This window comes from Colletotrichum jinshuiense, chromosome 5 (genome assembly GCF_051148585.1).
Source record: "Colletotrichum jinshuiense chromosome 5, complete sequence".
Lineage (NCBI taxonomy): Eukaryota > Fungi > Ascomycota > Sordariomycetes > Glomerellales > Glomerellaceae > Colletotrichum > Colletotrichum jinshuiense.
The window spans coordinates 3533888-3584911 of record NC_139312.1 but is presented as its reverse complement, the minus strand read 5'-3'; the positions used below and the strand labels follow the sequence as shown (position 1 = coordinate 3584911).

General features: G+C 49.4%; 10 protein-coding genes across 10 annotated transcripts; 8 read left to right on the top strand and 2 right to left on the bottom strand.

Moving 5' to 3' along the window:
* Positions 1–900: 900 nt before the first annotated feature.
* Positions 901–1476, top strand: EsH8_V_000867 (uncharacterized protein; the record flags this gene model as incomplete). The annotated part of the gene is made up of 2 exons (XM_083273383.1): positions 901–1219; positions 1301–1476. 2 exons carry the CDS (start codon positions 901–903, stop codon positions 1474–1476), a joined length of 495 nt encoding a protein of 164 aa, XP_083126098.1.
* Positions 1477–11994: 10518 nt separating this feature from the next.
* EsH8_V_000866 (uncharacterized protein) lies at positions 11995–13947 on the top strand (the record flags this gene model as incomplete). Its single annotated transcript, XM_083273382.1, has 2 exons — positions 11995–12796; positions 13073–13947. The coding sequence occupies 2 exons, from the start codon at positions 11995–11997 to the stop codon at positions 13945–13947; spliced, it is 1677 nt and encodes a 558-aa protein (XP_083126097.1).
* Positions 13948–15179: 1232 nt separating this feature from the next.
* On the top strand, positions 15180–15497 carry EsH8_V_000865 (uncharacterized protein; the record flags this gene model as incomplete). Its single annotated transcript, XM_083273381.1, has 1 exon — positions 15180–15497. One exon carries the CDS (start codon positions 15180–15182, stop codon positions 15495–15497), a length of 318 nt encoding a protein of 105 aa, XP_083126096.1.
* Positions 15498–16883: 1386 nt separating this feature from the next.
* Positions 16884–18308, bottom strand: EsH8_V_000864 (uncharacterized protein; the record flags this gene model as incomplete). Its single annotated transcript, XM_083273380.1, has 1 exon — positions 16884–18308. The coding sequence occupies one exon, from the start codon at positions 18306–18308 to the stop codon at positions 16884–16886; it is 1425 nt and encodes a 474-aa protein (XP_083126095.1).
* Positions 18309–18909: 601 nt separating this feature from the next.
* EsH8_V_000863 (nucleotide triphosphate diphosphatase NUDT15) lies at positions 18910–19483 on the top strand (the record flags this gene model as incomplete). Its single annotated transcript, XM_083273379.1, has 2 exons — positions 18910–19227; positions 19310–19483. 2 exons carry the CDS (start codon positions 18910–18912, stop codon positions 19481–19483), a joined length of 492 nt encoding a protein of 163 aa, XP_083126094.1.
* A 1055-nt stretch (positions 19484–20538) lies between these two features.
* Positions 20539–22065, top strand: EsH8_V_000862 (uncharacterized protein; the record flags this gene model as incomplete). The annotated part of the gene is made up of 2 exons (XM_083273378.1): positions 20539–21718; positions 21806–22065. The coding sequence occupies 2 exons, from the start codon at positions 20539–20541 to the stop codon at positions 22063–22065; spliced, it is 1440 nt and encodes a 479-aa protein (XP_083126093.1).
* Positions 22066–28512: 6447 nt separating this feature from the next.
* EsH8_V_000861 (uncharacterized protein) lies at positions 28513–29485 on the top strand (the record flags this gene model as incomplete). Its single annotated transcript, XM_083273377.1, has 2 exons — positions 28513–29330; positions 29407–29485. The coding sequence occupies 2 exons, from the start codon at positions 28513–28515 to the stop codon at positions 29483–29485; spliced, it is 897 nt and encodes a 298-aa protein (XP_083126092.1).
* A 4059-nt stretch (positions 29486–33544) lies between these two features.
* On the top strand, positions 33545–34859 carry EsH8_V_000860 (uncharacterized protein; the record flags this gene model as incomplete). Its single annotated transcript, XM_083273376.1, has 4 exons — positions 33545–33641; positions 33694–33778; positions 33848–33985; positions 34079–34859. 4 exons carry the CDS (start codon positions 33545–33547, stop codon positions 34857–34859), a joined length of 1101 nt encoding a protein of 366 aa, XP_083126091.1.
* Positions 34860–42458: 7599 nt separating this feature from the next.
* EsH8_V_000859 (uncharacterized protein) lies at positions 42459–46098 on the top strand (the record flags this gene model as incomplete). Its single annotated transcript, XM_083273375.1, has 4 exons — positions 42459–43497; positions 43729–43844; positions 44166–45610; positions 45693–46098. 4 exons carry the CDS (start codon positions 42459–42461, stop codon positions 46096–46098), a joined length of 3006 nt encoding a protein of 1001 aa, XP_083126090.1.
* Positions 46099–46659: 561 nt separating this feature from the next.
* On the bottom strand, positions 46660–46989 carry EsH8_V_000858 (uncharacterized protein; the record flags this gene model as incomplete). Its single annotated transcript, XM_083273374.1, has 1 exon — positions 46660–46989. The coding sequence occupies one exon, from the start codon at positions 46987–46989 to the stop codon at positions 46660–46662; it is 330 nt and encodes a 109-aa protein (XP_083126089.1).
* Between the last annotated feature and the right edge of the window lie 4035 nt (positions 46990–51024).

Below are 51024 nucleotides of genomic sequence, written 5' to 3'. Positions count from 1 at the left end.
GTGCAGCTGCAACGTCGAGCCAGCATTATAACAGAGTGGTATTATGACAAAGAGGCGTTCAACCATCACAAGTCCCTTCTTGGGCCCACTCGTCTTACCTCCAATATATTTACAGCGCTTGGCGGCGATAATGTGCGTTTGCGGCGTTTGACCAGCACTTGTTCCTTCGACCCACCAGTCATCATCTCTTCACGGATATACGGCGCTTGGCGGCCACAATAGGCAGCTGCAACGTCCGACAAGCATTACAACAGAGTAACGCCGGTAAACTGATATTATAAAATAGAAAAAAGGGCGTTCAACCATCACAAGTCCCTCCTTCGACCCACTCATCTTACCTCTCCTATATTCACAGCGCTTGGCGGTGATACTACGCCGTTGCGGCGTTAGACCGACGTTGTCATAGAGTGATACAGGAGGAATATTATCGTGACAAAGAGGCGTTTAACTCAACACAAGTCCCTTTTCCGGCCCACTCGTCTTACATCTACTATATTCACAGTGCTTGGCGGCGATACTGCGTCGTTGCGGCGTTAGACCGACGTTGTCATAATGTGATACCAGAGGAATATTATCGTGACAAAGAGGCGTTAAAATCAACATAAGTCCCTTTTGCGACCCACTGGTCTTACAGTAAACATATTCACGGCTCTTGGCGGCTAAGGCAGCAACGGACTAACGTTAGAACGGGCAGGTGGGAAGATAGGTTGACTTCTGACTTGTATTCTAGTAGGTTACAGTCCTCGAATGTTGATATATATATATAAGTAACAAAAGCCCGAGATTGAAAGAATAAACCATCACTAACAACATCACACTATCAACAGCATTAAACCATCAACAGCATTATTTGCACTCAAAACCCCTCTTTTCACTCGTCAAAATATCCAACCTGACAAAATGCCTCTCGCTGCTCTTGGAACGATTCTCTACTCCATCTTTACCATCACCCTCCCGGCGGTGGGCCCCATCGTCGACTGCTATGTTCGACATGCATGCAGAATAGCCCCCTCCAACGAGCCCATCGCAACGGTGGACTTGACGAGCTCTGTCATCCCGGGCCTGAACGAGACCGTTATGCTGCGGGCTGCAAGCGAAGGCCTGCTGACCACGGCTGCCGCCGACACGGGCTACTGCGGCGTCCCTCAGTACAACTTCGACATGTGCAATGCCGATCTGGCCAAAGTTACTATTTACACCTCCATCCCTGGTGCTGGCGGTTAGTACAACTTTTCTCCTTTAACGCTACCCCGAAAGCTTTTAAAGAGTGCATATACTTACTCACTTTTTCTGCTCCCAGTCGCCCGCTTCGATAACGTCCCGCCCACTTGCATGGTCCTTTCCACCGTCCTTACCGGAGGCTGTGGCGTGGCGCCCCCTTACCCATTGGTTTGCGGCTCGGCCTGCCTGCAGTACTCCGGTCTCACCGAGGACCAGTTCCGGCAGCTGGGCGACGCGCTGAGGCCCGTCGTATAGTTTCCATCATATTGTGGGAACTGTTCTAGTCAGCCTTCTGGCATCAAGGGTTCTCTATCAATAGGAATAAAGGCTTCATCTCTACTGGTTCGTTGGCTGTTTAATCGGAGGGCTCAAGCCTATACGGCAATCAGTCGTACAAGTCAACGCGGTTATTGCAAACGAGTTGGCTGGAGGTATCCGAAGGGGAGTCGCAAGTTTCTTCCCTTAGGGCTTTTGTTTGGTTGATTTGGATTTACTTGAGTGTCACGACACTTTCATTCTTACACTCATTCGGCAGAGTTATCTCCCAACGGAGGCTCTGAGCTCCATGTTATCCCCGTGCGCTCATGTGTCCAACTCACAGGAGTATTACTTATACGGGCTTTTTGTCCCTATCTTAGTTCAAATAGAACACAAGACACTTTACCCCATAAATCTCTCATGCCTACTGTTTGCTCTCTCTTGTGACATTGGGGGGTTTCCCCATTAGTTCTTAATGCACTTAAAGATGCTCCTTGGGCTATTTTCACGTATGATGAAATGGCGTTGGCGTTATGCACCTCATCCTCCCCGCTATCTTTGTTGCGAAAACAAATAACCCTGCTTTTGAAAACGCCGACATTGCCAATCGAGTGCCACATCATAGGCTCCAACCGGGTCGAGACAGACAACATAGTTGACCCTTAGCTTAGGGCGCTAGGTTAGATGGCAGTTAATGAGATTTCTCGCAGTTCTTGCACAGTATTAGAGTAATCGGTAGCAGTATAGCCGCTTTACGGGCTATGTTCTTTAGTTATGAGACCCCGATGAAAGTTCCTGGGCCGAAGCATCCGTCCGATGCCAAAACGACGTGGAATAAACCCATGGATGTCAGCAGGTGCCCGCTCATCCCCAGTAAAGATGGCGACACTGGTTCGTTATCATGCAAGCCCCCATCGGCACCCATCCGACATCAGGCATCCACCCACCACCACTGTCATCTTCATCGTCAAGACGGTCATGGAATTACGTGCGGCCCCGTTTGGCACGTATTTGATTCAATTGGCCTAAATTTGCGTCGACATTTTTCCCCTTTTACATTTCCAATACGGTGATCCCATGTCGACTCTCTCGGCCAATCCCGCTTGGATGCCGACCGCCGTCCAGTGTCGCTTTCGTCAGTTCCCATCTCATTATCAAGAGATCACATGCTCAATGCCACCACAGTAAACAGTTGAGAGTAACAACTAGCAAAATATTTTAATGGAGTAAATCGCCCATCTCGTTGGCAGCTTCCTGCAGCGGTGGCGGAAGCCAAACCCCATAACCACGGACATGGTGTGGGAAACAACTGTGCGGATACAACTCACTTTGTGTTTCTCTCACTGCTTATGAGTCAACGACTCAGCCAAGGATCCTCCAGCAGATTTCTAAAGTGTATTCCTCCATTCATTTGATTGCACTGTCTATCCCATCCACTCTGCACACAGCCTGTCCCCTCCCTGCCACCTCAACCCACTGACGATTCCGGATGCTTGTCCCCTTTTCTTTTGTTCAGTACCGCAACTCCAACTCTCCCTTCATGTAATCCCCCGCCCCCCGCAGTCATGTCTTTTCTCTGGTTTCTTCCACCCAACCTGACCACCCCACCACTCAATTGTCGTTCAACTGAAGAAGGCCATGACAAGGGACGACCTAGCCGAGGAATCACTGTGGACTCAAATTGACAACACTGCGGTCATAGACACTGTAAGGATGAGAATCTCGCGGTGTCTGTTTCCGTCCATCGTGGTCGCTGTCGCGGTTTTGGTTTTGCAGTGGTCTGATCGAGGTTATTGTCACTGTCGCCACTGCTCCCGGCGCCAGAGGCTCGTGAGTGGGGGAAAAAGCCTGTCATTGGTTTTTTGTAGAGAGAGCGACTCGCTTGATGAGACAGGAAGGCTATAGCAGCCACATGTTGCTGTATCGGAAGGCGGTGAACAAGACATCTTTTGTAGTTTGGTGTTGGTGGTCGGTTGGTGTGATTGTGGTAGTAAGCGGGATGGGATTTCAATCGTTTGTTGAGTTGCAGACAATGGGGACTGTACCACCACCTGTCTAGCATAATGCATCCGCGGGCGAAGGATGCGGAGAAGACTCTTTTCTGGGGGCCCTTGTCGCAAAAGGAAAAAAGGATGCAGTTGATGACTCGACTGGAAACAGCCCGACTGGCTTGGCTGTAGGCTTGCAAAAGCCCAATTATTGGCTATGTGGCTCGCTAGATGCCCCATCATCAAGTGCTCGAGCGCAAAAAAGAACCTCCTCTTCCCATGACTTCTGTTGCTAGGTGTCAAGAAACCCCAGGAGCGCTTCGGGGCTACTCCTTTGTTGATGTAGTAGTTGTTGTCTTTGTCTCGTGGACTTTGTTGAGCAGACTCGCCTCAAGCGCAACTGCGGGGTAGAAGTTGAGACCCCGAGTTTGCGGCTAGCTCAAGGCAATGGCCTAGATTGCATTGCCGCGGAAGGAATAGGCGCTGAAGCTGGCGGGGATGGAGAAAGCCCAGTAGGTGTGCTTGTTAGGAAAGCATTTCGTCGCGACAGCACGGAGGCAGAATCCGACAGCAAAATAGGTCAAATGTGAACTTTCCTGCCTACAAAGGCACAATTGAATACTGTGAACTCTGCTGCAGTTAGTATCAGTAAGCCACACATGCAAGACGCGAGACTAACCCGGTCTCCGGAAGACATCCCGACTTGATTCGAAGACATCGCTCGCGCGTGTGTTGAAAGACGTATCTCGTTACCAGCAGCTACCTCGCGCGACGCCTAATCATGACGGCAAACTGTTGGAGTGCAAGTCGAAAAGGTATCGGTGAACAGACTACGGGTGGAATAGCCGGGGCAGAGGGGACGTCTTTGGGCTTTTTGTCAGCACAAAGGATGGATGCTCGCCAAAAGACAGAAACTTGAACGTACATACAAGAAGCTCCCTGGGGCAAGTAGCGTCGCCAAGGGTGGTTGTGGCAGAGGTCCGCAGACAGCTGTGCGTGTGTGCGTGCGTGTGTGTGTGCATATGAAAGTGGGAGGGAGAGGAAATGGGAGGAGATGGAGATATGCAGAGTTGGAGAAATTGAGAGACTGGGGTGGAAAAGAAAAGAGAGGGAAAGCCCTTTAAAGATGAAGGACCGAAGACCTGAAGTGTGGGCCCTTTTCACAAATAATGTGTCGGCAGGCGCAGGTGGGCACTTTGAATTCATCAAGATGGGCAGGTAGGTGCTAAGCGAGCGAGAACGGGAAATTCACTCGAGACCTCGCAGCCCAGGTCCAGGAAGGAACACGCAAGGTAGCTACCTACCTTGGGAGAGAGGCAAGTATAGATACCTGACGCGATTTCCCTACTAGTAAAATTGTGCGGTTGCCCGATTGGGGCACAGGGATCAATGTGACGCGCCTGCTGGGGTAGGGTGGAGTGGGGTAGGATGGTGACTTTGAAGTTTTTTTTTGATTGGGCAATTCATCCCCTGCGCTCTTGCATCGGTTCTAAACGTCTGTGTACGTAACTATCTATACCCTACCTGGGTGAGCACCATGGGAAATGAGTTCAAAGGGCCAGGTCCGAAATGTCGGCACGACCAAGTGCACGCCGTCGTCAAGATTGGAAGGGGCTATATTTTTATTTTCGAGGGAGGGGAAGGGGAATGGTGGCATTGCGGTCGATAGGGCTGCGGTTGAAATAAGGTAGGTAGCTTCGGACCTAGATCCCTGTGCACGGCTAGTCCCGCATGTCACACATACTAGTACAAGTACTTGGCTGCTGGTCTGGCCAAAGTCTGGCCAAACCGCAACATATCGGTGAGCCATTCCATTCCTGCAAGTAGCTAGCTCACTCTTTCCCATCTTTTCAAGTAAAGCGGGAAACCAAGGCATCGGCACAGAAGCGAGTCTATAACGGGGGCTCTGTCACAGCTGAGTCTACTTTGAGGACCCGCGAGGGCCGACAATATCGAGGTCACTCACTGCTGCCAACCATCTTGTTCAGCAGTTGGGTCATCGTCCTCGCCACCAATTTCAAGATAAGAATCAAAAAATCATGCTCGATTCCCCGGCATCATCTATCGAATATTGTTGCAAGGTGCCAGTCGTGTCGTTCCGCAGCTGGCACCGATCCATCGGCCCTGGATAGCCAGTAAGTAGTGGATGGGTGAGCAGGAGCGTCGGCCGGGGGACTCTTTCCTTCCTTGTGCGCGCTAGCCCACCCAGGTTTCCACACGTCCTTCCACAAAGCAGCCACACTGTCTGTCTTGCTTTCCTTCTACCTGCCACACCGTCTACACTATCTCAGCAGAGCGCCAGTCTCTCTGGCACCCGTCTCTTCTTCTCTCAAATCCTTCTCTCTCAAATCCTTCTCTCTCACACCCTTCTCTCTCACACCCTTCTCTCTCACACCCTTCTCTCTCACACCCTTCTCTCTCACAGCCCACCCACCTCCCACTCAACTTTTTCCTCGCTTGAATCTTCCATCAACCACTCACTTCCTGTTTGTATCACGATGAAAGTCGCCAACTCATTATTATGAGTCATCCCCGCAGTGTCACCAAAAAAATAAACTCTTGTACGTCACCTAATCCTTTCCTTCTCATTGAAAATACTTGCCGAATGAACTGCTAACCCGCTGCTTTTGACCCGTTCCAGGGCGTCAGGGCCACTTCAACCCGTGCCTTTCAACCTGCACCGACTGAAAAACCAACCTACCAGTCGTTCCGCACCTACACTAGGCGCGAAGGCGAGCTGCCCCGACGCGCTTGTGGGGTTCTTTGGCACCTAGCAACAGAAGCCATAGGAAAAGGAGGAACAGAAATGTGGACATGGGAAATGATAAGGTGGAAGTGCAGCCGCGCGTCCCTTTGGGCTTCTCCAAAGCGTATCAAAAAAGAAAAAGAAGAAGAATGGCGCCCCCATCGCTGCTACCAGGTATGCCACAGACATTTCACCATCCCCCCAACACAATCTGAGAGCACAGTCTCTGCTCCTTGCTGCTCACTGATGGCTAACCTTCACCGTCAGCTACGAGAAGGAGTACAAGACGAAGCCACACACATGCTACAAGCTTGTCCCAACCCACGAAACCCTTAGTACAATAAGCCACAAATGACTTCACACCGGTTGATCAAGACAAGGATTCTGACCTCCTACGATCGACACCTTGCCTTCCTCTCTACATCCACCACAATCTGAAGATCTTGTCTGGCCGGGACCTGGGTATCATATGCATGTTTGGTACGGACGAATACCTATTGCCCCAGTTCCTTGCAAGCATCCGAGAGAGCACTCAGCCCTCAACCCAAGACGGTCAATTCGGATGCAACCCCACCTCAACCTCTTACCTGCTCGAGAATTGCTTCTGCTTCCAAACGTTTGGCAGCCTCTCACGCTCAATATCCATGTCTGGGCCATCGAGTGTTGGCCTTTTATCTGTTAGGCCGTGATAGCCGTCCAGTCAATAACACCGCTGTCGCCCATCCCAGCACTGTTAACTTTTCTTGAGGAACGAGCCATTACCACTTCCACTGAGAGTTTCGACGATTTTCTTCATGCGTCGCCCCTATTCAATAAGAAATTCTCCTTCCCCGACCACCTGCCCCTTCTCGCCAGCTAATCAGGCTGTATTTCGAACCATGGCATGGAGGCCAACGTCTCACAGTCATAATTCACCTGACCGACATGGCCGCTCAAGCGACCGCCACCACGTCCACCTACAGCCATGGCACCGACATCTCGATCCTCCGTCCACAGCGCGGCATGATGCGTACTGGTACCGGCTGGTGTGTTGCCCAGTAACAGGATGACGACTGTGGATATCGCCACTGTTTGGAACCGTGGGATTTGGGTATAGGCATTTCGTGATGTTTTCATTCTGTTGGGGGAAAAGGCACTAAATGTGAAAATAATTAATCAAGGAGCAATGTACTTGGGTTGGGAATATGAGTCTCCATTCTGAACAAGACGTCAATTCCAGCCCGGGATCTAACCCTAGCAGCTCTTGCATCTCCAGTTCTGTCACCTCGACTCATCCACACAGTAGTTAAAGAGGTAATGCCCGTAGTCGGTTACTCTTTTTTAACTCGTTGTCTCAAATTTTCAGTGGTCATTGCTCCAGCTTTAGATTTATTCGTAAGTGGTACAATTTGTTTGTTTAGAATACTCGCTTCACAGTACCGAGGGTCAACGTCGCAACGCCAGCACTCTCCGACCAACATGCGGAGGATGCGTGACTCGTCTGTCCAAGGGTGACTGTTGTTAATATAAAACCACTGGAGCGTGGTTGTCCCTCACGGCGCATCATTCCGTTCGCTCAATACCGACCATGAGGTTGAAATCACGTAACAACAAGGTTTGTCATCGCCGATCCCTTCTTCTTGGTAAATTGAGATTCATTGATGCTAACCGAATCACAGGCTACCCCACTGTCAGTCATTCCACGCAGCACTGTAGATACTGGACTTTGGGTCAGTCGAAGTACTCCGCCGAGTTCTTAAACCTCCACTGGTCGAGCCCAGCAGCCTCCAGGTTACGGCGGACTAACCCGCCAAGCCTGACACACGCCTGCCCATAGGAGATGAGATTAGGTAAGGTAGTCAACGCGCGATATTAGACATGAACCCGCACCTTGACTATCTAGTTCTGGTTGCACCCCAACCCATAGCGTGATTACTCATCCTTGGTCTTCTTGCTCCTTGTACGATTTAGACAGACCCTTAGACGTCAAACCCCGTAGTGACAGCACATCAAGGAGCCCTTATCAAAGTAATTAGGCGTCTAAAAGCTACACATCGTCGCGTCTAAAAGAAAAAAGTTTGACTCTGCCACATTAGTAGTTGAGTCTACAGTACCCCTCTCCAATGTTGCTAGACCCTCTCCAGAGGACCACAGCAAACAGGATGCAAGTTGACAAAAGTGTTTGTAAAAGTAAGCATTTCAAATAATCTATTACGGGTTGCGTGCATCATTTGGAGCAAGAAGTAGCGCAAAGTTGCCTTCCACCCCGAACCATGCGGCGCCGCGATTCATGGCGTGCATGCCAAACCGTTCCCAATTATCAAGCTTGTCTGTCATGCTGGATCATGCTTTGGAATATAATGAACTTACAAGCAGCAGATGATCACATACGACCATACCCACTGGAGAACTCGGGATCCCGTCCGCTCTCCCATAGATAAGCCAGTGAGGGCCGGATTAGTAGTTGGGTCGGTGACGACCAGCGAATACCTGGTGTTGTATGTTTTTGCTCTTTTTACCTCTTTAGCTGGCTTCACCTGTCTTTCGTTAAGGAATTAATTTCAGTTAATTAAGTGAATCATGTGGTCCTAATATGGCTGTGGGACACTTCCGCCAAGCCTCTGACTTAGCGACATATTCCTCTGTGCGCTGCACAATAGTCTAACATCACAACCAACCACGTTTGCCTAAAAGAACCTCGTTCCTACGCTTCCGGCTCGTCACATCATCCTACTAAGCCTTTCGAGTATTTAAAAAAAAAACGCACCCTATTGGTATGGCAGCTGTATTTTCTGGGCCATGGTTAGACACTGCGTTTCAATTTTGAGGCTTCAGCGAAGACAGAACTAGATTGGAGTGACGTCATGAGGGTCTATTCGGCGGCCGGTGACGCCGTAAAACCTCCATTCAGTCATTGGCACCGCTATATAGTCCGAGTTTGCTGGTCCCTGCTGGCTCCACTATTTTCGGAGTGTGGCCGGCAGCGGGGGCTGGATAACCACCGACGCCGGTTGTCATGGGGCAATTGACGCCTGCACTGACGAATCTTTTGGTTTATTCTCACAGCTGATCACTGCCAGCTACCGTTACATTGTTTGTTGGTAGCGACACCGGGGCTCCCTGTCCGACCGAAGGGGTGGGGATGAAGGCCCATGGCAGATTGGTGTCGGGGTTTGTTGGCTTCGGTCCTACTGAAATCTGCTCACACTCTCACACACGCACACGCACTTGCTCTCATCTCCATCTTTTGATCTCTTGTTAGCTATTTTCTGACTGTGAGGTTAATGAGAAGAAGTCTATAAGCCCGCCCCCATACGGCTGACAACGCGATTCTTCGTGTTTCCTATCATCATCTACATTCCAGTCAATATGCTGGCCCACTCACAGCCAATTGAAACCCCGCCGAGATAACTAGATCGTCGCAAAGTCCCTCTTGGCTGATGTGGCATTAGTTCTGCTGTGGAAAAACGGCAGTAAACTCGTTGGAACGCAGCATCGATTATGAGCAGCGGTGATGGCACTTATGGCCATGGCCTATACCAACACCACCGCACTGGATCAGAGACTAGATAGCGGGCCGCTGCCCATGGTGGAAGCACTCCACACACCACATATACCGGTAGGTATCTTGCACCAGACGATGACGAAGAGTGGAACGCCACATTGGAGGTCTCAAGGCCCTCCTTGGTTCACTTCAGTGACTGGCCACTGTCAAAGCCATGGCTGCCGCACTCTGACGCCCAGTGGCAAGCCGCCTTATCTTATTACACAAAGCAAAAGGGCATAGACCATTCTCTGAGGTGTGCTAACCGAACGATATGGCCGGGCATTTACACGGTTTTCAAGGACGATAGTGAGCGTTACTGCAATACTTGGATGTAACGCAAAAGAACAACAAAGGATCGATCAAGCAGTAGTATTGACGTTAAATACTTTGTCAATCCCATTTATATAATTTACACTCCAGGATCATAGTAATCCTGACCAAATAATACGAACTTCCACGACCCCGAAGGCGCTCCGAAGGCGCTTGCCAAGTTAGGCCAAGCCACACCCTGATCAGTTATGTTTCATGATGTGTGGCACTAAACCAATTGAAAAATAGAAAATATTAACTAGCTTTTACGCTGACCCCATAACCCATTTTTTCTTTTTCTGAATGCCGGTGGGCGGGCCGGTGGGCGCCAGCCTTTCCTCACACCACTGGCCCTACAGAGAGTACGGACACCTCTAACAAAGCACGCAATTGTCCACAACGAGATGACGATATCAAAAATTAATATTGGTCTAACTTGGCGAAATTCTCAGTTTAGATCATCGTGCTTTTACCCAGGGCTGATGAAATACGAAGACAGCGAGTAACCCTGTATTTCATAGGGCCATCTGTAATAGGGAAAAAAGCAAGCCAGGTCTATTTCCGCCTTTGTCGTTCTCTATGACTGGCTTCCCTTGAGTATATTATTCATCTTTTTGGAAAGCTTGAAGTTGAGCTGCTATTTTTGGATGCGGGATGGATTTGGGATTAAACAAACATCTTTGGTGAAGTCACTAGTAAGCGGAACATCATTAGAACAAGTACCTGGTTAGCCTAGATGATATCACGAAGTAGATATCGTTTGAGAGCCGGTCTCCTGAACGGAGGGTAGTGTCCTCCAAGGCAATAACATCACAACACTGCTCAAATCGTTTCCTGAGTCCCCCGAAGAGTTAAGTGGATGGCTAGGAGGTGAAAACTAGCGTGATGCTAGTGGGAAGCTCAGAGCTTTGGTTTAGTGAGCCACTTCACCGATGTCGGTAGACAATACCGTCCCAGCTTTGCGTCTGACATTTTAGGTTATTCTCCTTAGTGGACTTGTGCATCAGCTTACCACATTGACCACATTATCCCACCGGAAGATCGGTACGCTAGCAAATCACCAATTAGGTAATACGTGCGGCGCAAGCCTGGGGTATAGGAGACTAGCTGCCTCTTCAGGCCAAGTCCTAGCTCCACAGCGCTCTTCAAGAAACCGACCACTCCAGTTTCATGCCATTGCCCCTCGTGAAATCCCTGCCAACTCGTAATTCTCTCCTTGGTATGATTTTCTCGAAATAATGTAACGCCGGGAACCTACTTCCGGGTCACCCTTTTACACCTATTATCCCCAAAACAGGCCACATTCATCTGCTTACTAAGACAGTATCAAAATCTAGTAAAATTAACATAGATATATAACTTCAGAATAAGACTATTGTTGAGTTTGTTTTACTTTATATATACTAGTTACTCTATATATAGAGGGTTAAAAACTAGAAAAATTCAACTGAAAGGGTGGCCCGGAAGTGGGTTCCCGACGTTACTGTTTATTTTGCGAGAAAACATCTATATACAGTCGCATTTAATACGAAAAAACTTTTCTTCTTTGCTGTTAGTCGTATTATTATTCCCTGTCCTAACCTAACCTAGGCTCAGGAACCCTGGTCGAGCAACCCCTTAAAGCTGTTCAATATAGTTTTCTGTGCTCTTTCAATGATAAACCCTGGCGTCTACTAATCTATTGGTCATTGAGAAGAATGATGGCATCAGGGGCTACAGGTCATCCACAAGAGCTCGTTCCTAGGACTTCAGCACATTGCAGTCTTCTCTGTTGATGGACCCGGCTTGAACTTTCTCACAACTGTCATCCTTTCATCTTTGAGCTCTTTTATTAAAAATATCACGGCTTCAACTATTCAACTGATTGCCATTCTGATTTAACGTTGTTCAGTTCCTGATCTCCGCATTGGTTCGAGACATACTTTTCTTCTACAAACACGTCATCAATGTTCACAGCACTGCGGAATTCGAGTCGTCATCCAACCACTTCTTTGAAACATTTCTATTCGGACTGCGGCCCTGCGACTATGCCCAAGCTATATTCTTTGTCCTCTCGTCGGCTGTCAAGACTTTTACAACACTTCATCGCTGCTGGTCTTGTCGTCGCGGTGTTCCTTTACATCGGTCTCTATACTCCCTTATTCCCCCGCTTGGGCTTTGATAGACCAAGGATTCACATCCACCCTATCGACGACCTTATCAAGGACGCTCGCAAGACATTCGACGAGTTACTCCAGAAGGAGACATATACATTGGAGAAGGCGGCCAAGGCATACCGAGCACGACGCGGACGTCATCCGCCTCCGGGTTTCGACCAGTGGTACCACTTCGCAAAGGAAAGAAATGCCGTTATGATAGAGGACTTCTGGGACCAAATTTACGAGGACCTCAATCCATTCTGGGCGGTTGAGCCTGTGCTACTTCGCACGGAAGCCGCCAACTTCGAAATGGTCATCAGCGTCCGCAACGGCCAGGCTACCACCCATAGTGATTGGTTCTGGACCAAGATCTGGCTAGACTTGATCAAGACGATCGAACATATTCTGCCCGATATGGATCTTGCTCTCAATCCCATGGACGAGCCGAGGCTAGTTGTGCCTTGGGAAGACATGGAGATTTTAATGAGGAATGTGGCACCGAAGCGAATGGATAAGCCTAAAGATGTCGTCAACCAGTTCCAGTTCCTACCCGGTCGCAAAGACATAGGTGGGAATGTCAAAGTCCAGGACAAGGGCTGGGAGGACACAAGTCAGTCAACATCTACGAGACAATCTATGCCAATCTGACCATATTTAGAGCCGTATTGGCCAATAGCTTCGCGAGCTTGTCCCCCGAATAGCCTGGCCCGCAGGTCTCCGACACAAACCTCCTTCCATGAACCACCGAAAATCTCAATGGAGAACGCGCATCCCCATATGTATAAGGGTTACATCTCGAATTACACGCTGTCCACACATATCTGTCACCAACCGGATTTACAGGGTCTGAACGGCATATTTATCGAACCTCTCACCGTTTCGGCAGCGAAGACGCTTTTTCCATTGTTCGGCGGCTCAAAGCTCACAATCAACAATGAAATCCTTCTCCCCGCTCCAATGTATTGGAACGAAGAAGAGCGTTTCACTGGCGGAAACTGGCATGGTGGGCCGTGGTCAGAAAAGAACCGTGAAAAGGCCGTGATTTGGCGAGGAACTGCAACAGGCGGCAAGAACAGGCCAAGCAATTGGAAAGGGTTCCACCGCCATCGATTTGTGGCAATGAACAACGGTACCAAGATCAACGCTTTTGAGAATCATGCCTCGGACCCTGTCAACTTCGCTCTTCCAAAGCCGGAGCAAGAATACAGTATCACGGCGCTTGAAGAGGGTTACCTTGGCGAGTGGGTCGAGTCTTGGTCGGACGTGGGCTTCACGGATTTGATGTGCCTAGATGACGAAAAGGACGAGCATGGTGGGTGTAGCTATACGAGTCCGCACTTCAAGGTGGTTGAAGGCCTCAAGCTCAGCGAGATGTACAACTGGCGATACCTTCCTGATATCGATGGGAACAGCTTTTCGGGACGTTATCTCGCGTTCCTTCGCAGTTCAAGCCTGCCTATTAAAGCCACTGTTTGGCGGGAGTGGCACGATAGGCGTCTGGTGGCGTGGAAGCATTTTGTCCCTATGGATAATCGCTTTGGAGATTACTATGGTATTATGGACTATTTTCTTGGTTGCGTCGGTGGTGTCCCAGGCCATGACCAAGAGGCGCAGGAGATTGCTGCAGATGGCAAAAGATGGGCTGAGCGTGTTCTCCGAAAGGATGATATGCAGATTTACACCCTGAGGCTATTGCTGGAATATGGCAGAGTCACGAACGATAAACGTGATCACATGGGATGGGCTGGCGACTTGCTTTGAAAAGCAAATCTCATTGTTAAGATAAAATACGTGGTAAATCTCCTTTCCACGTCCATTGGAATGAGGTAGGGCTCAACCCACACGGCCGAACTTTACCCCTGATTGCATCACCCATCCCGTTATTTTCTTAGTCATCAGCATTAGGGCGGATTCAGCCAGATTAGACAAGGATAGACATCATCACATCACATGGGTAAATCTTTCTTTACGTAATATAGCGCTCTAAGTCGCCTGCATTTGCATCTTATAGTGGCGATAGTCTAAATGTGTTTGGCGTCTGGACACTGTTCGGCTGCAGTGTTCTAGGCTTCGCACCAGGGCCAGAATCGGGTAGCTCAGTTTATCAATTTCCTGAAACGGATGAAGAACTCGTCCAGCAAGCATTCGGTTATAATGATGAAGTACTGAGTGCTCAGAGAAGAATGTTCGATGCTGGATTCACAGGAAAAGGGGGTGTCGGAGTGAATTCGAGACCCCATACTTCAACGCGAGTCTCATTAGACTTTCTCTCCCAATTCTAGGGTATGCAGACATAATAATAATACACTAGGAGTATAGGAGAAGTGTTAGACAGGAGTAATATATCGAAACGTGTTATCAATGAAGTCAACTAGTACCTCGAACATGCCTAGGATATAGAGAGCATAGATGTATCTTCTATCTTTTGTTAATTCGATAAGCTTAATAGATTAGAAGCCCTGATTGGTCATCTCGCACTCGGGTAGATACTAGCCTCTTCTGGCAAGCGTCAGTGCAATGACAAAACATTTGCACTGTTAAAGAAAACAGGTGCCTAATTCTAGGTGGGTTTACAGGACCCACTCTACGATGTCCGCCAATGTTAACCCCTCGGAGCAATAGAAAAGGAGACTCAAAGTCATAAACTCCACCTCGCCTATGCATAGAAACAATCCAGTCTTAAGTGCAGGGACACCACAATCCTAAGCCCTGCATGCAATTGGCAGGTTTCAATACGAGGTATAGCATCTCCTGCCGGGTTAGGCAAGGCCGACTAACTAGGAGTTGTGATCCTCGAATGCAATACATTCCTTCCGCTCAGGGATGAGTCTGAACCTCGGCGACATTATATCGACGGGGAATACTATATATATGGCGACTCTCAAGTGTTGTAGATGCTTTTACTACTCCTCGCTATCGCAGTCATCTCCCAGATCAGGACCGTTATCTATTCACGAAGTCTTTAATCTTTCAGATTTACACCTCCGTCCATCATGAAGATCTCCCTCACAGCCTTGGCTATGGCCATTCCCTCCACTCTGGCCTGCCTTACCTTCTCAGGCAATGCCATCAACGGCGAACTGAAAGCAGCCTTTATCCTCGACGATGGCAAGTTGGTGTGCGACGGGGTCTGGGGCGTCGGCAACGCCGGCAACAGTTGGCTCATCACCTGCCAGTCTGGCTACAACTTGGAGTTCCGCAAGGATGGCCGTTGGGTCGGCTACGACACCCCTCATGGTCGCTTCACCTGGAACCAGGACGTGATTGGCGGTGGCAACGGGTTTAGCTGGAACGTTCGCCAGTTCTGTTAGGTAAAGGTATATCTAAGCCATTTTTCTGTCGTTGGGATAGTGCATAAGCTAAACTATTGTTTCTCAGGTGTAAATGGATTATAAAGGATTATTACTACATCAATCGACTGTTGATATAATAGAGTTTACTAGCCAAAATCAGAACATTAGTGAGAGCTCGATGCGGATACACCCCATTGAATTACTTCATATTCACGTTACCAAAATCTGTGAATGTACACCACACGTGCTAAAGACTCTGTGCCCTGAAACTTTTGCTAGGACTCAGCTGCCTCGTCCACCTAGTAGCGGTTATGCCTTTCAGTACCCCTAAGATTCTTCCTTACTTCTACTTCTACTCCGCTTAGATTTGATCGTGATGATGTGCTTCCTAGAGGGGGGTTTTTTTTTTAAAAAAAAAGAAGAAAAGGCCCCATTATTTGTATCGCATGGATAACAGTATACCGATTTTCGCAACTGAACGAGGTTGCGGGCAGAAGTCATGATATTATGGGTGACTGTCTATTCTGCTTCTCCAACTATTGAAGAGGGTTGCTGGTGGTGATGTGCATTTTATCAAAGATGTTCCGCTGCATCATATGCACACGAAATTGAGGATCCCCACACTTGCATGTGTGGTACTTTAGCTTATATCTAAGTCTGACACATTTGTCCGTGACAGCGTGGGTGAGTCCCCGCGATCTGATTGGCCAGGATTATCCAGTGTTAGGACGGGGTTTCCCCGGTAATCCTGCTGACAGCATTTGTGGCACATGTCCAACTAGATGTCAAGAATATCAAGGTTTCACGCAAAGCAATAACATGGGTATTATGTGGCTAAAATCACAGGCTTACACGAGCATATTATATAGCAATTTTGAGTTGCTAGTTCACGGGGATCCTCGAGAGAAGGGAATGATTATCACCAAAGCCTTAAAAGTCGAACAGGCCAAACGGATAGAGCAACTTAAAAGGGTAAAAGTTCGTAAAGTCCAGATAGAGAAACAAGGGAATGAAGCAGGCATGCTCCAGGGCCGCAACAAATAGGTCTAGTTATTTTAGATTCAATGGTACACGCAATTTCGTCTAGTTATTAACTATCATATGATTCACTATTTGAAGTGATAGTTTCTTGACATTCGATGTTAGCTCACTTGTTCCATTTAACCTATTGATTTGTTATGTACAAGCTATAGGCAACAAGTCAACCTAAATGGCAACTGTTCGACCTGTAATGCGTAGGCCACGGACGTAGCGTCGACACATCGCCTGACCCGTCGCCTGTATAACCTGTTGCAAGGCACATGAGGGATAGGGAAGTTGACCTTTCATAACGAGAAACACTACAAGATATCTTGAACTTTTTTGCTTCTCCTCTCCTTTCCTTCACGAAACTCATCCTTACCCTCACTGTGTACTAGCTACTATACAACAAGGCCTGTTACACTCAATCGCCGGCTGTCTCTTAAGGGACTCCGTGCTTGGCACCGCCATCTCAACCGATTTGTGGTCTGTGAGCGCTAAAAGTTGTGCTTGCAAGCCCTGCACAAGCTCGTGGATCACCGATGACGCGGCATAGTGGCCGCTAATCATGGCGGCGACGATGCCGCGAAAGAGGCCGCAGGCGTCGCCCGCAACCCAGGCGGGGGCATCAAGCAGGCGAAGGTTGCCGTCGACTTTGGGGTACCACCCAATGCCCTCGAGAGTCGGCCCGATCAATATGGCGTCTTCGTCACCGCCAAGATCAGTGTACGTTTCGGACAGACGCCGGAGGCCATTGGTCATCTTTTCAACTAGCTCCGTGCCGTAGACCCCTTCCATGGCCGCGATGACCTCGGCGTCGCCGCGTAGTAGGCCCTGAGCGGAGAGCTGGAAGTGCGCCTCGGGCCGCGCCATGGCGGCGAGCACGTGGTCGAGCGACTTCCGGGCCAACTCCTTGTCCAGGATACGCGTGTTAAAACCTGAGTTAGAGCGGCCGGTGGGAGGGCAGTCAGAGCGTCCAGAGACGGTCCAAAGCCCGTTGGTCTCAGTCAAGCAGGTCTCGCCTTGACGGCAGACGCAAAAGGTGCGCCACTCGACGCTACCGTCGCTCTCGCGTACGCGTAGCTTGGGGTCGAGCTGCGGCATGTCACGGAAGAAGGCTTGGTCGCTGTGTTGCTGGATGCGGAAGCCGACCTCGAGGCGGTGGAACTGGTGGTGCCGTGTCATGTGCCGCAGGCTAGCCTCGAGGGGACCGAAGCGGCCGGTGGTGATGAGGAGGCGGTTCGAGCTAAGGTGCGTGATCTTGCCCGTGGCGCGGTCCTCTACCTCGACGTTGAACGAGTCCGTGGCGGCATCGTACGTGGCGTCCCGGACGTTGCACTCATTCATCACGGCGCCGCCGATGTCGCTGACCATGTCGTGGACGAGCTTGAGACGCGCGTCGAGCGAAAGGTAGTCCGAAGGGTAGTCCTTGAGTTTCCACTGCTCGCTCTCTACCATGCCAGCCACCGAATAGGCATCGGGGTTACTGGGAAAAGGGGGCGTTTCCAGGCCAGCATGGTTCAGGACGTCGCACGTCCAGCTGTACGCTTCGCGCAAGTCGCCGTCGCGCGGTAGGGACCACAGCTCTGAGGCGGAGGGGAAGAAGGAGAACTTGCCGTCAGAGAAGAGGCCGGCACCGCCGTGTCCGCGGGTGGCGTCCTCTGGGAGGTATCGATCGCGATCCTGCACGGCCTTGCCGCTGTCGAGGATGGTAAACTGAATACCAGTGCCCTTGAGACGCGCGGCGGCGGCGAGACCAGCCGGCCCCATGCCGATGATGATGATGTGAGGGCGCCCAGTGATAGCCATAATGATACGCCTTGTTCAAAAATGAAGACGTGTCACGAAGATGGGAAAGAGAACAAGGCTCTAATCGAGAGAGAGTAGGAGAAGGGTAAAACTTGCAAGTTCGACTATGTGACCTGGCAAATTTCACTGGGATGGACAATGGCTTTATACCCCTCGGCCCACCAATCCGCACTTCTTAATTCGTTTCCCCAAGAAAGCCCATTGCCGCCTACTAGTTGAAGCTGTACGGAGCGGAGGAGGCTGAGGAAGGACGGGAGGGGGGAACAGCGGCTATGGCGGCCGCCAACAATAATGATTGTCTGGAGCTGTTGCCGCTGTTTTCTGTGTGTAAGACGACGTCCGGATGAATATGCAGCTTGGCGGATCCATTATCTAATTGAACTGAGTAAGAACGGGTGAATTACTTCAGATTATTAGGTACACGTAGTATGGATCTGGGTTATCTAGATATCTCAATGGCTGCTGCATAGGTGAGACGTGTTTTTTCCTCCATCTCCTTTTTCCTTCCCTTTACCAGCGCTATTCTATGCACGGCGTCGTCTAACTCACCATTCTCATCACCAATCTCACTACTCGCACTACTAGGCAACACCAAGCGGCAATGACTTGCACCCAGCCGGCCAGAAACCCACGCGTCGGTGTCGGCGCCATTATTCGCAACGCCGCGACCGGCAAGTTTCTGATAGGCCAGCGGCTTAGCAGCCACGGCCACGGGACGTGGCAGTTCCCAGGCGGCCACCTCGAGTACGACGAAGCCATCTTCGCGTGCGCCGAGCGCGAGACGCTCGAGGAGACAGGCCTGGTTGTTAAGGCCACAAAGCTTGCCGCCGTCACCAACTCCGTTTTCGCAGAGGCCGGCAAGCACTACATCACGCTGTTCGTGCTGTGCGTGGCCATTGACCCGGAGGCTAAGCCGCAAGTATGTGTTCCTTTCCCCACGCACAGGGGAAAATTTTGCTAGTGCAGCATTTCGCTAACCAGGGAAACCCGCAAACGATTAGGCTATGGAGCCCGAGAAGGCTGGCAGTTGGCAATGGCTAGAATGGTCTACCATCTGTGAGTGGGTTAGCCACCACGACGACGATGGCGATAACTGGCCGACGAAGCGAATTTTTCTGCCCATACGCGAACTAGTCAATGGCATGGAGCATGAAACGTGCTTTACAGGGCTCTAATTTGGGATACTGCTATGTTTAGCTCCCAGTACTAAGACGCATCATGTCCTATTATTCGGCGAGCGTCAGCTGCGATACTATGTGTAGCTTGTAACTAGAAAACACGACAGTTTTCACCATCTGCAAACCTCACTTACACAAGCACCTGTGATGTAGAGAGCCCTTTACCTGGTTGTCTTGTTGATTGGGCAAAGACATGCAAAAGTGATTTCCAATAATATTAATTATTACCTAGTTTTGTTCGCAAGACACAAGGGGTTATATGGGGTAGGCTTGACCGGAGCGAGATCCGACAGCTTCCGACCACTCACTAATATAAAGTGCGGCACTAGGAAGGGAGTATCCGGCGTTAAAATCGCGCAGCGACTGGGATCATGCCTAGCGCGTGTCTCTTATTTGTTAATCTACGTGCCTAGCCCTGTCATCTTTTGATGGAGCCTGCCGTCTATTCCAAATTCGTACCAATAGCCCTACGCATTCCCTTCTCCAGACAAGCACTAAGTGGAACTGATGTATGAAGTTGTTGGCTGTAAGGACGGTAGGCAGAGATTTTTTTCATCCTGTTTCGAGCCGGGGTTGTCGCAAAGTGGCCTGGTTCGGGGGGTGACAACACACAGTATCGTAGACTCGTGGTCGACAGACCTGCAAAGCCCAGCAATAATTTCGGGGCCCCGGACGAAAGAACATTTATGGGCTCAAGAAGACTCACATCTCTCCGAATCCGGTAAGAGAGCGCGTGACGCGCGGAATATAACATGCACCGCAGCACCGCCGCCCCTTTTCATCCTCCCTTCCACCGGAAGCTCATCTGTTTGAATTATTTTTTGCTAGCCGAGATGGGGGAACGCTCTCTCACAACCAGGGCCTGCTCCGAGGAGACCACTCCTGGAGGACCTCATGCCATACCCAGAGACATAGAGTCAAGCCAGCAGGCCATGGCAGAGAAGTCGGGCGCCAATGTCCAAGATGCCAAGCTCCTAGCACCAGCAACACCGGTCCCAGTCGCCAATGGCGTAACCAGCAGCAGTGATGCGTCACTCAGCGAACCCGACCTCATGGCCTTATACAGCAGGTTCGCGCCGACCCAGCGCATTGTCATCATCGCCGTCGCCAGCACAATCGGTCTGCTGAGCCCCCTAAGCTCCAATTTGTACACCCCAGCAATCCCGGCCGTCGCAAGGGACCTCAACGTCTCCACCGACGCTATCAACCTGACCATCACCTCGTACCTCGTGCTGCAGGGTATCAGCCCCACCCTCTGGAGCGCAATCGGCGACAGCACCGGCCGCCGCCTGCTGTACCTCATCGCCCTCACCGTGTATCTAGCCTCGTGCATAGGTCTGGCCCTGTCACGCACTTACCCGGCCGTGGTCGCTCTGAGGGCCGTGCAGGCCATCGGCTCGGCGTCGACTACGGCCATCGGCGCCAGCCTGATCGGCGACCTGATCCATGTCAGCCGCCGCGGCAAGTACATGGGCAACTACAGCGCCCTGGGTGGCGCTGGCACCGCCTTCGGTCCCGTTATTGGCGGCTTGTTCGCCCAGTACACCGGGTGGCGGGGCATGTTCATCTTCCTGACAGCCCTGGCCGCATTCCTCCTGCTCTTCACCGCCCTGCTCCTCCCCGAGACGAAGCGTGGCATTGTCGACGACGGGTCGGTTCGCCCGCCGCGGTATCTTCGCGCGCCCCTGAGATGGCTCGACGCGCCCAAATCCAGCGACGTGGCGGCCGATGCCAAGACGGGCGCCAAGTTCCGCATCGATATCGGGGCCCCGGTTCGTCTGCTCGTTGAGCCTGAGTGTCTTTGCATCGTCCTCTTTGCGGGCATCTGTTACACTGTGTGGCAGGTCACCATGGTGGCGACCGCCACCCTTTATGCGGAACGCTACGGCCTGAACGAGATGAGCATTGGCCTGACCTACATCTCCAACGGTGTCGGCTCCCTCTGTGGCAGCGTGCTCACAGGGAAGCTGCTGGACCGCGAGTACAAGCACCAGCTCAAGAGGGAGCAGGCGGCCCAGCAGGCAGCAGGCGTCGCCGATGGGTCGCCACCCATTGATGAGGTGCAGCACATTGAGCTCGCGCGTATCAAGCCCGTCATCATCCCTACCGTTGCCTATCTAGTGTCTGTCGTCGCCCTGGGTTGGATCATCGAGGCCCATGTCCACATCGCCGCCTCCATCACCATGGCCTTCTTCGTCGGAGGTCTGGACACTATCATCCTGGCCGCCTTCTGTAAGCACATTGCCCTTTCCCATACTGTTTCCGGCAAATGACCCTTTGAGAAACCTCGTTGGACTGACGCATTATGCTCACCCGTAGCAACCCTAATCGTTGATCTGTTCCGAAGCCAGAGCTTCAGCGCCACCGCCTCGATGAACTTGTCCCGTTGTCTCTTAGCTTCCGGTGGGACAGCCGCCATCGGTCCCTTGATCCGCGCCGTCGGCGTCGGCTGGGCCTTTACCATTTGTGCCATTGCCGCGCTGGCTTCGTGCTCCTTCGCGATGTTGGAGCTGTGGCGGGGCCGGCACTGGCGCGCCAAGCGGATACAGGCGGCTGCGCAGCGGGAGAAGGCGGGATGACGAATGGCTGTCGACGAATGGAAATCCGATCAAACATGTGGCTTAAGCTATTTTACTTGCCGCATTAGATCGTTTTCGAAAATATATAAAGGACATCCCAATAGCGGTGTTACAGCACATGTTGAATGATATAGATCAATCGCCTCTAGTGTCACGGTCAGATATCCAACAGTAGAGATATTAAGCAGGACTCACTCGGGATGGAGGAACTGTAGTATAGGTCACGTAATAATAAGGCGTGATCACTAATAAGGTGATTATTTTCAACATGCGATATTGCTCTATCATTCAGATCCGTCACGACTTCAGACTCGCCATACTCGGAGCAGAAACAAAAACCGCTAGCAGCCCCAACGTTCCCTTCCGCTACTTGAACTTGAATCCATAGCCCGTCGCCCACCGTCTTAGATAGTGCTGTCTCAGTTTTCCGTCTTCCGCCACGTGCGTTTCATAGAGTGATACCCACCACTTCAGGTTGTCAAAGCCATTATGACGAAAGCAAGCTGCGCTCCATCTAGAGAATACTAGTTAGGCCCGGATTAGTGGTTAGTTCGGTAACGACCAGCGGTTATCTGGTGTCGTATGTTGTTTGCTTGGAAGTCGTGTTAAATCTCAATTGCGTTAGACTTTTCATTTTGAGAGGAACTAATTTAGTACTGTACAATATATGGAAGAACTTTAGCTGGCACAACATGCAAAAACGCTGAATTTGTGTCATTACAGGACATGCCGCCAGCCGCAGGTTCATCCGGAGCTCACGGGCCGGTCGTCGTTGTGGGGCCGTCGTGGATGCGCCGTATTTCTGCCGGCCGTGAGTGGTGCGCCCTCACCAAGCACGGCTAATGTTCGGCTCGCGTTCTGTCCAAGCTCGGCATCCTGGCAGCGGCACTTAGCTCCAGTTTTCACGCCCGCCTTTCGGACGAGGACTTTTCGAACCATGTTTAGCCAGCTGTAGAAATGCGCCGACGAATGAACTCTAGTTGTTGGAATCACAGGATATCTGTTGTATACAACAGGACTGCCCGTATGGGCTGGAGCTCGCCGAATATCAATATGGTATATTCGGAAGCTGTAAATCGGTATGTATAAGGGAAAGTAGAAGGTTGGCAGCGGCAGCAGCGGAAGTGTAGATATAGCTGTTGGCAGCCCGGAGACGTAATCTCCGGGCTCCGCTGCTGCGGCCGCTGCCGCGGCCGACGGCCGGCAGCTTGGCTGCTGACCGCCTGCCTGTATTCTGGTCACGTAATCCAACACTAGTAATGCGACAATTCATCAATCATGGGACCTAAATTTGTCGTTCACGTAGGTCAGAGGCAGGGGCATCGATCGTCCTTTTTAAAAATCAGTTCAAACACACGTTACAGGCGCCTGTCTTGTTACTCCCGGGCCCCAGACGTTTAATGACTCCAGACTCGGTCGATTGCTAGTACTTACAAAAAAGCGACAATACATCAGAACAGCTCTTCCATGCGACAAATAAACAACGGCACGAGCCGTCATGGCGTAAATTCCAGAGAATGCTGTGGGTATAGGCGTAGTCGCAGCCAGAGAATTATGGCCTGTAGTTTGTAGTTGACAACTATTGTTACTGTGGTGAGTGTGGTATTGTGCACGGATATGAGCAACCCGGGGGAAGGTGAAGGATGGTTAGGAAATGTCCCTGCATATAACAGGCCCAATCAAAGTTCGTCAGAGGTCTCGCAATATGGAATAATATGCTTGGAAGATTCTCCTATGTAAACAGCTTTCTTTCTCTAAAATATTTGCTAGTATCTAGCCGCCTATACCGTGTACCCGCATGAGCTTAGGTAATCTGCTAGCCCATCTTTAATGTAATCACACATCATAACGACACTGCAGCGGAGGTTCTCTAGGAGAATTCCCTGCAAGTGATGCATAATCTTCCCATTACTTGGAATCATGGGAACTGGGACGACGTGCTATAATGAGTTCAATGCGAAAATCAGGTAAACAGGCGGTACTGCTCAATTTGTTTGTGTAAGAGTTATTGAGCCTACTAATCCTCTCAGTATGTTTGTGCATCGCGGTAGCATAGCCAGCCGCTTTGATTGGCAAGATGGGACTTTCACATAGGTATGATGTTATCAAAGACCGGAGCTTTACAGTAGCGACGTGGTGCTTCCATCCCGGATATGCAGTTGTGTTCATTCAGGGCCTAAACCAAGTATTGTTCCAGGCCTGTTTGAATCGTAGGCCCAATCATCAGCACCAAAGCTGAGGTCGGTCGTTGGGCATACCAGAGGTCCCGAGGGACATCTCCGCCTCCGGCCGCGACCAAGTTGCCTCATCAACTACTGGGCCGCCTTGGGGGGAAGCGACTGCTTTCGCCGCTCTCTCGATGACACTTTCCAGGAGCGGGGTCCCATTGGCTTGGAATTTACCGCCTGCTGCTAGAATGACGATTTTTCGAAGTCATCTAAATGCCAGTCAAATTTATTGTCGAGTCACCAAACAAAAATTCAAACGCAGGAGCATTTGAAGAAATGCTAGAGAAACCAAAATGGTAAGTCCGCAGAAATAACAGGGGCAGAGCGCCCAATTTGCAGACTTTTATGGTATCTAATTTATTATATGCCGGGTCGCCTAGGGGGTTGAAAATGTGAAAACTACGCTAAAGATTCCGACGTTCACTTTGTACTAGCGATTCAAGATAACAATTTAAGGTTTTGCCTCTACATCTAACTTGATTTCGACAAATAGGTACCATGAAATAAATCAACTATATCGCAACTAGGCGGCACAATAGAGATACCCGAATATCTGTGACGTAGCAAACTGTGTCGGGCTGACGATCGAGCAGGCTGTGCACGTGTAGTGTTGAGCATTGTATTGGTCAGCATACGCTATGTACCTCGAATGCTCATGCACATCATTTGAGGAAGTATTATGCAAGGATATGATTTCCTGGAGCATCACTCTCATGGCGGAATGTTCTTCCGGGCAACCAAGACATGCTTGATTCAGATGCAGGCCAATCCACTCCCTTAAGAGTGCGGCTGACATGCAGGCGCTCTGTGGCTAGGATCAATCATCAATAGCAGTTAGGCAGGTCACGCTTATAAAATAACACGTGTGCGCCCCGCGCAGACTGCAAATTTCAAAGTCACCGTGACTGCAAATAGCGCCGGTTTACTTTATTATGTATTGACTACACACTCTACACTACAACCCAATCATTTAAAAAACTGCACCAAAATCATCCTAGAACCATCGACTATTGGTGTGCTTTTAAACAGCAACAGGGTCGCTGGTGTTTTTTCTCGAGTTGTGCGCGTTATTCTTAGTGCCATTCACGCGCAGTTGGTTTTCTCAACGCCGAGGACCTCCACAATCAAACTACCGCATCATGCCCATCCCAGTAGGCTTTCAGCTTGGATTAGAGCTTACCAATCTCGTCGGGCCTCTGACTAGAGCGGCGCTGGGAGCCGTTGGAATACGTGGAGCAATCGACCGTTCAGGATCGGATGACCCAACTGAACAAAAGCTTGCAGCAATTTTTGGCCGGCACATCCTTGATTCAACAATAGCCCACAACTTTAGGGTCTTCGTGACGCCTTCTAAACAAACAACGCTGTCCCGTGTTCTGGAAGACCTTGCTCCTCCAGGTTTCGTCCTTGCGTCTGGTGCTGGTCCAAGTGTGACCCGAGCGTTAGCCGGCAATGCTGGAGCAGGACTGTTATCAATGCTTGTTCAAACGTCATTTCTCGCCTGGTCTCACGACCATCAGACTCTAGCTACAGCTATAGTCCAGATTGTCGAAGAAATCCTCCGAAAGAATGAAGGTACTGTGGAGCATGGGCTTGACTACGTCAAACTTTTGGCTACCATCGTGACATGTCAACAACAGACAATTGGTTTCAATTGGGAGGATTATTACAAGAGAGTGGATGAAATGTTAGAATCTGGTACTTTACTTAACGACAACAGAAACAGGACTCCAAAACGCCAAAGACTAGGCAAACCCCGCCCGGCCTCCAAGGTCTCCCGCCAGTCGATTTTAACCCGTGGAATTCCTTACACCATTTTCCAAGCCCTATTACAAGCTCTCAATGTACTACAGAGATTTCCAGAAGAGTTTCTCCTCGAAATTTCAACCGATAGAGGGATATCATCTATTGTTATATGGTGCTATCACATCCTAGGTATTAGCATATCGGTTCAATTCAGCCACGACGTCCGTTTCGGAGAAGAACCTTATCTCATCATCGTCAAACACTGTGATGAGTATGAAACATCGGCCGTACTGCTTCGACGCGAGAACATGGAGCGCCTATTCGAGCTTTCAAGAGATGATCTCGATCCTTACATCGAGACCGATCGACGAGCACCTGCAAAGGGATTTCTCAAGGCTGTTTTGGAGATGGATGGCTTCAAAGACGAACAAATTTTAAAATACGGGCATTGGGTTCTATCAAAATGCAGGGATCATTGTGGTCAACATTTGAGGGCACACGTCGTTCATCACACAAGCGAGTCCACAGCCTCTGGTGCTGCTACAAATGCCGAGCCACCCCCACCGGATAATGAAAACACTGGTGTCACCAGCAGAGGTTTTTTATTGAGGGACGAGCTTGAACCAACCATATGTTTTCTTCTTGGTATAGAAGAAGGGTCATTTGACGATATGAGTAAGACCGAGCATCCACCAAAGTCTACCTTAAGACGAAGCACGATTTCATCGCTGTCACATACTCTGGTAATATGTCTAGTTTATTCGTTCACCCGAGTAAGAAACAAACAGGAGGCTTGCTCTTTCCCGCTGTCTTTTGACGCCTTCGACCGTTTGAGCCAGCAAGACTTCCCGGTCACGTATGCTGGTGGAGAAACGTTTGGCGGACAGGTCCCTGACACCGTTGAGTGTTTCAATCTTCTCTGCAAGCTACTCCTCAGCGGACGCTACAAGGAAGACTTCACAGATAAGGCGTTCCTGGTGAGTGACAGGGGATGGAGTGTATTCTTTGGTACCATGGATGCGTTTGATCCAGTGGATGCTTTGAGCGACAGACTGTTTATCAAGCCCGGTGTGCCAGCCAGGGATGGTGTGCGTAAGGCACGTATTGTGGACGGAATGACTAGTCTTGGCCTTTCGTCAACAGGAACACTCAAGCTCGGATCCGATATTGAGTTCTGGCCCAACGTGCATACTTCGAAACTTGTCGGGGCACATGTGGGTTATGCAGACCACGACGCTTTCACTGTTCTCCAGACTTATGACTGGGCCCACGGACCCAGCACTTGCAAGAAGTGGCGACTAGGCTTCCGCGATAAGCAGAACATAAGTATGAGATTCGAAATACTGGTAGAGTGTCGTTGCGTTTCCAATCAGAGTTCCGAAACGAGTCGACAATGCACTATTGACAACCTCATTTGGCCACAGCTGTCTGGAGATTTGGCAACAGAGACGGAGTACATCGTCAAGTACCCCAAGAAGAGATCAGATGCCTGCAAGACCCCGGAGAGAGTTTTCAAACATAAAGAGAATTGGTTCTTCTTCGTCACAGGACATGGGGATGCTAGGTGGCTAGGTCTGGACGGATTGAGTCTACTTGATGTCCAAATTGCTGGTTATATTCGGGGGCCAGGATGCTGCGTCACATGTGCGATCAAATCACAATTTCCAGGTCCAGCTCTCATACTTCTTTAGCACGGAAACGATAGAGGACCCCGGGTATTCAAGAAAACTAATCTTCCCACCCCCTGAAATCGCTACCTTCCCGCCGTTCGTTGCACCAGAGGTACGTTTTGAACCGATGACAACATCAAAATCCTGCCGGTCTAACATCCTCTTGTATCCAAGACCTTCATGGAACATGGGACTGGCTTCGTTTCATCGCACGCTGAAGAAGTTCATAAAGCACCAACAGAATGACCAATGAAACTGTTCACTAATACCGTTCCCTAAACCAAGTCACCGGCGCCCACGCCAGGCCGAAGAGGTGTACCAGCTGCCTCTGAGCACGAGACGGACCCCCTCCGATGCCGCGGCCGGATTCACCTCGCCTTTTGTTGGCCTATCTCTATCACTGATCTGCTGTCACCATGCCCTCGGAATATATTACAGATGCCGTATATAACGCAGTATCCAGTCCTTTGGTTTAGTCTGCTACTCGATCTTCGGAAGACCGACCAACAGCCTACCGTAGCACAATGGCGGGGGCTTTTCATTCAGTTCTGCTGTCACCCATCGAAGCCGATTAGTTGATATAACCTGTAAATTCCACTGGACCTACCGTGCTACCCTCCACTACAAGTGCAATCTCGCCTGATCTCGCTTAATCCTAGTGCGGTACTTTAGGTTCAGCCATCGTGCCGTGCACCCGGTAGATGGATCCTCACCATAAAAAGACGATCCGTGCTCTCCGGAAATTGTTAGCATTTTTCTGTCATCATCTCGCCGTTCAAGGTCCCAATTTGACTCGCAATGAGATGTTGAAGACGACGATGGAGCCACTCGACCGAGAATCCCTCGCCCTTGGCTGCGTCAAGCCGGCACTCCTGCTACTCGGCGTTTGCTTGCCCTCGGCAGTAATCCTTATCTCCACGCCCAAATCCGGTCCCAGATCCGTCATTAGATACGCCTGGATCGCCGCAATCCCCCTTATAGCCAGGTACTTATTGGAGCAGTTATCAGGCATCACGACAAGTCTTGTTCTCAACACCGTTGCAATCGGACAGATTTGTCTCGTCATCCTGCAATGCTGCAATTTCCTGGTGCTCACGCGTCTTGATGCCGCTGACTTCGTCAAGGGAAATATCTATCAGTCTTCGGATGGGCTTGTTCGCAAGATCTACCGGACTATTGGGTTGATGTTCAACTTGCGAGGTATCGGCACGCCATGGCAAATTCCACGCATCAACGCGTTTCCGCGGAGTCTTGACAAGCATACCGAGAACGGAAAATTGCGAAAGGGCCCTTGGGTTGCGCGGCAGTTACAAATAATCTTCTGGCAGTATCTCTTTCTCGACTTCACGTATCTCTCCTCTCTGGACACATCACCAGAAGACGCGGAGAAACTCTTCGGCCCTGGAAAAGAGTTTCTGTATGCCAACGCCAACGTGGAGCAGTGGGGAGCTCGTGTGGCTGTTGGCTTGATAGCCTGGCTGGCTCCGTCCCGAGTGACTATGGATATCATATCTCGAGTCCTCTCAGTAGTTTCGGTCCTCAGTGGAATGACATCTCCAGAGGACTGGCCGCCTCTCTTTGGAAGCATCTGGGATGCATACACTATCCGAGGCTTTTGGAGGTGAGTAAACATGGCGACGGGGTATCCGTATCAGAGTCTCGTAGCTTACGACATGCGTAGCGTCTTTTGGCACCAGCACTGTCGCTGGTTTCTCACATCAGTCAGCAATTACATCTGCCGGGACCTTCTACGCCTTCCGCGACCTTCGCGACTAGAACGCTATTGCAACATCGCTCTCGTATTCTTGGGCTCGGGAGCAGTCCACGTTATGCTCGACATGTTCTGCTGGCAGCCGCCTCTCAAAGCACCCACCATGGCATTTTTTGGCTCCTTCGCTGTGGCTATCATGATTGAAGATGGAGTTCAGGCATTGTGGCGTTGCGTAGTAGGTCCCGAACATCCCAACTCTGTTCCTTTGTGGCATAAAGCTGTTGGGTACATCTGGGTTTCCGCATGGCTTACAATCACATCGCCGTGGTATTTGTACCATGCTGTACGACAACCCCCACAGGTGAAGTGGATGGTGCCTTTCAGTTTTCTGAACTTGTTTGGACCAGCAACGGCAAATGCGTTGTTGTTTGGTGGCGGCCTTGTCCTAAAATATCTGATCGGAGGCCAACTTTAGAGCAACTGGAGATGGGAAACGCAATAGAAGAGGATTGCGACCCTGTGTGCCGATCCGGTTCGGGCAGAGTGATTGGACAGATCGATTGACCGAGCATTAGCCATGCCGGCGGGGAGGGGAGCCCAACAGCTCTTCAGAATTGATAAGATAAGATAAAGCTTATCATATCCCTGCACATGACGACCTGTGCGCAATGTGGACCGTGAGACATGCTCGGAAAACCCCTTATCAGTATAGCCGGATAAGACTACCATGTAGAGTACATTGCCTGTGCGAGCCGAAGATTCCACCTCATTAGCCACCCCCTGTATCCTTAATCTGACAGAAATACACATAGTTGCACATGACATAACATATAGTTAACCTCATACATGATTCGACAGAACCCGAAACACATCAAAGCCTGGCCACATAGATATTCACATTCGTTCCTAAATCGTTTTTAGTCTCCAAGTCCTTTCGCGACCTTGCTAGCTACTTTGGCATCGTCATGGTCTACTGCGGGAAGCCAAGTCGGGGGTGCGAGAATTGCAGGTAAGCTTTTTGCTGAACATGTTTCTCAGGAGAATCTATTCTTACATAGGCCGGTGTAGGAAAATGCACAAAAGCGTATGCTAGGAACCCCGCCCAACTCCAATTGAACACGGTTAACAGATGATAAGTGCGATGAGAAGTATCCCGCATGTTCACGTTGTGTGAAGACCAAAAAGATATGTCTTGGGTACCGAGACCAGTCGAACCTCATGTTCAGGGACGAGACCACTCGAACACGAACCAGATTCCGTCAATGGCACGCACGCACCGGCGGCTCGGCCTCTATATCGGCAATCGACGTATCGTTATCACCTCTCTTCACTGCGGATTCAAAATGGATACAGCGAAACTGCGTGACTTTGACTTATCAGTTATCATTGCCAGCGGAAGATACGGTGGTGAGCCACTTCTATCACACGATCATGGCAAACCTGTCGGACGAAGATCCCGTACGCTACCTGCATTTGCAGCTACCAAATCTCTACGCCAGCAGTGATCCGGGTTCTGCTCTACGCCTGGCGACGGAGGCAATATCATATGCCGCCTCTACGAAGCGAGTTCGAAAAGCAGCTATTCTATGCAGAAAGCGATACGTCCAAGCCATCAAAGCGATTGGAAAAGCCATTCAAGATCCTACAGAAGTGAGAAACGACCATACGCTGTATGCCATCCTTCTTCTTTGTGGCTACGAGGTTAGTTGTCAAGCCCCCGAAACAAGGTGCCCGCGACTACACTAAACTGATAACAAATCAAGACTATGCTCCAGGATCCAGACACAATGCCAGCATGGGGAGCGCATGTTGATGGAGCTGCGGCTCTTGTAAAGTTTCGTAGCACTAGTGAGGTGCACTCATTCCTGTCACGCACCATGTTTTGGTTTGTTCGGAAAAGCGTCGTAAGGGCACAAGCCTCATATTGTAGCTACGCATAAAGTTGATGCTAATGAATACATATACAGGTATTAGGTCATATGCAAATATGTCGGCCGATTGAAGACGTTTTCTTTGTACTAGATGTAACCACATCTTTACACGAGAACCCAGAATATCACCTCATTTCCAAAGCGGCCGAAATACCCAACCTCCAGTATCAAAGCAACCGCCTGTTTACTCAACCGCGAGACGCTCGCGATAACGAAGTTGACAAGTTGATTCGCAGTGCTAGGAATTTGGATCGTGAGATATCGGATTGGGCGCGCACTATCCCAGCGACGTGGTCCTACTCGGCTGCCATGAACGTTAATAACCCAGCAAGCTCAGATTTCACCCCAGTTCAGGTCCATAGATACCCGAGCAGCTACACCGCTCGGGTCTGGAATTTCTACCGTGTGTCACGGCTCATTATCCAGTCAGTGCTCATCCGGGCTATCTCTTGGATGTCTACCTCGATGGGCCCGATCGAAGATGACGATGGGGGAGAAATAGAGGCAAGCAGTAGGGAGTTGGTAAACGATATATGCGCAAGCGTCCCTTTTCTTTTAGGGTATGACTTATCGAGGATGAAACTTCCTTCCGCTACTGAAGGAAGCAAACAGGAGAGCACAATTCGTCCTGGGATCAAGGCAAGCGACCCGGCACATACTGGGAGGTTTTCACTTATATGGCCCCTCCATGTTGCTTGCAGCTCTTCGTCAGTGCCAGAAGCTCAACGAGACTGGATGCGCATGCAGCTACAGTTTCTGGCCGAGAACGGTGAAGCACAAGCACACCTTGTGTGTTCAACGAAAAGCCAGATACTTCTAGGCGGTGCAGACCACGATCGATTTGATTGTGTATAATACTCTACAATGCTTGTAGATCTATACACCCGAAAACTAATCCACCGACCTTGTATGTCATAATCGCCCTTGGGTACTTTTGGGTTCTTTCTAAAACCGGAAGTAACAAAACTCCTTCATTATCTCATCTGCAGATTGTCAGCATGCGTTACTCCCTTCAGTAGATGTTCCTGCACGGCCGACTGGCGGTTCTAGGTATCGATGCGCTGCTGAAATCAGACTAAGAAGTCGGGGCAGTACTCATTTGTATTAGTAGGGAGTGGCCTTATCCTAGGAAGCGACTAGACTGCGGATGACACTGCTGTTACGGGCTTCTGCAGGACGTTGCGACGGATCTCGAAGAAGGCCATTGTAATGAGCAAAACGCTCGGTCCAGTATTTTACACCGACACGACGTGTTAGCTGGGAAGAAGTATATTTCTGATATACCTATCTGAGAAAATATGAATAAATGTGGTGAGTGATCCATATCCGCGGTTCACGGACAGGATAACGGTGATATTACCGCTCTGCTTTTGAGCCGTTAGGCTTGGTGAACCTTAATCATCCCCGGTGCAAAACAACAGCTGCGGTTAGCCTCCCACTAACTCGAAGTTTGTGCCACGCAGCTGAGTGTCACAATCAGTTTGGGCAAGGCAATCCATATCTCACAGCAAATTTCCTGGAAAAGAAAAACCCCCTAGTCTTCTAAGAGACCCGTGAGATGGCCAGTAAATTCTCGGCGCATCAAGTCTGCATCATTGCGTGGCTTTTAATTGGCCCATGATGGAGGCCGGAATTGGACCCGCATTCTCGAGGTACGCTAGCTGGATATGGTATGTGTTGAGCCAGCCAGTCAACGTCAAGCACTCTTGCTAGGGATGGAAAAGGTGGAGATTGGGTGCGAAGGGCAAAAGATGGACATGGATGCTCCTATATATGTCCCTCCGTCTCTTCCCCTCCAAATATCTTCTCGACATCCACGAAGCCTATCTGAGAGGGTACCTGATACAGTGATGTTTGTGGCTCTATTGGCCACCTACAACTGTACGCGATGTCCTCTGCTGTACGTCGCGTCCTGTCCCCTGCCGTCATTGAGCATTTGCAGCTGTATTGGATACTTGAAGCTCTGCTCTGAGGCTCGACACCAGCTATCGAAATATTGAGCGTACATCAGTTGATTAACAATTCCCAACTACAGATGATCCGCCGAAAGAAAAATGTGAAGAAGGGGATTCAATTCTCCCTTATGGTCTGCGGGGCATCAGGAACTGGTTCGTCAGATACCGTCCCTCCACACTGGGAAGAAGTTCTCTGAACGGCTGACTGGTTTTCACAGGCAGAACCACCTTCGTCAACATGCTCTGCGAGAGCAGCGTCCTAGCGCACAAGGAGTCGGGTTATGTGAGTGGCGCCCACACGGAGCGAGGGGTCAAGATCAACCCCATTACTGTTGGTACGTCTATCCCTGTCGTCCGGTGGGTGATTGACCTTAACCCGCACCCTAGAGATAGAATTAGAGGATCGTACCTGCATCTCCCTCACCATCATCGACACGCCCGGCTTCGGAGACGATATTGATAACGAGGCGAGGTGAGAAATATCGACTATTGACTCTGTCGCGGTACGATGCGGTCAGCAGCACTGACAGGGCCATCTCAGCTTCTCTAAGATTGCCGGCTACTTGGAACAACAGTACGACGATCAACTTGCGGAGGAGTCGCGCATTAAGCGAAATCCTCGCTTCAGGGATAATAGAGTCCACGCCATGCTCTACTTTATCACTCCGACCGGACACGGGTACGTTTCTTGTTTACTCAAGCTCCCCCTCCAGCCTTGAAGCCTTTGGCGAGATCGGATCGCTATGTAACTCAGACCACTGACGCTTCCTAGCCTCCGCGAACTTGACATCGAGCTTATGAAGCGGCTCGCTCCGCGCGTCAACGTTATTCCAGTCATTGGCCGCGCCGACTCCCTCACCCCATCCGAGTTAGCCCAAACCAAAAAATTGATCATGGAGGACATCGACCACTATCGCATCCCTATATATAACTTCCCGTACGATGTAGAGGAGGACGACGAGGAGACTGTTGAAGAGAGCGCTGAGTTACGGGGTCTTATGCCTTTTGCCATTGTTGGGAGTGAAGAAATTGTTGAAATTAATGGCCGGAAGGTCCGCGCCCGACAATATCCCTGGGGCATTGTCGAGGTGGATAATCCACACCACTCGGATTTCCTGGCCATCCGATCCGCACTACTGCATAGTCATCTGATTGATTTGAAGGAGATAACCTATGACTTCTTGTACGAGAATTATCGTACTGAGAAGCTCTCGAAGACCGCGGAGGACGGTGACGGACAGTACGTAGCCTTTTGTTTTCTTCTTAGCGCCTTTATCACACAATGGCTCTGGCTGACGGATATATTACACAGCGACTCATTTATAACCCCCGAAGATCTGGTTTCCCAGTCACTACGCCTCAAAGAGGAGCAGCTCCGAAAAGAAGAAGAAAGGTTCCGCGAGATTGAGGTGAGGGTTCAGCGCGAGATCAACGAGAAACGCCAGGAATTACTGGCTCGTGAGGCCCAGTTGCGCGACATCGAGACCCGAATCCACCAGGAGACTGCAGTTGCCGCGGCTCAGCAGGGCATAGCTATAAATGGTAAATTTTAGGCGAACGGTGATGGTGACGAGAAGTTAGGCGACCGTAATTGCTCATGGATTAATTGTTATTTGGTACCTTAGGTAGAATTCCGTCTGGACAGAGGCACAGAGACCATAGATGCATCCCGTGCTTTAAATCCTAACACCTTCAAGTACGGCCCTCATTTTATTCTCTCAGTTACGTAGTAATTCCAGCAGAGTAACCACCGTGGGATTTGGGGTTAGGGTTCCGTCGCTTAATAGCCCAGCTTTAAGACAAGCCAGGTGGCAGGACTCTGAAACATTAAACTTCCTGAGCAATCAACCACAATTCCCCAAGACCGCAATCTGTTCATTCATCTCGCTATTCGCATAGTGTGTTTTTTGCATCAAATTACAGAATCCAAAATGCAGCTGCTTGACTTGCCAAATGAATTACTCAATTCCATAGCGCAGAATCTAGAATCGGAAGGAGATATCAGCGTATTCAGCCAAGCAAATCGCTTCCTCTACGAACTTCTAACTCCATATCTCTACTGCCACAACGCCCAATGGTCTGGAAGTTCGGCACTTCTGTGGGCTGCGGAAAACGGGCAAGATGCCACAGTTCAAAAGTCGGTAGCCCAAGGAGGCGATGTTCACGCCACCAACAATCATGGCCAGACACCGCTCTTGCTAGCGGCAAGGAACAGACACCAAGCCATAGTCAGCTTCCTTCTAGACAGGAGCGCCGAAAAAGACTCGAAAGATGTTGACGGCAGGACACCACTCTCTTGGGCCGCAGCGGGAGGTGATGAGACTGTACTCATGTTACTCCTTGAGAAGGATGCCGACGCCACATTGGAGGACAACTACAGACAGGGTCCGCTTTCACGGGCTGCGGCAGCAGGAAACGAAGCAGTCGTCAAATTACTCTTGAAAAAGGGGTTTGACTTGGAATCCAGGGACCTTAGCGGTCGGACAGCGCTGTCGTTGGCGGCGGCGGCGGGACACAAGGCGGTAGTTGAGCTACTTCTTATGAAGGGCGCTGATACGGAGCCTAGGGACCGCAGTGGACAAACACCGCTGTCTTGGGCCACTGCGGGAGGACATGGGGCGGTTGTTGAGTTGCTGATCGAGAAGGGCGTCAAACTGAGCTCTAAGGACGATTACGGCCAGACACCGCTGCTATTAGCCGCAAGGAACGGACACGAGGCAACGGTTAAGCTCCTTATAGAACAAGGAGTTGATCTAAATTCTTGTGACAACTACAGCCGGACGTCGCTGTCTTGGGCGGTAGAAAACGGGCATGTGGGCATAGTAAAGGTACTGTTAGGATATGGAGTCGACCTGTATGCTACAAACCTCTACAGAAATACTATGCTAGAGCGGGCGATCGCAAGAGGGAATGAGTCGATAATTAGACTCCTTCTAGACGCAACTATCAGCACAGGTTCGAGGAGTTAGACTTAGATAAAGATTTTGAAAAAGCGTTTAATTATTATTGTTAATTCGAATAATATACCCCCTTAATTTTAGAGATACTGTCATGTTTTCTTCACTCAAATATCCCAATAGGTGGTACTAGATTGCAGTGATCAATCTGAGCTTGAAGAGACAAGAAAGGCGATGTCTGTCGATGATACAGATCGGCACATTAAGTTACCCACTCCTGGACAAAACATCCTGATTCTGTGGCAAATTCCGTCTACAAGTGTTTCTGAATCAGCTCTTGGGGCAGCTTGTCGGTGTCAGTCGCACTTTCAGTGGACCTTTATGCCACAGAATGAAGACTTTCTGCTTTTCTACCCAGTTCTCGTCCTTGACGACAAGCTCCATGTCAAAGTTCCAAATAAGCCGGGCAAGAATTAGCCTCATCTCTATGTATGCCAAACTTTTCAAGTTAGCTCATCCGCATGGACTACTCAAAATCAACAAAGCACTCACTTGCGTCCCAAGCAGTTCCGGGCACCAATATGGAAGGGTTGAAATGCCTCTTTGTTATCAGTGGAAAAGTCAGTATCCCCTAGGAACCTTTCGGGATGAAACTCGAAAGGCTTTTTGAAATATTGGTCACTGTGATGCATAGCCCATTGGTGGATGGCAACAATAGTCTTACATGGTAAAATCAGTACCAATAATGTGGAGAGTTATCCAGCCCATAAACTCACATTCTCAGGAACGTAGTTTCCGCAGATAGTTGCCCCACCTGGCGGGGTCACTCGCGGAAGGCCCATTGCGATTGGCGGATAGACTCTGAGTGCTTCGTCGAAACAAGCCAGCATGTAAGCTAACTTGCTAACCGAGGCGATGTTGATATCTTCTTCTTTCTGAAATGATGATCGGACTTCATCTGTCAACTTATGAAGACATTGCCTGTTGTTCAAGAGGTGGTATGTTACGCCTGCGAGTAGTGTAGCGGTCGTCTCAGACCCTGCAATGATGAGGATGCTGCTGTTTGACGCAAGCTGTTCAAACGAAAGATTCTAGAAAAATTTCAAGTTAGCTAGATGATTATAATCAACGCCCATTAAATTTAAATAAATCATACCAATTCGTCTTTTTTCTTTAACAGGCCTTCAATAAGATCAGGCCTACCGCCGTTTCCCCCTATATTAATACGTCTTTGCAACTTCTGCTTTGCTCTTTCTATATTTTTGGCTCTCATATTCTGCGCATACTTTGTCGACAGCAACTTCAGGACTAATTCTTTTAGGAGCGGGAAATAATTTGCTGTGTGTAAAGCGGTGGCGGCTCGAGCCGACTGGAAAATGGCTTGAACCCATGGGTGGTATTCAGAATTATCCAAACAGCCGAAAGGCTCCCCAAAAGCGAGGTCTCCAATTATATCAAAAGTCGTGAAGTTGTACCAAGCCATTATGTCGATACTTTTCCCGTCTTTGCAGTTTTCATGCAGGCGCTGAATGAAAAGATCAACATACTTCATAATTAGAGGCTGTTGCTCCCGTAAGCCGCGATCGCTAAACCCGTAAGATAACTGCCGACGGAGTACTGCATGCTCTCGTCCGTCGGAATTAACAATGTTACTAGGTTGATTGGGGACTGGACGATAGAAAGAAGAAAGCTTCTTAAACTCAGGCGCCCCCTGCGTTCGATGGCCCATAATATCTTTCCAGGCCTTGGCATTACAAAATGCCAGTTCGTTGGGAGCAACGCGAACCACATCTCCATATCTCTTATGAAGTTCCAAGATATCGAAAGGGAGGGTGCCTTTGACGAGTTTGTAGCAAAAGCCCCATCTCGTCGCTCTCATGAGAAACGGACCAGGGTAATGTCGGAGCGGATGAAGAAACAAGTTGTAGATGATGTTAGCTCCGGTGTAGAGTATGATCTATGAGGATTTATAAGCGGGAAGTAAATGATCGTGAGTAGTGGTTATAGACTCACAAAGCTAACACCTACCGCAGCGGCCGTCAAGAAGTTGACTTGGAGTGCCATCGCAGTTAGTGAGTTGATAAATAGTGATAGGTAGCTAGATGTCTTCTGATGTGAATACGGTCTTCAAACGTGCGGGATTATATATCATCTTCAGACCATGGCTAGTTCCTAAGTACTGCCAGCTTGCCCCGCAATCGCCGCTGCACAAGTAGCTTTGGTCAATGGCCGTTGCACTGAAACAAGCCTCCCTTGGAAGAAAAGTTTACACATTGTATTACAGTCAGTTGGCCAACTCTGAGCAACTTTGGCTGGCAATTTTGGATGTAGCTAGCCTGTCCGAAATCCGTAGATGCTTTAATCTGGCTGTGTATGGCCTACCGAATCATGTGGTGATGCGAAAACGAAGCTTGCTATTATGAACTCAAATACTGCGGCCTCCCATGGTGATCTGAGCTGAACATCTGGATTCCGGACGAACAGATGCAACTATGATGTGTGTTGAGCTTGAGGCAATCCCTTAGGATTAGAACCCATCCCGAATTCCGTCTCATCTAACTGCAAGTCATTCCAAAAAAAAAAAAAAGAGAGAGACGCGCAAGGCAGTACGGTGTTAAGGACGGGAGTTCTCTAGGTAGTGGAGTCCTGTTATGATATTAAGGTTGCGCAGAAAGTAATTTCCGTGCAAATGCCAATCACTCCTGACGTGAGTCATGATCAGAGACTTGACCCCAGTAAAATAGCCTTGTAAAAAACATTAAATGACGAACCAGGTGTCTGGTGCGACATGACATGCTTTCGTCGTCGTTGTCGGCTGTGGTGCGAAAACGAGAACGAGCATTAAGAAACTCAGTGATCGGCACTGGCAAGTTTGTTGGTTCTAGGTACCCACACCGACGCACGACCGCTAAGAAAGCTCTCGAACCATGAGCCCCAAACGCGTACGTCAGAGATACGCGAAGCCACTTTCGCTAAATATTTATCCTACCAGGGCAGTATTTCAAATGTGTACACGTGTACTAGCCAGGCAGTCTTTCCACTTGCCCAAAACAAATTAATCAATGAGACTACAGGGGATTCTAGGTTACCCTCGAACCGCTACGCCCAGTGCTATTCCGTCAGGCCCACCGGCGGGCCGCTTAACTTATAACCAATTTAAATCAAGGTTTACTGTGAAAATCAATCTCTCTCACAAAAAGGAATTTACTTCAATCTCTCGAAATACAGCGTTTGATTGGCTTATTGACTCACGTCAAAGCTTCACCGGCCCCAGGTTCTTTGACTTCCGGGGTTGCTTGGGCTGACCGGCGGGGTAAGCGGTTGGATCATTACTATTTATGTTACGGGGCGTGCTTGTCCCGAGAACGGCTGCAAGGATCTTTACGATGTCAGAGTCTTTGGTGTTGAGCAATGCTTTGGTGTAACCCTGTCCCAACGCTCCACAGAATAGAAGGCGACACTTACCAATGGCTGGAGTAGACACTGGAAGGGATGATCGTATCTCTTCGCAAGTTATTCTTTACACTTTGTGGATTCGGGAAGATTGCTACTGCAAGGAAGACGGCTCTTGTTGGTAATGTTACTAGAGATCAAGGCTGAAGATCCGATAGACAGCGTGGAAATCGAAGTTACTGGTGACGATATCCAAGTTGGGCACCTCGTTAGAGCTATCAGTAGGTATTGTCTATTTCGCTGCATGAACAGGGTAACCATAATGCAACGAGATGGGCGATGATCAGACTAAACAGGATCTCCTATGCTATTCGACAGTAACTAGGCATTTAAAACAAAGCAGTTTGATTATTTAGTTTACTGCAGCATTCAGAGGGTGAAATCATCGGGTCGGAAAACGAAGTTTTCTCAAAACTTTATTACGATGTAATCAGTTAGACGATGGCTTGAAATACGCTCGTTTAACAATAATCTTAAATTTTGAAAACGTAAACCTATTAACTCGCTTCTGCAAGATTTTTCTACAGTAAAGGACTATATTGACACACAAACATGATTAAGCTATTTAAGATGAAGATAATTATGATCAATCAGCGCCTTTTGCTTGTGAAGTGCTGAGAGAGCAACGACGGCCGTTAGAGTGATACTGATAGCCCCGGATGCCATACCAGCGATACCAAGATATCTATTTCGCTTCACACCCAAGGAGGTTGTGCTGATAATAATGGATTTTGTACCACCGTGTGCATGTGCTGGGAAATCTGGATGACAAGTGGGGGTAGTCAGCAACAGCTTTTTCCTGCCGCTTTGGGACCATCTGCACTCACGAGAAAACACCTCCAGACGATACATCCCTCTTTCCATGACATTTTCGTCATTCCGCATGGCTAGTTTGGCAAAATATGGCGATGCAGCCGTGTGCATCCACACCATGAACGCCTCGTCATCTGCTGGATTGAACATGTTGCCAGCATGATAGCCCTTCGGAAACCTTTCTATCCAGTTTGGGGGAGGCACTATAACGATCCCATCATTTTCATCTGCAGTAAGGGGAACTGGATATGCTGTTGGCTTAAAAAGCGGCTTCTCATGCTCAGAAGCAATCCCTTTTCTCGACATGTTATATGTGATAAGCTGGGTAACGTCCGGATCAAAGCTGGCTAAATATCGCTGAGGATTTGCAAAGGTATCGTTAAAGAGTGAATTGGCAATTGCGCCGCAAGGGTATATGATCTTTGTCTTCTGGGATGTTTCGTCGGTTGTGACTGGGAAGCAACTACTCTTGATGGAATTTAGACTGACTGCTTTCCCTTTGAGTTGTGCCTCATCAAGTGAGGTGACGTATTTTCGATGATTCTGGTAAAAATTGGTCAATTGATAGTAAAACAACACGGGAGGCTGGAGGTCGTCGGGGAGAAAGAAGTCAATGGTGCAGAGAGTGTAGTTCTTGGTTACGCCATCGAATGTGAGTGGCCGATTGGTTCGCCTCCACTGGGCTAGCGGATGACCAGTTGATGATGATGTAAAATGCTGCTTGATATTTTCGCTGGGCATGATCTCGGGTTCATCTTCCAAGTCAATGTCGTGACATTTGGTGTAGTCAAGGCGAATTTCATTGATCTAAAGTTGAATGCAATAATGATCAGCTCTGATTTAAAATAGAAGTCGCGAAACAATATAAACGAACCTTTTTGTTTCCCATTATCCAAAAGGCGCCAATAGCCAAGAAAATAATACCAATTGCTAGAAGCACCTTCACTGATGTCGCATGAGTGTACACCAGTCTTCTAAGTTTCAGCTATCTTTCTCACGTAAAAAATATTATGAAGAGGTTTTATTCGCTTACTGCCATGCCCTCATCCGCTGCTGATTCATGGACGTGTCTTTCGGTCTCCTCAAAGGCCTTCCATCCTCAGCCACCTCGTTCGTTTTCGTTTGACGCCGAAAAAGAGCCATCATACTACGAGCCCAGTTTTGAAACCGGAAAACTTATAAAATGATTGTAGTTAGATGGTAATGAAGTCAGAAGGCTAGGTGTTCGGTGGTTGTGCACATTCGAGGATGGAGACGGTTTTAGTTTTGAGATGTCAAAAGGGTTAACGCTTTGGCCAGCTCCAGTTTAAAGTTGGAACTACGGGATTGAACTCGTATTTCATTTGAATCCCGCCGTGGCAAACCATACAAATTAATGGTACGGTGGATCATTCAACATGATTCAGTGAATGCTGCGCCCAGTCGCTTGGCACTTGCTAGAGTTTACTATCCGCCAAGCAGTTATCACAGCTAAGCCCACGAGGGCTGAAGCAGAGTAACGGGGACATAGCCCTTCCCTGATACTCTAGGCCGCTTGACCAATTTTGCAGGCTATGCAGAAGCCGAGAAGATGAGATGATATAAAATTCGTTGATAACTCCAGAACCCGTTTGTATTGTACACACTGTCTTTTCCCTTTTCTTTTGTTTATCTATACATCAACATAAATCTACCACTTATTTCATTTTCTGGTTTCAAGCTTGGCAACATCAGGCTCGTCAGTTGTATATTTTGGCTGTCCAAATGGCTCAAAGTAAACCTTGGCAGAACCGTTTCATCGACTTCATCCTACGGCGCCAGGCTTGCACAGACGTAGCTCTAAACGGCCGTCGCATCCCCCTTCGATTGACAACTCGGGATCTGTTGATAGACGAGCGACGAAATGGACCCTACATTTCAAACGCAATCCGCACCTCACGATACACCGTTTGGGACTTTTTACCTCGCCAGCTTGTTTACCAGTTTTCTCGCTTGGCCCACGCTTATTTGATGGTGGTGGCCATATTGCAACTGATTCCCGGGCTGAGCACAACCGGTAAATTCACCACGATTATTCCTCTCACCATCTTTGTCTTTTTGGTTATTGCAAAAGAAGGTTATTACGATTGGAAGCGATATCGTGCCGATGTCTCCGAGAACAGCCGGCCGGTTTGCGTCATCAGAGACGTAACGTCCGTCTCAAAATCGGAAGACGGTAACCAAAAGTCCACTCTGTCTCATAATCTGGATTGGATATCAACATCTTGGGATGATATTCATGTCGGAGATATTGTCAAGCTTTCCCGTAACGAGGACGTACCAGCAGACATCGTTCTTCTATATGCCAGCGGTGAAAACGGGCTTGCTTACGTAGAAACCATGGCACTTGACGGCGAGACAAATCTAAAGCCCAAGCACCCTCCGGCAAATATTATCGACTGCAGCACAATCAAAGGCATTTTTGAATGCCCGGCCGACTTCTACATCGAGGAACCAAACGCGGACTTCTATCGATTTGATAGCACGGTCACAGCCAACGGTTGCACAATCCCCATGAAAGCAGAGGAGGTCATCTATCGCGGGTCGACTATTCGAAACACCTCTACAGTCTATGGCATAGCAGTCAATACAGGCGAGGAATGTAAAATCAGGATGAACGCGAAACAGACGACGGAAGCAAAGAAGCCGGCTCTTGAAGGCGCTACAAATCACATTGTCATTTGTCTTGTGCTATATGTCACTGTCATATCGACTGTTCTGACGATATTATACAATTCTTGGAAAGGTTCAACTGAGTCCAAGGCCTGGTATATTTCGGGTGGCACGGTCCCTTTTCAAGAGGTTTTTTTGGGATTCGTCATCATGTTCAACCAAGTGATCCCTCTTTCCCTCTATATCGGCCTTGAAGCAATAAAGCTTTGCCAAGCCTCACTAGTTTACAACGATTTGTCACTATACGATGAGGAGACAGACACACCAGCTGGAGTCAACAATACAAATAATCTGGACGACCTTGGCCAGATTAGCTACGTCTTTACCGACAAGACTGGTACTCTAACCGAAAACATCATGAACCTTCGCAGGTTTAGTGTGGCCGGAATTAGCTGGCTTCATCGGATGGATTTAATGGAGACAGATACGTCAGTCTTCAAAAGCTATGGACAAGGTTTTAGTACCGATGATTTACTAGGGCACATTCATGCCAATCCGGCATCTCCCTCTGCAATTAAAGCGACCAAATTTCTTCTCGCCATGGCGCTTTGCCACACCTGTCTTCCAGAAACCAATCAAGATTGCAACAACATTCAATACGAAGGCTCTTCTCCTGATGAAGTTGCGCTAGTTAAGGCGGCCAAAGACATGGGTTTTATTGTTACACAGCGATCCTCTCAGTCCGTAAGTGTCAGGACTGTTGACGTATGCGGCAATGTTACGACCCAGGTATTCCGAATTCTGGATGTCATTGAGTTCAGCAGCGAACGCAAGAGAATGACAATTATCGTTCAATTACCGGATGGCGATATCTGGCTTATATGCAAAGGTGCAGACAGTATCTTACTTCCTCGTCTTGTCCAAAATCCACCGAACTCGAACCATCAACAAACGGATAGTACAGCTTCTTTTCGCAAGTCAGGCAACTCGCGAAGTTGGCTTCAAGACATCACAGCCCCAACTAGCCATTGCGGCTCTTCAAATTCGATTTCCAATTTCAGTCAGCACGATATTTCTATTGATGGTCAGGACCGATATGGCTTCGAAAATGACGTCGAAACGGGAATTAACTTGCAGAGTTATGCCTCACGAACGGTTCCGAGCGAGCCCATCGACAGTTTAATACCTCAAAATAACGAGGAAGAAATCCAGCGATGCGTCCAGCATATCGATGACTTTGCAGCCGAAGGCTTGCGAACCCTCATATATGCAGATAAGGTTCTACAGGCTGATGAGTATGAAGAGTGGAAGAAGTCATTTGTGCAGGCAGAAATTAGTGCTACTAATCGCCAGGAACGCATTGAAGAGGTTAGTGAGATAATCGAACAATCTCTTAATCTTCTTGGAGCCTCTGCTGTAGAGGACAAGCTGCAAAAAGGGGTCCCCGAAACCATCGACAAACTTCGTCGGGCGAACGTCAAGATCTGCATGCTTACTGGCGACAAACGCGAAACAGCCATCAACATTGCACACTCGACTCGCATTTGCGGTCTTGAGTCTTCCATCAGTGTTCTGGATGCGACGGAAGGTAACCTGGAGCTCCAGTTGACGAATCTCATGACCAGGATCGAAGGGGTCTGCCAGGACTCGGACTGTTCAGAAAGTCTTGCTGCCACTCATACTGCGGTTGTGGTTGACGGAGCAACGCTCAATGAAATCGAACAGCCTTCAGCAACACATCTTCGTCAGCTATTTTACCACCTGGCACCATCGGTTGATTCCATTATCTGTTGCCGCGCTTCACCATCCCAGAAAAGCCTTATGATCAAGATGATCCACGATGGACCACCACCTTTGGCCAAAGCATCCTTTTTTCCTGCTCTAGTTTCCTGGTTCAAGAGACCAAGAAAGCCCCTGACACTGGCCATCGGGGACGGTGCAAACGATGTACCCATGATCATGACTGCCAGTGTCGGCGTTGGCATATCTGGAAAAGAGGGCCAACAAGCTGCACGTGTGGCGGACTTCAGCATTTCACAGTTCCGCTACCTAGGGCGTCTTATGCTGGTCCATGGACGATACAATTATCATCGCACCGCCATGTTCATTCTAACCACATTTTGGAAGGAAATGTTCATTTTCCTACCCCAAGCCTTGTTTCAAGAGGAGTGCGGCTTTGCGGGAACTAGTTTGTATCACTCAACAGCCCTCATCTTCATCAGTATCCTAACTGGAGCATCTATGATTATTATTGGGACTTGGGAAAAGGATCTCAATGCTTCTACGCTCCTGGCTATCCCTGAGCTTTATGCCTATGGGCAAAAGGGAGAAGCCCTGAACATGAAGGTTTTCCTCGGTTGGATGGTTAATGCTGCAGTTGCGGGAATTGTGGCGTTCCGTGGTTCTTGGCTCGGTTATGTCGACACGGAGCTCGTCAGGGATAATGGGCTGTACGCTCAGGGGACGATGACATTTGTTATTTGCATCATTTGGATCAACTACAAAATTCTGTAAGACTCTCGCCCCCGCAAGCCCTCTCACTGGCAAAATCTTGCAAGTTAAAAAACAAATCATCTGACAAAGCTACAACAGGATCATTGAAATGCATCACAAAACTAAAGTTGCAATATGGGCTGCTATTGCAAGTATTGCAGGGTTGTGGGCCTTCCACCTCATCGCTGCGGCTGCAACTGGTGCTAGTGTTACGCCATATTCTGTCAAGAATGGTTTTACTGCCGTCTTCGGACAAGACGCGGCGTGGTGGACGTCATTGATCTGGGTTCTCGGCATGTTGATGCTGGTGGAGTCGACGCTCAGGTCTTTCAAGCAGAATAGTATGATTCGTACCCTGGTCTATCGTTGTTGGCCCTTCGAGAAGAAAAAGGCGACAGGAGGCGGTGTACGTGAAGGGTTTCAAGACTGGGAACCGCGCTTGTGGCAGGAAATGGAAACCGACCCGGCCGTTGTTAGGATACTTGAAAACCCTAGGAAACATTAACCTGATGACAGTAGTTGTATTACAAAGTTTTTTTTAAGAATTTAGGGGAGGAGCAGGAGGGTGCCTATAGTTGGGATTCAAGATATTTTCCTTTTTTATTTAGTATAAAAAGCATTATGCATATAGAGTACGGATGATGAACTGCACCCCGCCAGGCACCCAGTGTGCCCACTGCGCTCCAGCTGCTTCCCATTGGTAAAAGTGGGTAGTGTTCGATGATATTGCACAGCGCATTCTGCAAGATATATTAGGGGCATTAGGCGCCTATACAATTGTTACTGGTCACTCTGAAGGCACGAAATCTTCCAATTTCAGCTTTATTGTAAAGTTTGATAAATGTCGTTGCAAGTCTAGTTCACAACTTTTACAACGTTTGCAATGAACCAGCCCCTTTGTTACATAGTTGCGAAAACAGAAACATTAGAATTATTATGCCTTCACGGTGTGTATTCTTGTCTCTTTATCTGCTGCATTTTTAAAGTCTATTCGCACGTCTGCCATTATTCAGTTCTCCTCCCACGGTTCTCATATGACGTATTCGTCCCTTTTCCTAGTGGTAATTCACAGGGCAGTCTCCTTGGCAACCTCGCCAATTAATATGACAGGCTCTTTGTTGCTGTAATTGGGAACATCATCCAGGAAGGCTGCCGTCCCAGGTAAAGCAAGCGCCTTGTAGATGCCCTCGACGCTGTCAAAGGTGATGATGCCGGCAAAGGCATACTTTGACTGCTTGCCGCTGGGACTTGTTGCGTATTTGATGACGTTCCAGGTGGTCGCGCCGGCTGACTTCCACAGGGCACCCACGGAGGGCATATGGTGGTTTATGTAGTAATCAATGTCGTACTTGGCATCGGCATCGTTGGGGTAAAAAATGCTATAGGTGGCAGGCATCTTGGCGGATATTGTCTGCTTGGAGTTTTTGATAGGTTGTTTGCAGTGGGCTGAGAATTCGTCTCGAATAGCCAAGCTTTGAGTTGATATTTTGAGTAGGATTGATTTTAAAGTTGGGTTGATTTTATGGTGCGGTTGTCCGTCCCATTATGTGCACCAAGCCCAGGGCGGGGTAAAGCCAATGAGATTCGTTGCCCGAGAAAGTCCAAAATATTTATCCAATCAAATGTTTATATGCCAGCGTTTTTAAAGTAAACTGGGTATTCCATGCCCAGGCAAAAACGGGGCCTCATGGCATTCAATTTGATAGGTCGATGGGTCTCGAGCACAGAAACAAACACTGGAAGAGGGACAAGGCGAATGTCATGGAGGGAGATAGAGGACGCACCAGGGCTTTCGAGCCTAGCTTTTTTTTTTTTGTCTTCTTCTTTTCAGCTCATGCCCAAGTCGCGGATGGATCCGTCGCTCAAGATTGTACGGAAGTCGGCGCGTACATAACCGGGTTGCTGTGGCGGTAAACAAGCAGCGCAGGGTGGAGGTCGTGGTGAATGAATGGGCACGCGTCGAGAAAGGGCGGAGTGGAGGGAGGAAGTGTATTTCGGTTGACTGCGAACTGATGGTAGCCTGATCAGCTGTCGCCAGCCGGCTCCTTGTTCACAACCGCTATCATTGAGAGTGGGCTACCTACTACCTACGGTACCCAAGGTACCTTACCCAGCTTCTCTCTCCTGTTGGTAGCAGTTGATTGATGAAAACCTAGATGCAGTCGGCCTATGACTTCGAAGCACTGATAGCTGGACTGGTCAGTTCCGGCGAGATTTCCTGATGCGCAATGGCTGTGCCCCTGTTAACGCCGGCCGTGGACTGCCTGGTCCACTCTCAATGGGGGAAAGGGCCCACTGACAAAATTAACGGCGAGTTACCAGCAAAGGCAAGCATCGTGGGGGAGTCGGGCGGACTCGGACCTACCAATCATGTCGACTTAGTGACATAAGCCCCGCGACCCCCGCCCTTGCGCTTCTGTGCTCAGGTAATTCCTGGTGCTAATTCCGACGACCTCCCCTTCCCTTCGTTTTATTTGCTTCCCTTGCTGCCGGCCCGAGGCGAAACGGTGTCCAGGTCTGGCCCGCGAAACTTCTTACTCGAGGCACGCCGTACCTGGAAACCAGGGAGCTGACCGCGATGCTCATCATAGAGAATTTTCCAATTTTTCGACCTGTCCATGTCTCTCGTGCCATTGTGAGGGTTTATTAGACAAGCAACATGTGGCTAGGAATGAATGGGCCACCATTGTGAAATGCAGCGAGAGAGCCTGCGCTGCGCTGCCTTAACCGTGTTGTGTCGTGTGCTGATGACGTAAGGCGGGCTCCCGCGTTCTCCAGAGAGCCCGTAGAACCACAAGAGGGGACAAGTTGGAGTGTCCCTACAGCCACCGCGTGCGGTGGCGGGAAAGCTGGCTTGACGATGTACGGATCAGATCCAGAATAGTTCCCCTGAAGACAGACAGCGAGGTTATGGAGTTTGGTCAGGCCCTCGATAAGATACATATTGACCCCTGTTTGGGCTAGGGTCAGGCCACATCCAGCAATGGACCATGGATTCGTTCCATGGCCGTCGGACACGTCCCTCTTTACCGCGTTTCTCGGTCTAAATGGCTAGATGGCTTGTGAGGAAGTTTCCGTAAGGCGCCATGATAGGATGGATCGTGAAGGCCGAGGACGTTGCTATACATTAAGATTTTGCCGAGGCAACAATGGCCGTCCGACAGAAAATTAACAAGGAGCGCTAAAGTCAAGAATTCAGGTACGAGTGAAGCGAAAAAGATCGTACGCCGAACAAAATGCGTCCAACTGAGGCAAGGCTGATTGATGCACTGTTTCTGCTGGAATTGCCTTCTACAATATACCAAGATGCATTCGAATCACAGCAGTATCGACAAACGTTGTCATCACTCCCTCGGCATGATATCGTCTTGCAGGGACTGTAAAAGCATTCTGGCGTTGTGAGAACTAAATCAAGCGTGTGCAGTGCTCGACGATGTTGAAATTTGACCAGCAAAAGTTTCAGATGATGCCTCAATTAACCCATCCGTAACCCAAACCCCCATGCAGCTAGCCTACTGACTAGCTTTCCCAGGTCATGTCCACTTTACATCACCATCACCGCAACACACAGGTCAGCCATGGCGTTGCCCTTTTCAGCGCATCAGCTGGGTTCATTGGTGAGGCCCTCAGCCACACATTGCCACCGTGCTATGCTTGAGGTTTCTGTCATCCATCGTCCAAAGCGCCGAATTAATGTGGCCCGTACAGATGATGGCTCCAAGAGAAACGGATGGATAGTATAGTATCTTTATCCGTTGGCAAGATGGTGCAGCTCACCGCCTCCAGGCTGATTAATTGTTGTTGCCTGGCGACCCCCCTCTCCAACATTTGGCTGGCATTGTGCCTGATGTACCAATTGACTTTTGTCCCCGCATCTTCATCTTGTTCCTTGCTCCTCCCAAGGCTTCTGTTGCTAGGTGCCAAGGAACCCCGAGAGCGCTTCGGGGCAAACTCTCTCGCCAAGTGCGTTGGTGGCACGGAAGGGCGGTGGTGTGGTTTTGGGTATGATTCGGGTGAGGTGGCAGTGAACTACGGTGATGATGTGGGTCAGTGGAACTGGTTCTGTGTTTTGGGGTAAATGGTGGTACCTATTACACCTGGTTGGCCCGAAAGATGGCTGCAGCAAGATGTGTACCAGCACTGTTCAATGGCGTCCATCTCGCGACGAGTCTGAATCTTCTTTCGTCGTTCTGGCCCACGTGCGACTTCCAGGCGCCAGCGAAACCCTCATGAAGATCCTCGGGGACTGCCTAAAAGGCCAACGCGGGCGAAGCGTTGTGTCATCTTAGATCGAAAACTGCTGTCGAAGGCGTCTGACTGACGGCGGCCGACAAGGGTGCGAGACAGTTGTAGAGAGAGGTGTGTAGTTTCAGAATTGCAGGTTGGTGGTGATAGCGGTGGTGAAATGAACGGGCGGCTGAAATCATGTCTTGTTCGTCGTCAGTTTTGCAGTTGCCCTTGAATTTTGTTCGTGGCCCAGCCGTTATCACCGGCATCGAGGGTCGAGCAAATTCGAGAAAGGAGTCTGAAGTGAAGGGACAATGGAGTCAGTTTAGGCGAGGGCAAGAGGAGTTTGAGAAAATTGCCTCGTGGCCAATGTCTCGGGGAGTGGAGGGCAAAATACCTAAGACTCTCATGGCTGAATGTGATGATGTTCATCAATCGCGCAGTCGCGGATGTTTTTGGAGTTGTATATCTCTGCTATCTTCCACTGTCTACGTTTTCGTGGGTATGAAGTGTGAAGGCAGAGGAGACATATTTTGTGTTTGTGGGGGAAGAAAGGAAACGACAACAAGAAAAGATAAACAGATAAGGACGTGACCGAGGCAGAGGCAGGCAATAAAGCAAACGGGCTGACGTAAACTCGGCCCGGCAAGTAGGTGTAGCGGGGGTAAGTGCGAAAGAGAAGGGATTGGCAGGTACGGCCCGGCCATCGTTTTGTCTATCTCAGACTTTCCGGAAGTCGCGCAACGACAAGTACGTACTGTGTTTACAGATACTTATCGGGTAGGTGGACGCCGCTGGGAAGTTCCAACTTTTATGTAAGCAGAGCAACATGCGGCTTGTCGTACACCCCCAGGGAGGCATCACTCTGGAGACTAGGCCTACCTACGTCTCGAGCAATAAAATAAAGACATCGTCAAATAGTGGCGCAAGCGAGAGTCTATTATTATTGATGCTGCTACAATTGGGGGTGTCGGTGTGCAGTATCTGATCAACATTGAAGGTGAGATCAGCTCGATACCCTTCTCCTTTATTATAAGGTATTTGGCTGAAGGCTGGGAGAAAGGAGGGCCGGCGAGGTTGTAGATGTTCCTTTAACCGCTGATACCAACGGCCTCACTAAAATTGCATCGGCTCTGACGCATTTTTCATCGACGATCTGATTCAACTGCGCCGAATGAAAGAATTGACCCGAAGCGCTGCTGCA